This window comes from Cryptomeria japonica, chromosome 2 (genome assembly GCF_030272615.1).
Source record: "Cryptomeria japonica chromosome 2, Sugi_1.0, whole genome shotgun sequence".
NCBI lineage: Eukaryota > Viridiplantae > Streptophyta > Pinopsida > Cupressales > Cupressaceae > Cryptomeria > Cryptomeria japonica.
In genome coordinates, this window is record NC_081406.1 from 600,904,473 (window position 1) to 600,976,561 (window position 72,089).

Consider the following 72,089-nt stretch of genomic DNA (forward strand, 5'->3'; position numbering starts at 1 on the left):
AGGGAGGGAAAGTTTCATCGGGAATGGGAGGTAAGCAATTGAGTGGTCAAGTTGCCATCTGAGTTTCCAAACCTATAAGTGTTGGTCATGTCATGTTTTGCTGATAGAGCCTAGAGACATGAAGAGTTGTGTACTAGGTACCTGATTGGTTAACTCTAGTTAGTCAGTCTAGTGGTTATGGTTACTTCTTATCTTGAACTCTTAGTGTTGACCTCAGCCATCAGATAACTAAGCTCATCTAATAATAGTATTGATAATCATTTTGGATTTTAACTTTATTTTAATTAAAATATATTTGATATATATAGATGACTATGAGTGCATACTATCAGAAGTATATACACACATGTATATATGTGTATACGAGTGCGACATATTAATGCAACACAAATATACACATACATATACTTATGTATGATATATACCTCATATAGCATGTATCATGGTTATATAGTATATTTATTGATAATCAAGAATTTATTGACGAATTAACACATGAACATAATGGTTGAAGGCCATGCTCACTTGTGTGAGCAACTTCATCATATCGATTATATTTATTATGAAGAGTAAACTCAATACTAACCATATTCTTTTCAAGTGGCGGTAGATTAAAGTGAACAACCACATTTTATATTAAAAAGAAATTGAAATCCATGCTACATGGATTATAAAATCCAAGGCAATGATAGTAATATGAGCTTCAGTTAATTTGCAAGCATGATAAGGCAACACCAACCATGGTTGTCGCCACTAAGCTATAAAACAAGGAATTCACTGAGCTCACCAATGTGAGTGAAGTAATCTTTATCATTTGATATGTAATTCATGGAGATGAAAATAAATTTCTCTAAATGAAGGGTAATTCACATAACTACTTAAATAAGTGGTCAAAGATAAAGTTTGAAGTCCATACAATAAAAGGAGAAAGCAAACCTTGTTTAACACATTCTCAAATGGAAAGAAAAATACGAATTGGCTTTGCATTACAAAAGGAGCTAAGTGAAGAAAATACTTTGCAAGGAATTTAGTGACAAGCTAAGAGGAATGTTTGGAAAGCATAGAGCTCAACTTTGGTTTGGGAACAAGCTTACTCCAGGTTATGCACAATGGATTATCTTTTTATTTTTGAAATTGGAAATTATATAATTTGGAATTAATGGTTAAATTAAATTGTTGTCACAAAGAAAGGCAATAGCTTCAATAAGAACGATAATCATCTATTGCTATGAATGTTAAAGATTAGTTGTAAAAATCATAGCATGCTATTACTTTTTGAGGTCATAGTAGCAGAACATACCTCGTAGAGTCTTCTATGAAATAGAAAAAAGTAAAGAGCATAAGTAATTAAAAATGATCTAAATTTTATGTTTCAAATACTGCATTAAGTATGTATGTATTCTGAAATTCCTCTTAAGACGAAGGTTTATCACAATAATTATATGGGAACCCTCTCTATGTTACATTAACAGTCATTGCTCATGGCAACTTCAGAAACTTAAACAAATACTCACCTAAAAATGAACACATTGTCAGAATCAAACTTATATTTCCCTAATTTAGTCCATTAAGAAGGAAATATTGATTTAATATAACAGAATTCATGAAGTGAATTTGAAATTCCAAAGAGAGAATGAATACAGAGTCTAGATGTAAACATGTATTCAACTCTTCCTCACATATTGTAAGGCATGGTACAATATCTCAAAGCAAAGATAATGACAATGAGTCATTGACTGGAGACTCATACTTGTAATTATGAGGAGGCAAGTAGTATGCCATTCATGATCATGAGTATGGAGCCAATAATACATAAACAATAGAAAATCAAGTTAATTATTGTGACCTTAATATAAAAGCTAAACACTGTAAAACTTGTCACTACAAGTCTGGAACTAGAATGGTAATTAAACTTAATGCCGGTGAGTCTCTAAGTCATGTCAATATGTAGTTAGCATAAGAGACATCCCTATTGCTTAGTAAGACTAAACCCTTATGTTGGTTCTAATCAAGCAGGGTTGTGAACATGGACTACACATTTATTCATGTTTGCAAACGAAAACAATCGGGCAAGGTGACTCTATGCTAAGCGAGTGTTCACCAGTTCACATGGTCCATATACACCACCTAGTTAGAGGTCATGCTAGTTAGGAGTTTGATCCTATGGTAAGTGACTGACTAGAGTTGTGTAGAGTTGAAACATCAGTCTTAGATGGCATTAGACCAATCAACCTGCTTACACCCTTGCAAAGGGCAGTGTCTCTTTCAGTTGAAAGTTGTGTGGGAGATCGCCAGGTCTATGTTTGAGTGGTAAATCACCCTAAAGATACTTTCCCTCTTGTCAAAAAGTTCATAAGATTAAGGATAAACAGATGGACTACCAAGTGTTGTAAACTCTAAACCACTTTTGTACTTTTATGTTATGTTCTTAAAGACAGAATAGGCATTTTATTATATAAGCTCTTGCTCATTCTTGGTTCATTGCTATCTTGTAGAAAGGTTAAATAGTTTACTGCAATTGTTTTCTAAAAAAAATAAAATGTTATAGATATCTAGGCTTCTTCTTGTTTGTCTTTCCCTTATGTTACTATGGTTCATTTGCTTTTTGTTTTTAAGCTTAGTAGTAGCATCATGTTACACACGGGGTCAAATATAGTTTACGAGACATCAAACCTGCACTATTTTTACTTTGTGAAGTGTTGATCTTTTGCTGGATTCAATTTGATAACGAACTCTTCTATTATCTCAAGTATCTTCTTGCTGAATACATCTTAAAATGAAGTTGCAACTAAATCACCATGGACTTGAATCAAGTGGCTTTGTAATTTTTATAGTCGAATTGAGTGTCTTTGTAATCTTTACAATCCAAAATAAAATATTTTTCTATTTCAACTTATCCCAATTGTGCAAAATATACATTCTCTCTTCCCAAATGTCTTCTAACCTTTTCCATCTACTTGTTTGACACCAAAGATAATGCAAGTTAGTCCTTAATTGGGCAATAGCAATCTCTGATCTTTAAGGGATATTGACTTCTAAATAGGCCTTTTGTTGATGGCTCAAAGTGAGGTTAAATTGATTGAGATAATATTTCTTCTTTCTCCTTAATGTCTTGCCGCATACTTGTAAAACTTACATACAACAAATTTCTTTATTTGTTTGTTGTTATTAGGGCAAGCATTCAAGTGAATGCACCATTTTTTTACCCACCTGCAATTTAGCTTCATCCACGACTTATTTCTTTCACTCAAGACATCTTTAAAGGCAACATTGGGCCAACTATTCACATCCATCTACTCATTTTTTTTCAAGGATCTTTGAAGACACGCGATAGTAATGGCTTCAATAGAAATTGCACTTGTTTTAGTGAGAATAATCTCATAGGGGATTGACATTTTTCACTTGAATTTACTAGTGATCATGCATTTTTGGATTCTCTCTATTTGCATCTAGTTGTGTCTAAAGTGTTGCTAGCACATATGTTACATCCACAGAACACCACCAAGATTACTACTAGCTGAAATATTGTTTGAATTGTTTTCCAATCTCATAACTATGTTTCTTCGCATCTTTTTTGAAGAACAAGAAACATTCTCCACTCTCCCAAAATTCTTTTCTTTTCACAAGTTTCTTAACCAAGATTGTTGTTGAAGTCAATCCCAATGTCTTTACACTCTATTAGTTCTTCTAGAATACATCCTTCAAAATAAAAGTTAAGCTATTTCTTATTTTTTATCAAGAAAAAAACGATCTTGGTCTTGCTAAAGTTAACTTGCATACCCACATCTTCATAAGAGTGGTGAAGGACAAACAAACGCTTTTATAACTCTTGAATAGACGTAGCAATCAAAATTTATTTACTTGTATTCTGATTGTTATGTCAAACTCTTCATGAAACTTATAGATAATTGCTTTAAATTACATTGATATAATAAGATCTTTCAGATTCCGCTGATGTATGGGCATTTCAAACTTTTTAAGTGATAGGCGTCAAAATAATTGAATAATCAATTGTTAAATGTTTTGATTTGATGAACCTTGCGCTATCACTCTCCTTCCTTTTTCATCTGCCCACTTTCTCAGGATGTGCTCAACCATGCTGTCAAACAACTTTGCATTGTGAGTCTCTATGAATATTCTGGGCTCTGCTTCAATTATGCTATTATTTGGCTGAACAATGGGGAAAAGTGGGCTTAGAAGGATATTCAATCGTGAGGAAAAGGGGGCTGACGGATCGTATGCTTTAATCGAGAGCAGTCCACACGCGGAGGCAGAGCTTCAGCTTCAGCCACAGCTTCAGAGGAGCAAGAAGAAGGCGGGGTTTCGGCTATGGATGCGCTTCGATGCAGATGGGAATTCAGAAGTGCTGGAATGCGATAAGCACATGATCATGAAGCGCGTCTCAATTCCTGCCAGGGATTTGAGGATCCTTGGTCCCGTCTTTTCCCATTCATCGAACATTTTAGGTAAGTTTTCTTACACTCTACTTTCGCTGATAACGCTCTTTCCTGTTTTTGTAAACAAGGCTTTTATGGATTTTTCAAGTAAATTAGTGAATTGTTGACAAGTAACCAATTATTGGTGGCCAGTAATTTTGAATTTGGGGGTGTTTATGGATATAGAGAAAAACAAATTAGAGAAAGAGAAATGAGAGGTCTTCTAAGGTCTATCATTGCCGGCGCCGGCGTACCTCTGGCCGTGCTTAGACTAGAGGGTAGCTTACATAATATGACAGTCATCTCTGGCTATGTTTAGATCAGATGATAGGTTATAGTGTATGAGGACACAGTACTCTCTGGTGGTATTTAGACTACAGTGTACACCCCATCCAGATTGAAGGTCTATGCCTCGTACACTTCAGAATAAGAGCTTCTCCATTAGTGCCGGCAAAGCTTAAAACAGTTAGGACACTATTTTGGGGCTTTGACACCAAATAAGAAATTCAAATAACGTGCTGGCTGTTTACTTTTAGGCATCGGTACCACTCAATAGGGTTGATCATTAAGGTTGGGTTTTCCCAGGGTACAAAATTTGACAGCTGCATAGACTTCTACAAACGAGTCTCATACTTTAAATTGGTGCCTGACTTGGCTGTCATGTGCAATGTGGTACTAAGCCGAACTTAATCTGCTAATAATGTTTTTCAGCGTTTTTCCTTCTGTTGGTATAACTGACAATCAACTTTACAAAATTTGATGATTACCGCTACAAATAAATTGGTGGAAAGATGGCTACTCTAATTCAATCTTATCTGTAACAACTTGATGCGAGTCATTTGAAGATATTAACTTGGTAGTAATTCTGTATTGGATATCTGGTATATTATGGGGCACTTTATTCGTCATCTTTGGAAAGAATGCATCTCGTACTACATTAGAAAACAATATCATTACAATTACAGTAAATGGAATATTTAGGTGGTGTTCTTATCAATTTAGATCTATGATTACAATTAGAGAGTAAATGGAATGGCTAGGAGGCATCCTTATAGGATTACAACTACTATTACAACACTAGGCAGCATCTGTATAACTATAGGCTTATTGTGTGAAAATATTTCCAGTTTATATTCAAAGGAATGTTCTTGGATAGTATTCCATAAATCTTCACCATTTGGATTTGGACCATACACAGGCCTCTCAAATGATTTGTTTCCAATGGACTGGTCCACGAGTGAGAGAAATGCATATTTGAGTGAGACCTAGTTCCCAGTGGCTGTGTTACTCCATAATTGTGAAAGTCATGTTTAACTGTTTCCTACTTGCATGTTACAAATATCTTTCTGGTTCTGGTATTTTTCCACCAGCCTATCTTTGATTGCTAGAATAGAATTGATAACCAGACAATCAATGACTCGGGTTTTAAAGATAGCTTTGTTTCCACGTTGATTGGCATTTTCATCAATCTCCGTTATATGCCCTGAATCCCTCTTGTTTCCTCCTTGCATGTTACACATATCTTTCTGGTTCTGGTGTTTCTCCACCAGCCTAGCTTTGAATGCTAGAATAGGATTGATTACCAGCCAATCCACGACTCAGGCTTTACAGATAGTTTTATTTCCATGTTGAATGCCATTTTCAACCATCTGCCTTATACGCCATGAATCCTCCTCCCTAGTCTTTCAAATATTTCAGGGTTTGGCAGTATACAATCATGTAACTTATTTGTTTTATAGCACAAGAGAGGCTTAAAATGGCTTCATATGGAGTCTTTACATATAGGTCCCTATGAGACCATTGTCTTTTAAAATTGAAAAAACAGATCAGGGTCCAGAAGTGTTTTATAGGGATCAATAGAAGTGTTTTTGTCAAAGTTTGGAAGGTGTGGGGATGATTAATTTGTAATGCCCCCTTCTTAAAATTAGAACATGATTAACCCAACGCCTATTATTTTCCCATAGGTCTTGGGATTAAAGCATTTAGGGAATAGGCTTTGATCCGATCTGATAATGATCTGAAACAGATTTAATTCCATGAGAACGAAGAAGGCAAATTATCAGTCTTAAGGGGAGCATTGAAGAGCAGCCATTAATGAGGTTCATGGCTGCAATCCTTTATGTAGTATTAAAAAGTTGAATAAAAATGATTCCCTGCCAAAGATATAATGATCCACTACCCAAGGGAACATTGGGAGATCATTAAAGATGCAGTAATTTGCATAGGCAGTCCACAGATAAGAAAAAGCTGCGAAAGAAGAAAAAAGGGAATTGTGGGTGCCAGAGGAAGGATTAATTAATATTATGAAAATATAATTAAAAGTTTATTTCCAAGGGCAGTGGGAGAGTTGGGACTGTTGGTAGAAGATCCTATATATAAGAGATCAAATGAGGGGAGAAGATCATCATTGAGTACATTTTATATCAAGCTATTACTCCTTGTGGAGCATGGACTGTGGTTCAGCAACCTGAGGAGAAAATCCCTCAAGGTCTGAAATTAGAGGATAACAAGCCCCCCCTTGCCCCCCCGCCCCCTGCTGATTTAGTTGACTAAAATTCAAAGGCATTCATATAAAGTAGATTGCTGCAGTCTTTGTGATTAAAACAGCAACTGATACTGGAATTAATTCTGTCATTTCCTGGGCTGTACACAGAATATACTTTCCTATACAAAAATATTAATAGTTATTTCTGAACCTTCAAGGAAAGTAAAGTTAATATTTATTAAGGATTGTGCCAAATCATTGCTATTGTGTACTAGGGCTTGAAATACTCAAAACAAAAGTAAACGGGACATTACATAATTGCTCTCTGTTGTGCGTTCTGCACACACACCCCTGTTTCAGGGGACCCTGTCTTTTTGTTATATTTGCCCGAAGGAGAATGTGCGATGTGAAGCCAGAAGTATACTTCGCGAAATCCTCTCATTTGTCCGAAAAATCACAAACAATGAGAATTGCACAAATAGGCATTCGGAGCCGAAAATGATATAAAAGAAACTTTGTCGTGCAAATAGGCTTCATATGACCAAAAATGGTAAGGGGTTTGAGTTTGCATTTTAAGCTTATAGGCCGAGAATCATTCAAAACCTCCAAAATGGAGAAAGTAGCCGAAATACCACTTAAAGTCACGAAATCAGGCTACATGGCCATAATGGAAGGCTAAAACTCAAATTCAGCCAACTTACTCGAAAATTAGAGGACAAGGAAAAGATGAGAAAGTCTAAATCGCACACTCAGCCATCTCAAAGCCGAAATCCATAGAGCAGCTTCAAAATCGGCCTTTAAGGCAAGAATTCAAAAAGACAAAAGTCAAAATTTGGCTTAGAAGGTCGAAATGTAGGTCGTTAAAAGTCTGAAGTCGGCCTAAAAGCCCAAATTGCGAGACACAAACTCTCAAATTACCTTCTTAACCCGAAGTATAAAATCATTGACATAAGCTGGCAAAATAACCATCGAGCCCGAAAATTAATAAAGGCTCTATAAAACTTCAAAATCGGCATAAAAGGCCGAAGTGCAAGTTCGATGTTTTGTTTGATTTGCAAGTCAGTAAAATTGCACATTGTGGTCAAAAGGCTAAAGCAAAACTACATCGTGCTAATTCCTCATGGAGCCCGAAGTCACTTGCTCACTCCAGAATCGCGCAAACCATTAGGGCTGGGAGAATATTTCGCGCTAACTCCTCATTTGAGCCGAAAATGAAGCAAAGAAGACATCTCGCATTTCTCATTCATCACCCGAATTTTATAAGGCAACCAAAAATCGTTCATTTCCACTCTTAAGCTCGACTTCTCCCAAGCATGAATCGTATATTTCACCTCATTTGCCCAAGAAGAGTTATTCAAGTTAAAATCGCGCACCTTAGGGAAGATACCCGAAATTGCAAAGGAGTCCGAAATGCACAAAGCCTATCGAAATCGGCTTCCAGGCCAAAAATCACTAAAATAAAATCGCACAAGATGAGCCTCTAGGGCCGAAAACAACCAAAGCCTAAAAATCACGCAGTTCATTATAAATGTGCATAAAATTGCTGAAATTTCATATTGAAATGAAAATACGAGGGGAGGTTTTTGAAAGCAAAGTTCGGCCATTTTAAATGTTTTGCAAAATAAAACAAATTCACGCATTCTCCCCTTATAGCCCGAAAAAGGAGAAAGGGGGCTAAATAACAAGTTCGCAAAATAGCCTTCTAGGCTGAAAACCTTTCATAAGCCGAAAAAGGTTAAAAGATGTTAACAAGCCGAAAATGAATAAAGGTTCCAAATTCGCCCTAAGAACCTCTTCAGCCGAAATTGAAGAAAAAAAACTAAGTCGTGCATTTTTGCCTCTTAGGCCGAAAAAAGAACTCAAAAGGTCTAAGTTGAAGGAGGAGGGTCTAGGGTCTTCTTTTTTAGTCAAAGATCATTCAAAAGAAAAGGTCGCACAAAGGCCCCTTAGGCCCGAAATTCAAAATGAGTGCATTTTAAACTTGTCAAGTCGCACCAAGAGTTTTCTCAAGCCCAAAAATCATAAACAAAGGCAAGTAAAATATGAAGAAATCTCACATTTTAGGTGAAGCGTTCGAAATTGAACTTAACATCTCGCAGTTCACCTCTCAGGCCTAAATTTCATCTAAGTTAGAGAGCAAATCAAGACAAAGAATCGGAGTTCATGTTTGAGGAGAGACATTTAAAAGATACATTTCACAAAGAGCTTCTCAAGCTCGAACTCCACCGAGACGAAGCCAGACGTTAAATAAAAATATTGTTCACAGGAAAAGGACATCGGCAGGAGTTAAAGTGACGACTTAACACAAGATCAAAGCTAGGCGCAAGATGAAGCATGAAGAAACGCGCCACCACCAGACTACAAGTTGAAGTCCATCACCGAGACCAAAGACCGAAGAACATTTAGAATGCAACAATTATGCATTCTCGAGAAATGCACAGCTGGATTTAATTCCAAAAATTCAGTTTTAAAAACTGAAATTGTTTAATGTAAGGCTGCCTGTGGGTCCTGCTCAAGATATTTTGAAACAAAGTGGAACACAGGTCAGTTGTTTCCAACTATCGGATAGACCCAAATTGAAGCCAAATAGTGATAGGTAGTTGAAAAGGTGGTTGGGTGGATAGCTAAGAATTGAGTAGGCATGGGTAAAGCTGCCAGCTTCTGGAAGGCAAATTGCAGCCCCTGGATGCAGTCAATCCTGCCCTTCGATTCAAATTTGTAAATTCTATAAAAGGTAGGATGCCTCTCTTTGTAAAGGGTTAGAGTTTTTGTAGACAGTTAGATTCTATTTAGATTGCTAGAAGGTTAGAATTTAGTAGTTAGGAGTAGAGTAGAACTGGTGCAGAAATTGTTGTAATGGCAGCCGAAGCAAATATATGAACATTGAATCATGGTGTTTGTTGTCTTTGTTTTCTTTTGTTTGCATGGTTTCTCTTTTAGTTGGTTAATTAGAGTGCAGGGATTTTAATGGCAAAATGTGGAAGGGTATTTGATGCATTTCAAGTTCATAACATTGGGGGCTTGCTGATTGTAGGCCACTGTGCATGGTTAGTCTGAAACTTACTGTGCTTAGTTGAACTGTAGGTCTTTGTCTTAGGCTGCGCCAGGATTGGGTGCCTAAATGAATGTCTCTGGTCTGAAAATCCTTCATCCCTTGGAGATTGCACTGTTCTTGTGTAGTTGTGAGGGTGTCTCTGGCGAAACAAGAATCTGTTAATGGAAATCTGTCTACCCGCTGCACTAGTCATTCTTATCGCTGTCCTTAGGTCTCCTATCCCTTCTCTTTTGGTTTTTTTTCGCAGCTTGAGAATCGCAGCATTATAGGGTGCAGACCAGCTTGTTGGAAAACGTAAGACCCCTTGTGCTTCCAACAAAACACATCGACTGTTGAGTTATCCCGTAGTCAAGAATTGACATTTGGAACCTTGAGGTTGTCCCCACATGATCAAACCAAACAGCATAAGGCTTCCTTATACAAGAAAGGATAGGATACCTGGCGAGGTCATTCTATTCTGCGTTGGGTGGATAGAGTTGCAGCGATGCGACTTTAGACACGTCAACACATTCTAGTCTAAATAAGAACCTAGCTTTTTGTCATACAAGTTTCCCCAGGCATAACATTCTCTTGTAAAAGAAATGTTTTCCCTGTAAAACTGTAAGGCTAAATGGGTGTTTGTGCCCTAATGGTATATTATCATTATTACTATAGTACATCTCCACTAGGTGCTCTTTACTTCCCATCTCATAGCCAAAACTGTTATCTGAGCTCAAATATCTGTCAAAGCAGAGGCCCTCTGTATCCTTGATGACAGTATTGACAACCTTGGCCAGAAACCTCTTCAATTTTTAATAGTCTGCTTTGAATGGTAAAAAATAAGGGATAAAACATATCAGCAGGTGCTAGGATTCTGTCCATAGTGAGATGGCAAAATGGTTTTGTAAAATAAATTCTGCTCCACAAATATGAAATTTGTTAACTTATACATGTTTTCTATTGATGTTGTTTATTGTTCAGATCCCATCTTATCTGAAAATCATCACGGTTTTAGCTGTATAACTTCTGGCTCTCTGAGACTTCAGCTATACATAGGTTTAGAAAACAATTGATATAATTTATATATTTTCAAGTTCTCTTAGAAGGGCCATGGCTAATAGCAGTACAATTCTCCCCTTTCCATCATCTATCACAATCTTGGAAATTTATTAAAGGAATAAGTCGGCACCATATTTTTTTAACTTGCTAGAAGCAGCAAATGTACATCGAATCTATTTGATATAAAGTTTTAAGAATGTTTCCATACTATATGTAAAGGTAGAATGCCAAAATTCAGCTTTCAAAAAAGCTAAGTTACTGATTCTTCCCCAATTGCCTCGGATCCTGGTTTGGATTTCTTACAGGTCCTGGTCCGAGCCTGGTTCCCCGTGGATTCCGCCCGGGTTCATCCCAGGCGGCGGGGTCCTCTGTGGGAGAAAATGTTCCATAAACCCAGTTATAAATTTAGAATGTTTTCCTCTGTATTGTATACCAGATTTTTTTCAGTTCATTCATATACAGCTGCAATTTGTGTTGTTAAAGTGGATTTGTATGGATCTGAGCAACATCTGCTGCAGTGATATGCATCATCAGTGATGGAGTACTGCAGGGATTTTAATGCAAATGATATTTCATTACCTAATTACAGTAATACCATGGTTGTCAGTTGTCTAAAACTCTAAGCCTTAAAAACCTTTCAAATAAAATCTAAGAATGCTTTAGAGAGAGAAGTAAAGGCATTGGCAATTATGGATTTATGATTTATGATTTATCATTTATGCATGGAAAGTTACATTGTATATTTCATATTTGTATGGATTTTATCATTGTAATAATCAATAATGGTAGTGATAGTTTATATAATTATATTTAATAATTTTGATGTTTGAATATATATATATATATATATATATATTTGTATGTATGTATGTATGGACGTACCCATACCCAAGGATTTTTTTTTTTGCCGATTCCGCGATTCCATACCCGTATCCGTACCTGAATCGGTAACTTAGCAAAAAAGTATCAGAAATTTTCCATGTTGGATATTGCTAACTTAAGTGCAAATTGAAATTGATGGATAATTTTTTATGAAGGCTGGTTCCTCTGGTACAGTGAAAAAGAAAAAAGTAGGATGGTAACAATTAATGAACTTTCTGACTGTAGTTTAGGCTATTTGGAAAGAAGAGGAAAATATTTAGTAAAATATGTATGCCAGTCTCTTATAATGACTTGACTGAAATGCAGATTCATGGTTCCTTGATTTTTAGTTTCCTGAGTATCTGTTCCAAAATTCAAGCCATGTGGTTGGGCAACATTGTTTAGTGATTAGATGCATGATACCCGTTCACATGTTATTGTACTATAATTGTGTTGTGACATGTTCCATGTTGATGTTTTTTTGAAGCCTTTTAGGGCAGATCATTTGGTAGTAACTTCTGAGCTTTCTCAATAACTTGAAATGAAAATAGTTCATGTTTTGCGAGTGAATGTATTCCATAATCCATTTCTTTCATGGTTCTTGTCCTGCTCTTTCTGGGCTTAAAGTTACAGGAGTTCCGTTTACTGTTTGGTTTATTGGATTCAATACACAGCTAGGGAGAAAGCCATGGTGGTCAATTTGGAATTTATTAAGGCAATTGTTACTGCTGAAGAGGTCTTCTTGCTTGATCCATTGAACCAAGCTGTTCTTCAATTTGTGGATCAACTCAGGCAACAACTTCCTTCCAGAATATCATCTAAGATTCAGGGAAGTAATTCCACAGGCCAGCAGGAAAAGCCTGGCACTTCTGCTGCAACTTCACCTGGACGCTGGCTACCTGTCCCCGAAGCAGCAGATGGGTTGCAGCGTGAACTTCCATTTGAGTTCCGTGTATTGGAAATAGCTCTGGAGGTGGTTTGTACATACATGGATACAAATGTTGCAGAACTTGAGCGAGAAGCTTACCCTGTATTGGATGAGCTGGCTAGAAATGTCAGTACCAAGAGCCTTGAGCGTGTGCGGAGCCTGAAAAGCAATCTTACTCGTCTCCTTGCACGGGTGCAGAAGGTATGATCAAATTTTTTATTTTGTCATACTACTATCAATGTCATCTTTGCAAGGTGAAGAACAAATATAAATATAAATTTTTTTATTAATGAATATGATCTACCCTTAAAGCTATGCATAGTTGTTTTTGCAGTTAGAGATCAAAATGATATTAGGTAAAATCCAAGTTTAAAATGTACTAAGTAAACTTATGAGTATGAAATTAGAGGAAAGCCTCCAGTTTTATTTGGAAATCTCTATTCTGCTATCTCTACTTTTGTTCTTGTATTCTCCATACTTTGTATATCCACATGTAACACACAAACCAACATAAGGTGACTTAATACTACATCTCTGATTTTGTTTGGAAATCTCTATTCTCCTGTTTCTACATTTTTTCTTGTATACTCTGTACTTTTATAGATCCACATGTAACACACAAACCAGCATAGGGTGACTTAATGCTACATGTATTGTGGTGCATGGGTGAATTTTTAGTTGATTATGTTGGAAGGTTGGTGCCTGCGTCCCCTTGGTTCTTCAGCGTCGTCCTCAAGGATTCACGGCATGGCTTAACTGCCTCCCGTGATTTGTTTATCTTTGTTGTTTGTATCAGACGTTAATAGGTCGATCTTTTGGCGCACGGCCAGCCTTGGGCCAACAAGTGGTATCAGAGCTTAGGTCACGGGTTCAAATCCCTCAGTCGCCCTAGGGGGGGGATTGTTGGAAGGTTGGTGCCTTCATCCCCTTGGTTGTTCAGCACCGTCCTCGAGGATTCACAACGTGGCTTAACGGCCTCTCGTGGTTTGTTTTTCTTTGGTGTTTGTATCAGACGTTAATAGGTTGGCGCAACGGCAAACCTTGGGCCAACAGATTAATTGCAGTCTATAGACTTGGTTGACTGTGATGTTGCTAATGCTAGCATGTGTTCCAAGTCAACTAATAATCATGAAATCTTTTTCACAAGAGACTTTTGTTGAGCTGTATCTCCCTTTGGTAAAATCTTAGTCTCAACTCTAGGGATACCATTAAAAATGGATGCAATAAACCCAATTTAACCTAATTAATAAGGTTCAGGTGGGCAGTGGGCCTAGTAAGTTATGAACATAACTTAATCTAGTTTCCTTGGCATTTGTTTTGTCTATTTTAAGCTAATATCTATTATTATCACGATTCATCATTGTTGTTGCTCAAATAAAGTCTCCAGTTTTTTTTTTTAAATTTATTGTAAATTTATCTCTATTATTATTGCTGTTGTTGTTGATGATAATAAGAAAACCCCTTTCCACTGTCCATAAAGAGGGTTCCTAATTCCATTTTACTCGTTACAACATAAGAAGCATCTCCGTCAGTTCTTAAGCATGGTTCATGTAACTTAAACATGTCACTAGACCACAGCCTTACAGACAGTAGATGCATTTATTGTTGGGTTACTTTGAGATCTTAGAACAACTAATCATTAGCAGATAATTTGAATGTTGTCATAGGTTGTGGTACGCTTATTATTCCAAGTGCCATATAGCTGTTCTCATTAATAATTTTACTCTCCAGCCAAACTTTAAAATGAGTCTGTAGCATTTGTGACTCAAAACTTGTATTCGTTATGGTTTATGTTTCTTGATGTCCCGTTCAATAATACCCGTATGTTGTAATTGGCAAAATTTAATTGTACGAATATTTAATGTTTTCTGGTGCCTTCTTTGCTGGACAAGAAAAGTAAATATGAAATTGAAAATTTTACAAATGTTGATGCAACTACTGATCGAGCTATGCATTATCATCTTTGCAGTGTGAGTTCAAACTTAAAATAAGTAAAATCCAAGTTAAACGTGCACTGAGTAAACTAATAAATATGAAATTGGAGGAAAGCCTCTAGTTTTGTTATTTCAACGGAGAGAAGAAGATCTCAAATCAGAACTCTGGAAAAAACATAGGAAAAATGGAAGAACTAGTTTTGCTCGATGTGAAATTCAATGGATGAATAGCAAAAAGAGCTTTACTAGATTTAGGAGTTGACATAAACATATGCCAAAGAAAGTGTGGTAAGCATTCAGTGGGTCAGAACTTCACAAAACACCGTATGATATTGCTCCAGCTGATGGACATCCCAAATTTTCCTTTAGGAACATTGAGAGATGTACAAGTGGATTTCATGGGAATAAAAGCAAAAGCAGATTTTGAAGTCATACATATGTATCAAGGGATTTAGGATATACTCAATATCATTTTGGACATAAAAAGGCCTGTAAACAACAGTGGGATATTTCATGTAGAAAGATAACCGCTTGTACTGCAAGGAAATGGAAAAGTGGTATATATGCCTTTTAATGAAGGTATGAAAGTAGTATATATAGAGGAAATACATACCATATATAAAGAAGAAGATGAGGATGAAACGAAGAAGGTACTATACAATTGGAAGAATACCCAAACAAGAGTTTAATGGAAAACTTAAACTGAGAAATATTTATAGAAAGTGGTGATTCCTGAACTGACACAGAAGATAAGGTAGAAGCCTAGGAATGGTGTGAACCAAAAATGTTAGAAGGAAGATATTTGGAGCAAAGAAAGCTTTTATGGTCTAGAAAATATCTAAGGATGTACGACAAACACCACAAAAGAAATATCCCTGCTGTAGAAAAAAAGAGAAATGGCTATCCAGCCCCTAGGGTGCTCCAAGCATCTATTACAATGTATTTATAATGTATGAGGGGCATTGATGTCTTGGTGCATCCTAGAGGCTGGATAGTTTCCGAAAAAAATGATCATACCAGAGGTAGAAATTAGCAATAACTCAAACCAAGGAGAAGTGAACTTTTGGATTTTTGTTTTACTTATACATGGTGATAATAGTTGCTATGACAACGTGTAGCAGTGCACACTAAGTGCTAGCCCTCAAGGAACTAGGAACTAAGGAGATGGTAGAGAGAAGGGAGGAGATCCAAAAATACATGACTGCTAAGACAAATTAGTTGTGATCCTTGGGGAAGGAATAATATGATTGAGGGATGTAAGATGAATAAACTAGTAGGAATAATGAGATATAGAGAATAAAATTAGAGGAATAAAAAAGAGAGAGAGAAGGAATGTGGTTTAGTAGAAATTGGTAGAATCATTGAGGTCATGGTGTTGGCATGTATAGGAGAGAGAGAGAGAGAGAGAGAGAGAGAGAGAGAGAAAGAGAAAAGGATGTTTGAGCAAGGGTAGCCAACACTAAAAAGTTTGAGGGTGAAGTGAAGAAGGTAGAGAAAATGCAAGGCCCCTAAAGTTGATGGATCAAATGAATCTATGAAGAAACCCTAAGTAGAGGCAACACCTTATATATTAAAGATATGAATTTGTGATATGAAAGTGAAAAGAGACATAGAAGTAAGAGAAAGTTTAAATAAGGGGAACAGTATTGTAGCTGATTAGATTAGAATAGAATAAAGAAATCCCGAAGGGTTTGAGCCCCCACATCAAGGGACATGATAAGTAGATGACCCCCCTTGACCAAATACCATCTCCAATGCCACTTATATTGAAGAAGACAAAGAAGAGGATATTGATAAATGGTTAAGAACTTCAGAAGATAAGGAATAAGAGAACATAAAATATGGCAATAAATTGTAGTGCCTATATTGAAACCAGTGATGAGATAGAGTGGAGAAGAATTACTAATAAAAATAAAAATCTTTGTATGTCATAACTGCAAGAACTATCCTAAATATGTTTGAATTGGGGATGTTGAGAAGTATTTGGGGAAGATGAAGAAGGAAGAATCCTATGAGATTAGGATGGCAGTTGTAGATCTCATATTGCCAAGGAATGCCGCAAGATGGTGGAAAACCCGTAAGTAGAACATTTTCACATGGAGAAATCTAGAGATTGCAATTAAATGTGGATTTGTAAAGGAGGAATGGCTAATGCACAAGATGGAGCTTCCAATCTAAGGAAGCATATTAAATATTGAGTAGTTCTTGACTAAAAGAGGTCAAAGGGGAGCAACAAACAAATTAGTAGGCATCCACTTCTTTTGTTGGAGTTTAGAGTCACTAACTCATTCTTAGTATATACATCGAGAACAAGGAGGAGAAACAAAGGATTGGAATAAGCCAAAATAAGATTTTGTTACATTTTTTAACTTTTGTGATCAATGTGGGGAAACACATCAAGTACATAGAAAGATCCAACCTCTTGTAACATTTCTAGTTGAAAAAGCACAAAGGAAATTTAAGAGGAATAACATAATTGCAGCACCACATAAGGTTTCAAATAATTGGGAACCCATTGGGTTTGTGGCACATGGAATAATAGTGGTATCTCACAAGGTTAGTTATCTTCGACACATAGAAATGGTTGATATAAAAGGGATGGAAAAGGAACCTAGGTATGTAGAGGCGGAAGTGAAAGAAAAAAATAGAATCTTGATCACAAGAGATGTAACACCTTAAAGGAATATGCCATACATAAAATCAAGGTAAAGATGAAGATCTTTCCCTCAGTCTAGAAGTAGGATAGGTATTAAAATAAAGGGGTGTCATCGAACATAACCCCATAAGTAGAGAGTAAGAAAGAAATTATATTAATATCCACATATGACCAAAAGTAGGTCATTGGGATTGAAGAGAATAGTAGTATACAATAGAGAGTTAAAAGCCACACCAAGGGGAAGAACAAAGATAAAAGATACAATATAGGGGACCACCAAAATAAGTTTATACAATTGATTTCTGACCTTTTGGGAGCTCACCAAACTTCTTGGAGAAGTTTATATTTTTAGACAATCACCCATTTGCTTCTAATCATCATCCTGAGACTTCAGTAGCACATTGGTATGGTCAGAATTTCATTATTGTGTCATTTTGATACTTTCCAACTTGGGTAATTTACTAAAATATTATATAATTATTTAAGTTGTCTAATGATGAATATATTAAAAAGACAATTTAGTGAGATTATTTATTAAAAGGGTGTTGTAAGTTGTGCACCAAATGGGATGCCTAGGATAAGGGGTCTTTATACACATGATGAATTATTATTATTTTTTGGAAAGGAGTTTGTGGAGAAAAAAGGGAATTGTTATATTTTTATTATTAATATTGTTTTTCTAGAAATTTATAAAAAGGGATTGAGAATCCATTTGGGAGGTTAGCCATGAAATGTTATTTGCATCTTCAGATTTATAGAACTTGTGTTCTTCTCAAAATTTATTGAGGATGAAAGCGTTCTAGAAATTACTGGTTTAAGGGACGAAATCCCCCTTAGTTGATCTTGGTAATTCCATTCAGGAAGTACAATCGAGTTGCAAGTGAAGTTTATTTTGTTTGCTGATCAAACTAGAGGATTTTGACGAATTTTGTTGATGCTAATCATTTTGGGCGATTGAACTCGTGTGTTTTCAGTAATCTGGAAAGTGTGAAGAGATTTTGTGCAAGCCGCATCCATCCCAAAAAAGACACACCACCTTTACCCAGGCCATACAATCTGGAGTTGCTCATCTTTGGAGGTATAGTCTGGACTCTGATTTATTGTTTCTTTACCAGCTGTACAGGTCGTACAGTTTTTAAGTGGCAGATTTGATGGTTATAAGTGGGCTGTACCACTCATAATGGGGCATGAGACTGCTGGAGGTGAAGCCCTCTTTTTGATGTTTATTACTTCCTGTTTGGTGGTGCCCGGTAGTTGGTTGATGATTCCAAGTTTTCATTTGGTGGGAAAATGACTGTATAGTGAGTTTCATGATGATATGTACCTGCAATTACAGCAATAGTATGCTGTTACAGGTTAGTTTAGGACTGATATATGTTATCAGCTTATTATGCCTTCCTTTACAGTTTATTTTTGGGTGTGTACGAAGGAGTTTTGAAGTGCTTTTTTAGTAGTTTGCAAGTGGGTGTGTTAGAATGCTTCCTTTCAAAGTTTTCTGAGCATTCCAACAATGTTCAGTTCTGTTATTACAGCAATGAAAGGGGTTATCAGACCTGCACCAGCATGACACTTCATCCTAATAAGGTATTTTGCTGTTGTTTCATTGATTTGCTGATTATTAATGTTATTTGGATCTATTATGGAGTGTGCAGCAGTTAATGTGAGTTTTATTGCATTTAATATATCATTGTGTTATGCTGAATGGTAGTACCGAGAGTGGGCTTGATCATTGCTCATTAATGTATGTACTCACCCCACTGAATAAGTGGAAAGTTTTCGATTGCTTACCCCACGGAATATGTGGAATCATTGTATTTTCTTACCCCACTGAATAAGTGTAGAGTATTGAATTTGTTACCCATTGAATTAGTGGAAGCTTTGTAGCTGCATTTCGTTGAACAAGCATGAAGTGTTTGTTTTCATTGTATTGAACAATCTGTGTTCTTTCCTTTCAGTTGCATAGCACTCCATGAATGAAGTGAGATTGGCTGGCTTGCTGCCGAGTGCATTTAATTTCAAGTTCGTGCATTTTAGTTAGTTGTGTGGTCCTGAACAACATATGTTCTTGCCTTGCCCATCTCGGGAATTGGGTGATTAGAAAGTGGAAAGGACATTGCATTGTATCTCATTTTTTGTTGGAATTTTTTTCAAAAAAAAGTAGGGGTGTTTATTACAGAGCTAAACATTGTTGGTCTAAATATTTAAGGAAAGTAGAGAGATTGTTGCCTGAGTCTTAGTAGTAGTAGTAGTAATAACTCTCTCAAATCTTGTAATAAATGGAGCATTTGGAGATGAAATGTTCTTTGATGTCAAGCTTCTAGAGGGAGCAAAGACAATAGATTTAGTCAAGGCAAGGAATATGGTTCTCTGTCTCAACTTGTAGTTGATGGGAACTGTTGGTGTAAATAATTATTCATCATGGATATTATTACACCTTACTTAAGTTTACTTAGGAAATGCATTTCATAGTAGTTTGGGTATGAGACACTTGGGTGTTTGTGCCACATTGGGATAGTGTTTGTAGGAGAATTTCCACCTTTTGTTGTCTTATTGTTACATTCCACCTTTGGTGGGTGATCCACCTCATGTTGAATATTTTATTGTTTCTCCTACCTACCACACCTATTTCCTACCTACCCTTGTTTCTTATTGAGCCACATGTCATGTTTGTGTGCTCACATATCCATATAGCCTTGCCTATATAAGCAGACTCATCTACATTGTAAACAACTATTGATCTTTTGATCATCTATCTATTGATGAGAATATAGTTTATTCTTGTCCTATATCTTGTCTCTCTATTTTGTACTTTTCAGTGAGCTCTTGATCTTGGCAAAATCTCACAGGAACAAATTCTCATTTAGCCAAGGGGAAACCTTAGGCCATGTGACCAATGATAGTAGAGATAGTGAGGATGGAAAAGTATACCCTCTTTAATTTGTAGGAAATGCTCAGCATAAAAAACAAGCTTCATTGCTAAGAAGCATAGGAGGGGAGATTCAAGTGACCTAGATGTACTACTTGTAAATGCCCCTTCTAGCAGCTTTGGTGGTCTCCTTCAAAGGAAGGACCTGGGGAGGAGTATCCAAAGAATGCATGAAACAAGGTAGTTTGTTAATAGAGATGCCAATAGAAAGGAGTGAGCTAGCGTTGGTGTACCAACCATGAGGGCTCCACGTTGAACCTTGTGAGGCAATCTTCTTAGAAGAACAAATAACCAAATATGGATATCTATCACTACTAGATGCAGATTCACCCATGAATATGTAGAAAGTAAATTGAATGATATTCTTGAGATGCAATAGCTTGGCAACAAACCTGCTTGTATAATTCTCAGAGGAACGGTACACTTGCACCTAATAAGATGTAGCATGAGACTCTGGACCTGCTCAATGTGGTCCCAATTAACAAATCCAAGCTAGGCCCCCAACATTGTGGGCTTGATGATGGTATCGAAAATATGTATCTTTGAAGGGATATCCTGGAAATGGATTTGGAAACATTGATAGTCCAAAAGAGAGATTGGCATATCTCTTGCAAGACGTGAATGTGAGGCAAGCTGTTGAGATGTTGTCATTGATGCCATTATGCAAAGATTGATGTAAGAGGATTGAAGGACTTATTAATGGTGACCTAGACAGAATCAGTTATTATGATTAATTAAAGTAATGGCATAATAGTGATATGGATGTGCAGTGGTCAGAATTCAATTAGATACTAATATACTAATGCGATATGAATAAGGTGTTTCAGATTTATAATGCAACGGCTCAATATAGTAAATGATTTGGACAACGTACTGTTCATAATTCTGACCATATTGATAATTCTGGTTAATTGTATCTAAACAGCGACTAAGGCAGAGCATTGATAATTCAGTTTATTTAAGTCTAGATAGCAACTTGCTGATTGCTCATAAGAAAAGGAAGACATATATTAAAGGCCATGGTTAATGGAGAATAGTTTAATAAAGAAACCAAAACAAAGGTTACAATATTCAAAGGGGCACGATTCATTAATAGTAACAAACATTAGCCGTCACCTTGGAGAAATCAAAAACAATTCATACGTATCTGTTTGAAAATAATGCCTCCGTGGAAAAGACACAAAGAATATTTGTTATTAGTAACTAATTAGTTCGATGCCAAGAGCCACGATGATTAATATGTTAGACTCTTAAATAATGGTTAGTAAATAATATGGAGACATGACTTCAGTTAAGTACATCCAATCAATATGTCCGTTAGAAACTTGTAGATATAAATAGAAATCAAAATCGATGCAAAGCGTGGTTGGGGTGTAACATGAAAGTATAGAGAAACTCTTTGACTGAATTATATCAGATTTATATGAGACAAAAGGTGACTCCAATACCGAATTGAGTGAAGAATTCAGAACAATTCAATGCAAGGATAAATGCAAAAAGCAGTGACATATAACAAAGTAAAAGGAAGACATTAAGGCAGATTGTATTTCAGAAAAGTCTAAGTGCAGATTTGTATAAGCAGTTGAGAACCAGTGGACCAGAGTTGAGAACAGCAAGATATTAATCTAAGAACAAGACATTATTTGCAGATCTATATCAGATTTGAGAAGCCATTTTGTAAAAGTGTACGGATTTGTGAAGGTCCTAGAATTAGGGGTTGGTGCCTCTAATTGAATGAGGGCTTGGTGCCTCTAGTGGGTTGGTGTTCACAAAGTGAATGAGGGGTTGGTGCGTCTATCAATTGTAAATTAATACTTTTACATAATAATATATTTAGAGTTTTTATTTACATTAAGTACTTGTGTTGTTAATAAAGTTGAATTCTGAAAAAGTGTGTTATACTGATTCACCTTCCCCCCTTCTCAGTAATAACTATGGGGCCAACACAAGCTTCATGCTGAAGGAGGGACCAAAGAATTGAACTCCAAGTTTGTTTAAGTGGATGTGATATTCAAGGCTTCCAAAGAATTGGAATTTGGAAACAAGACGTTTGGAGATATTGAAAATCATAACTTGAGGTTGACCACAAGTTGGCAGAGTTCAAAAAATAATCAAGGGTGTCAAGTTGTTATTGTAAACCTTAAATATGGTGAGAAAGGAGAGCAATATCATCAACATAAGTAGAATGACAATAACCACCTCATATAAAGTGCAACCATCACTCAAGTGAGTGTGTTACCAAAGAAATACCTTCATATCATCAATGTAAATGCTAAAGAGGGTTAGGAGGAGAGGGCACCCTTGTTTGACTCCAATGGTACTCCTGACAAAGTTGAAAAAACTGTGGGAGATACAAAACTGCCCAGTAATTCTCATAAAGCCTCCCAGCTGCAATAATGAGAGAATCAAGAATGCCAATATCACGCATCCACTAGAAAAGCGTCTTGAAACTGATTCAAAGGCCTTCTTGAAATTTATGAAACAACAAAAGATTGTGGAAAATTGACGGCAAGCCTCTTGAATAATAGTCCAGAGTGTGAAGATGTGATCAATAATTTGGTAATCTCCCCTAAAACCAACTTGCCCACAAAGATTACCTTTCTAACTAGGTACTAAAAAGATGCAGCAAACAAAATGTTAAACATGTCATTGCAACCAAGAGGCCTATTGCAAATTTCCACTCACATAGATAAAGACGCATAATAAGAAAAGCCATCAGAGTTGACCTTTGATTATAAAGCTGACAAGGGATTTCACTAGTTTGTCTTGAGTACAAAACAATGTTTTAGGACTGGGAGAATGTACAAAATGGTAAGTATATCATTGCAACAAAGAGGCCTAGTGCAATTTTCACTCACACGGATAAAGATCTGATGTAGGGTTCTCCCCTACCTCACATCAACGCTCACATGCAAACTCAGAAATGCTATGAAATTGATGGAAAATCTGCAAGTAAAGACTCTATTTTCTCATTCAAATTCTCCAGAAATGATACAATAACTTCACAAATATGATATTACATGAATTTGCAGCCTTATGGGCTGATGAAAACTTTTACGAATCTGATATAAAATTGATCTAAAACAGCAAACATAAACAAGCAAGAGCTATCAGAAACTATCTCCTTAAAATTGGTTTTCTTCTTTGTAAAATTTGCTCTTTGAATCTGGAAATCTTCAAGAGACCTCTGCTGAAATCAACTATGGGGTATTTGAATCCTTTTGCAGATGCATCTAACCTCTGTGATCAGCAAAACCATGGGTTTGAGCCTCACCCAGAATCCTACGCTGTGAAACCCTTAACCTCTCCTTTCTTGGAAATGATAACTTAATGCAAATCAGTTACAAATTTGGCTTCACCAATCCTACACCAAGATTGGGAGAGCATAACAAACGTGGTAGAATGCATTAAATGTTGCATTTTGCTCTCTCATAACCTCTTGCCACCCACCCTTATCGATAGTAACCAATTTTGTTTCATTTTTCACCTCCAAGAACCTGCATTAAAAAATGACATTGCCACTTGTTCCTGGGTGCCAACCTTACAAGGAAAAGCATTTGGGAATTGAAAGGGCATGTTTTTAAACTTATTACTATGTAGTAACTCCCATTCCCACGCCCAAGTTAGAATATTCCGGGTTTTGAGCAAGAAAATGTCAATTTCTAATTTGGAAACTCTATTCAAACTTGCCTAAAAAGCTATGGCCACCAATATTTATTAAATATTGGCCTTTATTACAAATTTTATTTCCCCTACAACATTTCAACATTAAACTAACGCAAAAATTAAATAAATTTGTTTTTAGTTGATCCCGGATAACTTGTCCACCATGGATGCTCTTGCATCAAGATCCATAACAAGAAAGGCCATAGTAGTTGACTGTTGAGCATAAAGGTGATAAGTGATTTCACTAGGTTGTCTTCAGGACAAAACAATGTTTTAGGACCGTGAGAATGTTGCTAGCATTCAAGAGATTGTATAGTAGCACACGTCATTTATGAAATTTTTGGACCCATATATGGGTTATATATGGTATACCATTTAAGTAACACTAAAACACCTCTAATATGCCTAATAATCTATAAAAGAGTAAAGTATCATAAAGGAAAATGTAAATTAGTGGGCATAAGATAAGTAATTGTTATTATGAAGAGGAATTAAGACGCTATATAAGGAAAAAGAGGGAGATAAGAGAAAATTATCATATGAATTATATATGTTTGAGAATACAGGAGTGTGGAGCATATAAGAGAGATATATGGGAAGAATGAGGAAGATGATAATGTTAAGAGTAAAACTAGGAATATACATATATAGAGAAGATGTAGTGAAAGCATATGTATGTGTGGGAGATATATGTATGAATGCATGTCTAATTGTTGTTAGTTCTTTCTATAATCTGTAGCATATTGTATCTTCTTCTTATGCACCACACTGGGGTAATTCCTACAGCACATAGTTAAACATAGACTCTTGGTTTATTTTCTTGTCAATAGAGGGGCACCTATAGATGCAGGGAATGTGAAGAGGAGGATGAAGCTGAGGAGGAGGAAGTAATCTTGATCCCTACTCAACCTATCTCACCAGTCTTTCCACTCACTGATGAGTCCAACCATATAGAGAGTGGCTAGATCTTAGAAGAGTCTCCTCATGCAGTAGAGCATCAAGAAACCAACCAGCTAGGAATTGAGACAAGCATGGAACAACAACTTGAACATGTGGAAATTTCATCATCCACACGCTTGGAGCTTGGTAGTACATCATTTGTACAGGACGAGTTGATCTCCATACAAATGTCACAGTCAAACCTTGGCATTTTGTTTCATCTGATGTGGGATTTTATCCAAGATTTGGAATCGGTGGCACAAGTAATTTGCAAACTGCAGAGTGGCTGAAATAGCAAGGAGACTGGATAGTTTGCATTCACCTTTGGTGTCACAAGATGCTGTGGATTCATCAGTTTGTAGAGGTAGAATGTCATACAGATTTTATAAAAATCTTCCTCAGCCATGGCTGGCCAAATGCAAAAGTTTGACAAATGCATAGTAGTTGGATACCACTATGGGTGCCCCTTTTCTTTAGTGGTTCAGATGAGAGACTCCTAGCACCTATTTACTCCATTGATTATCAATTTCAGGATCTATACCTCATGTTGTGAAAAGAAATAGTTGCTCAAAGGGTGCTTGCAACTGAACTTGACGAAGCCACTACCACTTTGAAAAATCTTTGTGTTGAGATATAGGAACAAAGGAAAAGGTGCAACTTGCTCAACAAGGCCAACAAACTGCATTGGAAAAGAGTAAGCTGGCATAGAACAAACAAGAAATACTTGAACTCAAAGCAACCAATAAGAAGGAAAAGTCTCAGCTTATGGAGGTAGTGCAGATGGTGGAAAGTACAAGGGAATGCGAATTGAATGCACAATAGAAGTATACAAGCACAGAGCTGCTACTAAGCAAGTTCAAACTCTAGGCACAACATCTTCAAATCTAGTAGGTGCTGCAGTACCTCTAGGAACACCTTTTATCTCTGATACGTAGTCTTTTTGTTTTGTCAGCTAGAAACCTAACTTATCTGTTTTGGGGCGGGTGGTGTAGGAGCACCTAATAGGTCTTTATGCCTTAGTGAGGCCATGATACGATATTTTGAGGTATTTGAGTTCATGTGATGTAATAAGGTCAATCATGACTATTCTTGATGTAATAAGTGTCTCTGAAGTCATTAGAAGGTGTTTTGAATTTTTGAGTCATGTTGAAGTCATATAGTCAATATTGTCAAAAGTTGTCATTATGTTGAAAATGAGTGTCAATGGGTCAAATATGTTGTTTTATGATATGTAAGGGTCTTTGTGGCATATGTGGACCTATTTGAGTCATTATTGGGGCATGGGAGTCATAGATTAAGTCTAGATGCAATTTGGAGCAAAATTGTAAAAATTGACAAAAGAGTTGTCAAGCAACTTTTGAGTTTGTAAGGGTAATTATGTGTTTGTTGTTAAAATGAGTTGTAAAGGTGGTTATAACTGTGTGGAGGCTTGGAAGACACTATAAAAGCCTTGTACACGTTTGGGTATTGCTGTTGGTGGATGTAATAAGAAAAATCAATAAAATATCTTGATGTTCCCTGCATTTTCTGGTTTTTTTCAGAAAAGCAGTCTGCTCTTTCGTTTTTTTCATTGCTTTAACCTATTCTTTTGATGATAAAATCAATTGGACATGGTAGAGGGGTGAATCCCCTGCATTTTCCCTTTTGTCTCACTGAATTTCATTTTGATTTGAAAAAGTTATAGTAATTTTACTAAAAACAGTCAAAACTCTGCCCTTGGGTTTGCTGAGACATTATAAAATGTAAATAGCCTCCATTCCGTGTGATCAAGGGCCAAAACTTTGTGGAATGGAGGGAAGATATACGTATTTTAGTTTCCTTTTTGAAGGAAGTTGACTGAAAATTGTGTCTCAGTCTGGGACAGCAGTGTAAAAGAGGAAGTTTTGGTTGGTTTGAATGTCTTGGAGGACCTTGAGGGGTCAAGTGAGGGTTGTGGAGAGTGTGTGAGGGCTACATAGACAGGGAGCAAGGGTTGTCAATTTGGGGAAACAATCTAAATGCACAAACTATTGACTGTCCTAAAATGGCTAGTGACTGTCCTAAAATGGCTAGTGGCTGTCCTGGTTTGACAGTTTAACATGAACTTGTGTTTGTGAGTTTGAATGCTGGTTGGTTTTGTAGTTGGAGTTGGTGAGTGATTGGGCAGACCCTAGTGAGTCTCTAGAAGCCTTTGGAGGCATTGAGAAGTGAAAAATAAACATGTTGTTGGCTGTCCTAAACATGTTGCCGACTGTCCTAAAAATAGTGAGTTCTCATTGAACATTTTGTCATTTTGGGAGGCTGGGTGGGTAGAGAGAGTCAAGTTTGAATATGTTTGGAAGCCCTTTAAGATTGACAAGGGAGTTTGGGTGTTTGTGAGGAACCTTATGGCAAGATATGGGTTGGATACTAATGGAAGGTGGAAATCCTATTTGGGTCAGCCTTGATTGTGTGAGTACAAAGGAGACTAATGGTGTTTAAATGCTATGGAGCATGGATATGGGTTCAAGAGGGTTGAGTATGCATGGAGGAATATGTGTGGGAGGTTGGTTAAGGGTTTGAGAAGCTTGGGTGAGTTCTGGGCTATTGTAGCCTTGTGAGTAGGTTAGAAGTCTAGTAAGGGACTTGTGAAGACTTGGAAGAGTTAGTACCTATTGAATAGGCAAATTGGGAGAAATAAATCTCCCTAATTTGGTTTTGGTGTGGATGCTCTGCATCAGCAGGGAAGTTGACGTAATTAGAATAAATGCATTTGTAATGTTTTGTTAGTATAGACTATTTTGTTAGTACTTGTTGGCTTTGGTTAGATACCATTATTAGTTTTAGTAGTTCCAATGGGTTGTCTTAATTGACAACCATTTGCCTTGTTTTTAATTGAACTCTCAGTGACAAGGAATAGATCTAATCTTTGACTGGTTATCCTTGGTCTACTTATATGTAAAGAACTCCATATAAATAAAGGTTCAAGCGTTATACATATGTTCCTCAATCTGGTATGCGTTGTGTTTTGAACTTTTGTATTAATTTCTGCAATCATTAGTTTTATCGTAAGTTACCGGGTTCGCCTGTCTAGAGCCCCTAACACGGATTGGGTTTGCGTGGGTATTGGTTTGCATTGTGTTCGTCATTGGTTCAGATAGGGTTCACCCCAGGGGCTCTGGGTTCCCTGTGAACATGAACCCACAGGGAACCCAGGGCCCCTGGGGTGCACCTTGTCTGGACCTGGGCGAACCCAGGCATGAATCCGAGTGAACCCAGGTTCGCCGGCTAGGTTAAGTCACTTTTAAGCGACTTTTAAACATTAAAAAAAATATTTTTTTTTGCCTTTTTAAAGCAAAAAACCCTAATTCGCCCCTTGCTTAATACATTTGAAACCTAAAACAACTTCATTTGCTCATCTATTATCTATTGGTTTCATTTTGGCATTTTGAAGGGTAAGTGATTATTTTTGAAGGAGATTGTTCGTGAAGTGCTTGACGAAGGTGGAGAGCTTGCACAAAGGAGATTCAAGCACTTAAGGTAAGCATTTATCCCTATTCTTTGATCTTTTAATGAATTTTTTCAAGTTTTCTTAATTTTTATTTTTTTTATAGAAATAGATAAACAATTTCTATTATTTTTATAATGTTTTTTCATACTTTCATTAGCTTTTACATTGTATAATCTTGCATTTTTCAATTTTTTTTTCTAATTTACAAATGTTTAATTTCTTATAATAGCAAAAAAATCAAAATTGCAACAAGTTCGAGTTCAGTGGCCAGGGCTTACAAGACTCAAAACCAAAAATTTAAAGTTGATAGAGTATCTCCTTTATGGAATTATACAGATACTACAATGCATCAACAACTTCCAGGAGGTGGGGGATATGAATGGACTTGTAATTTTTGTAAAACCAATTATAGGTGCTCGTATTATCGAGTAAAACATCACTTTTGTGGCCCTGCTGGGAAAGGTATTAAAATGTGTGTAGGGCCTGTTAATGTTTATATCAGATTTGAATATAGGATCTTTAAAATCTTATTAATGCAATTTCCACTTATATCGATATAAGGATTCCTTTGTATATCAATTAATTTAACTTGAACTGCTGTTCAATGATCAATTAAAACTGATATTAATCTTATTGCAATTTTACATGAAAATAGAATCAATTAATATATTAAACTTCCAACAGCAAATGGCTTGCAATATTCTGGGAGGTAGTCGATATTGTTTCTGCACTTTAATTATTATGTACATCCACAATACAATTGTCTCCCTCCTTATATAAGGAGAGAGACATGCCTTCGTAGAGGCATGCCTCTATGTGGAGCATGTCCACGTAGATACATGTCTCTCGGCTGTGTAAGAACACGCCGATACGTAATGTAATGCAGTTGATAATTATTGGTAACCAATTTGCATTTGTTACATTGTTAATATGATTTGCTAAACACACATAATCTGATCGATAAGCATATGATTAAATGTTATTTGATATTGTTGAAGTTATTAATTCCTCCTTTAGTCACTCGATCCTTCTAGTATAATCAATTTGCTTATATATAAATTGCTGGGTGAAGATGCACAACAAATGATCTTTATAAATTACGCAGCAATTATAATATCTTGACTTCACACGTATATTTTCTGCAGACCACAAACAGATATATATGTGTTAGAAGAGAACAGCATAGCCCTCTATATCGTATACACTAAATTTACATCAGCCTCTCCTATGACGTATATGTCCGATCAGTATTGGTCTCTCACAACCACACTCCTAGCAATTGCCCCCGATAGAAGATAAATACTTGTTCAATTTCGGTGAGGGGTTGTGACCTCAATCGGGGTGGCATACCAAATGAGGGGGTGCGATGTGTAATCACCGATAGGCAAACAAGACATAATACATGCTAACTAAACATAAATAATTAATGAAAGCAATGTGCATATTGGTGATTAGAATGATATATATATATATATATATATATATATATATTATTAAATGTTGAAGGCCTTAAGGCCAATTTAACATTTAATTTTATCCGATTGAAGCTATAAATCATCAACACTCCCTCTTAGCTAGGGAGGATAAAAGATATTGGGAGCAATATTCATAAATCGTATGATGCTTATCTTGGGACCATAGTTTCAAGATGTGAATTGCCTCTGTCGGCGATTCTATTCACAAACTCTTGAGTGGATTGCCTTTGTCGGCTATTCTATCCATAAGCTCTTGTGTGGATTGCCTCTGTTGGCAATTCTATCCACAAGCTCTCATGTGGATTGCCTCAGTCGGCGATTCTATCCATGAGCTCTCATGTGGATTGCCTCAGTCAACGATTCTATTCACAAGCTCTTACGTGGATTGCCTCAGTCGGCGATTCTATCCATGAGCTCTTGTGTGGATTGCCTCAGTCGGTGATTCTATCCATGAGCTCTCACGTGGATTGCCTCAGTTGGCGATTCTATCCACAAGCTCTTACGTGGATTGCCTCAGTCGGTGATTCTATCCATGAGCTCTTGTGTGTGGATTGCCTCAGTTGGCGATTCTATCCACAATCTTGAGTTATTGTAAGATCGTCACCTTCCAATAACTTCAAAAAAAATACAAGTGGAAATCATTTGGAAGTCGTCACTTCCTTATGATTTACATAGGGCCCATAAAATAATTATTATTATTAATAATAATAATCAATATTTACAATTTTACCTTAGAAGTGCTCAATCTTTATTAGTAAGCTCCCTCTCAATCACAAGGTATCTTGAGTTTCTTCTAGAGAACATATTTTTCTGAACATACGTCTGAATTTCTGACTTCAGCAAGGGAAGCTTGTAGTTTAAGTTTGAGAGGACAAGTTCTTGCAATGTGGCCATATTCGTCACATATGAAACATTGTACTTTAGAGAAGTTTCTAGGCTTCTTGAATGATTGATTACCATATGTCTTTTTGTCCTTTTTCCTTTTCAAACTAGAGACTAGAACTTGAACATCTTCATCAACGGGTTTCATGATTCCTCTTGATATTAGGTTACACTCTTCTTGAATGCAGTTAGCTTTTAGTCTATCAAATTTGGGAACTTTGGATCAGGCACTAACTCCTTGTCTAAAGTTTTCCCATGAGATAGGGAGCCCATTTAGAGTTATCATAGTTAGCTCCTTATTATCATAAATGTGACCAATTGATGAGAGCTGGTTCCTTAATTCTGTTATCCTCATAAAATATGAAGTGATAGTCTCTTCCTTACTCATTTTAATATTAGAAAGTTGATTTTTAAGTGTGAGGATTCTGCTCGTGTTGTTAATCTCAAACATGTCTTTCAAGGCTTTGAACATGTCATATGCAGAATCTAACCTTGTAATGATAGGTAGTAGATGACTCTTTACTCCATCTACTAATAACTCCATTGCTTTAATATTGTTCTTTTCCCACTGACTCTGTTCGTCTTTTCCATCAGGTTTAGAAGGATTCTCTATTATTGTTTTTAACTCATTCTTCCTTAGTACCAACATCATTCGTAGTTTCCATGAATCATAGTTTGAGGCACCTTCAAGTCTGTCTTCGAATCTGATTCCATTCGTCATTTTAAAATACAAACTTTCAAGGAGATATCAATCTGATCTTAATCGGATCTTCCTTCAGGCGGTTACGCTTTATAGAAGGAAACCTGGCTCTGATACCATGTTGAAGTTATTAATTCCTCCTTTAGTCACTCGATCCTTCTAGTATAATGAATTTGCTTATATATAAATTGCTGGGTGAAGATGCACAGCAAATGATCTTTATAAATTACACAGCAATTGTAATATCCTGACTTCACATGTATATTTTTTGTAGACCACAAACAGATATATATATATATATATATGTGTTAGAAGAGAACAGCATAACCCTCTATATCGTATACACTAAATTTACATCAGCCTCTCCTATGACGTATATGTTCGATTAGTATTGGTCTCTCACAACCACACTCCTAGCAATTACCCCCGATAGAAGATAAATACTCGTTCAATTTTGGTGAGGGGTTGTGACCTCAATCGGGGTGGCATACCAAATGAGGGGGTGCGATGTGTAATCACCGATAGGCAAACAAGACATAATACGTGCTAACTAAACATAAATAATTAATGAAAGCAATGTGCATATTGGTGATTAGAATGATATATATATTATTAAATGTTTAAGGCCTTAAGGCCAATTTAACATTTAATTTTATCCGACTGAAGCTATAAATCATCAACATATATAATCAAATTAATTATATGTGTATATTTAATAATGTATAGTTATACATTATTAAATATATACATATGATTAATTCATAATCATGTTTCAAGATTAATATTTAAGCAAGAATCTTATTAAATACATAATGCAAATAATGGATTAACACTTGTAGAGGATAGATATCAAATGCTTAAGGCCGATAGGCCAATTAAGCATTTGATTTCATCGATTAGAATTATCTGACCGAAGCTACAAAACATTAACACTCCCTCTTAGTTAGGGAGGATTAATTCTATCCAGAACATAGTAGATCCAATAATATCACCTTACCGTGATATCTGAGAGATATGGCATGTACACAAATATCAAGTCACATGATATTTGCCATGACTCTCATAAATATATATATATATATATATCCATAGACTATGATATATGCACTGGCATCACGTCACATGATACCTATCATAGGGATATAAATCATGGCATATCAATGAATATTACGTCACATAATATCCACCATGATTGGCATATCCATGAATATTACATCACATAATATCCACCATGATTATCTCAACTATTATGGTTATCCATTGATATCAAGTCTCATGATACCCACCATAATATCTACAAAGATGCTAACTATCATGACATGTTCATAGATATCAAGTCTCATGATATCCAACATGATAGTGATGTTAAATATTGCAAAGTCGTCACTTTACAATATCAACCATATACAAGTGTTCATTTTGAAAAATCGTCATCTTAAAAAAATGTTCACAAGGCCCAAGCAGTCACAGAGTCTCACACATGATAAAGGGTTTACACGTTAAACACCTTTTAGTACAACAAAATTTAAATAATTTAGATTTTATTCTCAAATTAACTTATATTTCCAACCATACCAAGTTTATTCCGGAAGTGCTCAACCTTTGTCTTGGATAGAGGTTTGCTGAGAATGTCTACAGTTTGTTTGCCTGTACTAACATACTTCAGCTGAATCACATTCCTTTCAACCATGTCTCTAACATAGTGATAAGGAATCTCAATGTGTTTAGACCTGTCTGAAACACTGGATTTACTGAAAGCTTTATACAACTGTGGTTGTCGCAATGGATGATAGTAGGATTCAAAGGTTGTCCAAACAACCCCACAAGGAGTTTCCTTAGCCATACTGCTTCCCTTGCTCCCATGGAAGTTGCAATGTACTCAGCTTCCGTAGAACTCTGTGCTACTGAGGATTGTTTCCTACTGATCCAGAAAATCATAGCTGATCCTAGGCTAAAACAACACCCTGATGTGCTCGTCCTGTCTACCACACTTGCAGCCCAATCTGAATCAGTGTAACCATGAAGATCTAGATCAACATTAGTATATTTAAGACCATACCCAATAGTACCACGTAGGTATCTCAAAATATGCTTCGTTGCAACCATATGCATCTCCTTTGGTTCACACATAAATTGACTAAGTGCATTAACTGAATAACAAATGTCAGGCCTGGTGTTAACTAACTACAATAGGGACCCAATAATTTGCCTATATAAGGTAGGATCTGCAAATTTTGATTTTGCTGCTACTTCCTTTAATTTGTGCAAGTTTGTTTCCATAGGAGTAGACATAGGTTTGCATTCCATCGTTCCAAATCTTTTCAGAATGTCAATAGTGTATTTTCCTTGATTTAGGATGATGCTATCTGCTTGTTGCCAAACTTCTAAACCAAGGAAATAATGTAAAAGACCCAAGTCCTTCATGTCAAACTTTGAAGCAAGGTCTTGCTTACATTTGGCAATTAGGTGATTTTCTCCAGGCTCGAGGGGCATGTTTGAGCCCATATAAGGCTTTCTTCAACTTGCATACATATGCATCATTTCCATGTATGACAAACCCTTCAAGCTGCTCTAAGTATACTTCTTCTTCTATTATCCCATTCAGAAAAGTTGTCTTCACATCCATCTGATGAATCTTCCATCCTTTAGATGCAGCAATGGCAATGACAACTCTAACATAAGTATATCTGGCAACTAGGGCAAAAGTCTCTTCATAGGCAACCCCTTCCTTCTGAGAGAAACCTTTGGCTACAAATCGTGCTTTGTATTTCTCAATGCTGCCATTTGCCGCATGTTTGATTTTGAAAAGCCATTTTGAGGATACTGCTGATTTGTCTTAAGGTTGGGGCACAATGTCCCAAACATCATTCTCAATGATGGATGGACTGATACTCTTCTGTCATAGCATCCTTCCATACTTGATTTTCAGTGGCCTCCACACTGGAAGGCTCTGATTTGATGATCTCACTCATCAAGGCAACATAGCTGGAAAACCTGTGAGGTCTTTTGCTTTCCCTGAAGGTCCTGTTGTGACCTAATCACACATCACCCCATCCCAGATAGGGACCCCCTAACTTGTAGGTCCTTTTGGTCATTTGGTCTTGTTTTTTTGTGGGTTTTGGTGGCAGTCTCATTAGTCTCTCCGCTTTGCAAGTGTTCGAGGGTCATTTTGATTTAGTCTGCTTTTCGTTTGAGCGAGTTTGGTGAAGTCTAGGGCTTGTTTTGTCTTTTTTTAGGGTTTCGGTCTTTTGTCCTAGATTTTAGAGGTTTTTGTTAGGGTTTTGAAGAAAATAAACATACGATTGGAATCAAGACCCTTCAAGGAACCTCTCGTTAAAATTTGAGCCAAAACGGGTCAACTTCCTATTTTTTAGGGATTTTACTAAGTCCCGGAATGTCATCGTTTTGCCAAAAATCAACTTACTATTTTTAGTAATTTTTATTTTTAGTAAGTTTCTATTTATAGTAAGTCATTCTTGTGTCCTGTCTAGGGATCTAATGCTGTCACTTTAAAGGTTTATATTTTTGGAAAGTTTGTTTGAACATGACCATTTGGGCAAGGTGACAAAGATCAGGCATTTGCAACTACTTCCAATTCGGGAAAGTCAGAAAGCAGACAGGGAGAGCCAGAAAATGGTTAAGTACTGGAAGCCCATTCTTGAAATGTAAAGCTCAAGAAATTTGTCTCAGACCGAGAAATCGCCTCAAGTTCTTATATGGTGGCCCGATTCGGAAGAGGCTCAAAATCCATCCAAGTCAGGAAAGCATGAAATTTTTTGAAATTCTGCCCAAATCCTGTGGAGGGTGCCAAAATGGAGGTCTCATGGAGAATTCACAATTTGATGAAATTCCTCCTACATAATGAAATTCCGCCCTAGAAGGTACCAAGGCGCCAAAACCACCCTGCCATGGAATTCATGAAAAATGTGAAATCCTTGCCTTGGTCAAAATAGCACTGAAGGTAATAGGGCGCTAAAGTTGAGGGTCCTTGGAATGCATGGAAGTATGATGAATCCTTGGCAATGATGAAATTCTGCCCAAGGCATGAAGATGGCACCAGGCTTAGGTAGTCATGGAAAATGTGAAAAGTGTGAATTCCTTCCTCAGGTGAAATAGCGCCCAAAATGAAAGGAAGGCGCCAAAACAAGGAGGTGATGGAAGATTCAAAAAAAGTGTGAATTCCTCCATCAAGTTTAGCGCCCAAGCCATGATCAAAGCACCAAAAGAGAGGGGTCATGGAGAAATCAAAAGTTGATGAATGCCTTTGCACATGGAAATTGCGCCCTAGACTAATGGAAATCGCCAAATTGAGGGGTGCTTGGAGGCATGGAAAATGATCAAATTCCAAGACATGGTATGCTTAAGCTTGAAAATTGAAAATTTGTCAAAGGCATGAAAGTCAAAGGGTCAAGGAGGAATCAAAAGTAAAATCCCCTCAGGAAATTTTTTGAATTTTCTATTTTTAGACACTGAATCTTATCAAAATGTGGAAAATTTTATAGATTCGGAATCGTGGGGAATTTCTCTATCCAATGAACTGGGCTCTTGAATTTTAGGAGGATCCCTAAAAATAGGGGATGTTGAAAAGAGTGTGAAAATTCCTTCAAGAGCAGAGGGCAACAAGTTAGAATGAAATCAAGCGAATCTTAAACAATCTTTCAATTTCCCTTAGAAATTTGAAAGAGTGGGAGTTAATGAGTTGGCGAAAGGAATCTTCCAAGTAATGATGCATAACTTAGTGCATTAAATGAAACTTCTAAATTTGAACTCACTCACAAGGAAAGTTTCTTTTGCATGGCGTAGTGATTGGGAAAGTATGACGCATCATAAATTCAATTGCTAAATTGATGCCTCCTAACTTAGCAGTACGGTTTGAAGGTTTCTATATAAGCATGGAGAGGCATTTCATTTCTCACGTGCAGGATTCAGGAAAGAAGAATTGGAGAAGTGAAGAGTGGTCATACTTAGTCTTTGTTTTCATCATTTCCAAGGTGCTTTTCAGGATGGTAGAATCAAGCAAGGCAGCTACCCTCTCCAGGCAGGCATTGATGAAGGCAAAGATGAAAGGTTTCCTTCCTCTTTCCTAGATGAATTCCAAATGCGAGGAAATCAGCGATACTAATTTGGGCACATTCAATTTGGCTGCATTCAAGATCAGAATGTTTGGGACAACAAGGCATAGTCCATCACCAACAACTATCAAAATTGTCAAGAGCGGGATTGTTGCGGTAGCTGGTTTTCCTCCTGCTATTCAGTGTCCAGACTTGATTCTGGAGTGTGTAGAACATTATAATTTGGAGCGGAAGACAATTTCAACGTCAGATGGCAAGTTGTTGGCGACATCGACTCCGGAGTCAATTGGTGAGGCTTTCAGAATTCCTTCGCACTATTCCATGACATATAGGACCAACAACAGAGCTAAGGTAGTATATGAATCAGGTCCTACCAAGTGTGCTGATTTGATTAATAAACAATGGTTGCTGAAGCCCAGGATGCATGCCTGCCTCCAAGATGCCAAACACTCTCACTATCTCTGAGTTCAAGCAGGAGTATGTGGACCTGATAAAAATGCTGAGCAGAGTAATGGGGTGTTCACATTCTATGAACTTTGAAACATGGATGTTCTTCTACATAGGCGAGATCATGAATGCAAATGGGCTAGTTGACTGGGTCGGATTGATTAGTCATTACTTGCACGAACAACTGAAAAACTTAAAAGAAAAAAGGTCCCAGTCCTTCATGAGCTCCTACCTAATCTATATGCTTGCGTGAAGGGGAGGATTTGATGGTCTACCAGCAAGTGGAATCATGGGTTGTGGACCAATGCAGCTGAAAGTACATGAGTGTTATCCCCAGCTGCATCTTCACAATTTTAGTTCTTACAGGTTGGCGAATGACACCTTCACGATGTACTTGACACGACTTATGCAGAAGAAGTTGCACGTAAGGGTATTGCCGCAAGCAAGTGCCCTGGTCCGGAAGTATGGAGCTACATTCTTGCAATTTCCTAAATTCACCTACATCAGGACACAAGGATTCTTATTCCAGTCATACAAGTTGCCAAGGTATCCATCAGACAAGCTCATATTGCTGGAGCTCATGAGATAGTTAACAGCCTATGATCAATTACAGAAGAAGAAGAAGCAATCAATTGAACTCCTAGGTGTCCTAGGTGACTTCATGGAAATATGCCCGGGTTTGGAGGCTGCTGAGAGTGCAGCAGGGGAATTGGCATTCTATCGCTTGCCATTTTATACATCTAGGGCCCAGTATGATCCTTACCACCAAATTAGGAAGGTTGCTGGCGTCAAATTCATACACAAGTTTCACTTAGAAGATTATTGGGTAGGTGCTGGGGATGACGTTGAGGTTAGGAAGAAAATGCATTCCAGATTGCCCTTTGACACTATCAGGTTAAGTGAAATTTACTAGGTGCCAGATCAGGTGAAGGAGGATTCAGATTTGGTGCAACCTGAGTTTGAGAAAGTAAAAGGTCAGCCCATTTAGTTGCTAGATTGGTCAAAGCCCGAAATTGATGATTTGAATGTCCTAGCTAGACTAGTGCTGAAATTCACTAGGCATTGGATTGACTGGCAGATAAGGAAGTTGGTGGAAGGAAATGTTCATTTGACATATCAGCTAATGGGGAGTCTAGATTCCCACAGTGAGGCGACCAAAGGCTCTTCACAGGCCCAGGCAAGAGGGGAAGTCCGGATTGATAAAGGGAAAAATGCCCCAAAGAGACCAAGGACAGCAAGGAAGAAGGATATTCAACAGGAAGTTCCATAGGAGGTTCAACAAGAAGTCCAGCAGGAAGAACCTCCACAAAATAGAGCAAGGATAGAGAGGGAGCATTCACCGGTGAGTTCCTCGAGTGTACAGGAAATAGAGATGTTTTCACATCCAGCAGGTCCACCTCTAGAGAACATTACAGCACTAGATATACTCATCATTAACGCTTCACAAGGACACAATCAGCCAAGAAGTCAAAGACCAAAAAATCCCTCACACTAGGAAGAGGCTCGTCAGGATAGCTTCGTGGAAGTTATCCTTGGCGAAATGGAAGAAGAGTCACAGGAGCAGGAGCACGTAGAGGTTCATAGTCACTCCATTCCCACTCCAAATTGGTTGATAGGAAGGCTGAGGAGGGAATCAGAAAGAGAAATTGATCCAACCCAGGAATTGGAAGAATTGTTGGAAAAGATGGATCAGCTAGCAGAAAGGAAGGCTCCTCGGAAATTTTCCAAGGTTGTCAGGGATGAGTCTGGATCCTGGGCCTTGCACATTGCTGAACCTGCAGTAGATAAAGACAGTAACGAAATTGGGCAAGAAGATTATGTTATCAGATAGATTGATCTTGGCCATGCTTCCATAGGTCAAGTAATGGGAGACTTTGAGGAATCTTCCTTAGCCATGAAGGAAAAGATGCTGAGATCAAAGGCGAAATGTAAGAGGCCGAGGGAAGAAAATAGAGCCCTATGCGAGTACATCAGAAGTTTCAAAAGGCCCCTCAGGGAGGTAGGTCCTTTATTCACTCCTCCTTCCTCCCTTCTTAAGGAAGTTGTTGATGATGTGGAAGTTATTAGAGCAATGGCACAAAATTCCAGGGAATGGATAGAAGATGTTTACACTGAAGCGGGAAAATTCATCAAGGACCTGACTCAGCTTCATTCAAAGTTCATGGCCCTCCTGAGCAGATTGGAGACAACAGAAGGATTGTGGGAAGATATGCACGTATACCAGGACTTAACCATTCCAAGGCAAATTCTAATTGATGGGAAAGTAATTCAGGAGAATGAAGCTTATGACTATCCTCGATGGTTCTACGCCATTTGCTCAGGAAAGAACACCTTCGATAAATTTAGTGTAGAGTCCTTAACTTTGAAAGATTCCATCAGAGGGGTGCAGGAGGAAATCATCAGTGCAAATTGAGGCATTGTTCGTAAGGAAACTCAATGACGGTGGAATAACAGTGAACTCCCTGAAATCTCAGTTGCATGAGTTCTTCTTCATAGGTTCATTCCCTAAGGAACATTTTGCAAATGTTTCTTCATTTTCCAGTATAATGAAGAAGACACAGGAAATCATGGAGTGGGAAGGCTTCTTTTCCAAGAGCAAGGAAGAAATTGCCTTGATGGAATTCGACATTGAAAATGTGCCAAGTGTCTCCATCGGAGAGCTGGAAGCGGTCATCAACAAATTCATTGCATATGCCATAAATGAACGGGATAATGGTCGTCCATTCTTGGACGAGAATCTTTTAGTTGAATAGTGGTGGCGTGTTTTCCGCTGGGGGTATTTTGACTAAGTGGTGATTCGGTCAATGCATGTCGTCGTCGCATGAGGAATCTTCTTGCATGCAGCCGCCTTATTTATGATTCTATGATAGATTCTTCGTGCATTTCGCCGCCGCATGATGAATGGTGGGCATTTATTCCTTGCATGGAGATGTTTATTATATTTTGGGCATGATCGATGTAGTAGGGTGCATTTAATGCACTAGTGGGCACCATTTTGGGCTCATGGAATAATTGTATATGGGCTTTATGGGGAATTTATTGCTGATTCTCACCTTGTTGCATCTTGAGTGGAGAATCTTCTAGGGTGAAACCCTAATTAGGGTTTGCATGGCCTGAAGCCTATATAAAGGGGTGACTCCCCTCATTTGTAAGGGAGGAGAGATTATTATCTGAGATTGTTGTATCAGGATTGTTGAAGTAGCCAACTTAATACATTGTTCAATTTTGATGGTGTATTCTTGTTCTATTTTAGCAATCTGCATGGTCTTGCTCTCTTTAGTTAGATTAGATTTGCTTACATGTTGTTAGGAGAACCGGATTTGATAGGAGTACTTGTTGTAGAATCCGAGCTCATACTTTTGGTGTGCAGCTGATTGTTGTATACCGTGCAAAGTTAGCCTAAGCCTTTTGTTATGTGTGTAAGCTTAACTTCGATCATCAGTGAAGATTGTTCGATCCAATGGTCCATATTGGTGTTTTGAAAAACCTCTACACACCCTTTGACGATTGCACCGCCTTCGCGTAGTTGTGCTCTGCTGGCGAAGCGAAGCGTGGTTTGATTTTGCATGAGTAATCCTGTCTCCTGTTCTTAGGATTAGATTGGCTTTAGCATAGTTCTCTCTACCCTACTCTCATTTACTTTCTACATAATTCGAAAATAAAAAATCTAAAACTAGGGCTTTCATTGCAAATCACCCATATAGAAATCCTCGAGCTTGCATGAGTTTATCATCTTCTTCAATTGAACACGCGTAAGGCCCCTTGGGTTAATAGCAAACCCATCAAACAACCGAGTCGCGTCCACGCACTGGAGGAACCTTGGAATTAACCATTTGAACTTTATGCAATCTTAGCATATAGACTAATTTTGATCAAGAGAGGGTAAGGTGACCGTTGGTAACTTTATTTTGTGTTCGATGCTGTCAAAAAAACACGTAAACAGGTCCCTTGTGGTGCTGCATAGTTTTTAGCTTCTTGAATCGTTTTTCTTGCCCAAAGTGGCCTTTTTCGATTCATATGAGTACCTCTGGTTTCATTTGTAGGATCCATGAGTTCATTTTGTCCTTCATTTTCTATTACTTCTTGAGTCTCCCTCTGAATCTCAGGAGCAGGATCCTCTTCCATGTTTAGAGGAGATTCTAGGTCTTCTAACTCTTGATTACTTTTAGATTTTCTGAAAGCAATATCTTCTTCAAATATAACATCTCTACTTAATTCAATTTGTCTTTGTCCAGGTATACAGATTCTGTAGGCTTTAGATATTTCACTATAACCTACAAGTATGCCCTTTTTGCCTGAGGGTTCTAATTTGGATCTTTTCTCTTTAGGTATATGAATATAGACTGGACATCTAAAGATTCTTAGGTGACTTATGTCAGGTTTAACTCCAGTGAAGGTTTCTTTAGGGGTTTTGTCATCTAGGAGAGAGTGAGGACATCTATTTTGTACATATACATCAGTACTAGAGGCTTCAACCCAAAAATAAGTTTCTAAGTTTTGATCATACATCATAGCTCTAGCAGCTTCTACAATAGTTCTGTTCTTCCTCTCTACCACTCCATTTTGTTGAGGATTATAAGGAACTGTATACTCCCTCTTAATCCCAACATTTATACAAAAGTTTTAAAGTTATCTGAAGTATATTCCCTCCATTATCTGTTCTTAGTATTTTAATTCTCTTACCAGATATCTTTTCTACTAGAGCCTTGAATTCCTTAAATCTCATAAGGATTTCTTTTGACTCTTTACATTTAAAAAAATATATCCATTTCTTCCTAGAAAAATCATCTACAAAGATAACGTAATACAAAAATCCTCCTAAAGAGGTTACAGACATGGGTCCACATAAATCAAAATGAATAATTTTTAATACATTTTTAGATTTGCTGTCACTGGTGTGAAACGTACCTTTTGTGTTTTTCCCTAGAGCACATCCTTTGCATGTTCCTTCATGATTTTGCTGTAGTTTAGGTAGACCTATCACCATTTTTTCAATTGAAGGGAGAGCTCGGAAATGAAGATGTCCTAACCTCCTGTGCCAAATTTCACTTGTGCTTGTTGACTCGTGCATTAAAGCTTGAGAGGAGGAAATACAAAGTTTGTAGAGGCACCCATGTCTTACTCCAATAGTATAGGCCTTCTTGATGGTTGAGTTCTTTGGCCATGCCAAGACCTTTCCTTCCATAAAGGTGATTCTATATCCTTTGTCTTCAAGTGTTGAAATGGAGACTAAATTTTTCTTTATCCTTGGGACATATAATACATCTATGAGTTGAAGGGAGATGCCTGAATTTAGGTTTATAGTACAGGTCCCAATTCCTTTTACAGGATAACTTGAAACATCCCCAATAGCTACTTCCTCATCAGAATTTTCTATTAGGCTATCAAGGTGTTCTTTGAGTCTTGTAATGTGATGTGATGCTCCACTATCAATTACCCAGGTATTAGGGTTAGTTGATACTTGACTTGAAAGAGCTGAGTAGAACACAAATTTCTTTGAATCATTCTCTATCCTTGACTTACTAACTTCTACAACAGTGGCTTGAGGTCTTGGTCTGTCCGGACACTTTATGGCATAGTGCCCATATTGGTCACATCTGAAGCATTGTACTTTGGTAAAATCCCTCTTCCTCTTGGATGAGTATTTTCCTTTTCTACAAAGGCTTCTAACTCTTGGTCTCTTAATGTGATCATAATTCTGAATTTCCATTAGATAAAGTTAGAGCCGCCTTCAAGACGATCCTCGAATCTAACGCCGTTGGCCATTAGGAGAAGAGTATGTGTTTTGAATAAATTCAAATGATAAATTCTGATTGCCTTTAGACTCAAATCTGATTAGATCTTCCTTAGACTAGCTCTAATACCATGTTAATGTTTATATCAGATTTGAATATAGGATCTTTTAAATCTTATTAATGCAATTTCCACTATATATATCAACATAAGGATTCCTATGTATATCAATTAATTTAACATGAACTTCTGTACAATGATCAATTAAAACTGATATTAATCTTATTGCAATTTTACATGAAAATAGAATCAATTAATATATTAAATTTCCAACAGCAAATGGCCTGCAATATTCTAGGAGGCAGTCGATATTGTTTCTGCACTGTAATTATTCTGTACGTCCACAATACGATTGTCTCCCTCCTTATATAAGGAGAGAGACATGCCTTCGTAGAGGCATACCTCTATGTGGAGCATGTCCATGTAGAGACATGTCTCTTGGCCGTGTAAGAACACGCCGATACGTAATGTTAATTATTGGTAACCAATTTGCATTTGTTACATTGTTAATATGATTTGCTAAATGCACATAATCTGATCGATAGTAAATATCGATAAGCATATGATTAAATGTTATTTGTTATAATCAAATTAATTATATGTGTATATTTAATAATGTATAGTTATACATTATTAAATATATACATATGATTAATTCATAATCATATTTCAAGATTAATATTTAAGCAAGAATCTTATTAAATACATAATGCAAATAATGGATTAATACTTGTAGAGGATAGATATCAAATGCTTAAGGCTGATAGGCCAATTAAGCATTTGATTTCATCGATTAGAATTATTTGACTGAAGCTACAAAACATTAACAGGGCCATATGATAATCAGCAACAAAACTAAGACCGAAATACACCCACGTGGGACTTTTCGACATAAATAATTGCCACATTTGTGATCTCTCTTTGCAATTCAATTCCATTTATAGATGCAGCTGCTTTTTTTAACGAATGTGCTACAATTTGAGGCTTGATCTTCCCGTGAGCTCTGCTTGTAGGCCTATATGAAATTGAGATCAATAAACTAAATATATTAATACAGAAATCAAATTTGGCAAACCTAAGAAATTTCATAATCAGTGAGTTTTTTCTTTGTTTTTTTGGAAGCTTTGTTGTCTTATTTGCAATTGTAAATGTCTGTAGAATTGATTTGGCTGGTAATGAATTTAGATGAGCCATAAGTGTAACAGCAGCTTTTGCACTAACATGGAAATAAATGTATTTCCAGCATCTTACTTTTTTTTTTTTGCATATAAACATCATCTTAACATGATCTGACAAATAAGCATTATGAAATAACTTGGAAAGATAGCATGGAAGTAAAAGGAATCTAACTTGATCTTTTCTTCTAACATATTCAAACATGCTAACTTTTTTTAAGGAAACAGAGAAGGGTCTACAGTCTATAGTGCTTTGCTAGTCAATCTGATTCCTAATCAAGTCTCGACATATTCTGCATTGGGGAGAGCATCATTAGGGTGATTTTCATCCAACCACAAATCTTGCGGTCCCCCACACATCTTCCTTACAGAAGTGGCCTTGACAAGGGTACAAACACAAGACTAGGTCTAGTTGACATCTAAGTCTAGTGTTTAGATACCTACACAACTTTAGTCGGTCACACACTATAGACCTCTGTAACTTGTATGACCCTCTAACTAGGTTATGTATCCGGTCTTAGTGAATTGACTGGCGCAAGCAGAACTTTGCGCCACCTTGGCCAAATGTTTACTTTACTTGCTATGCACATCATACATGTAGTCTATGTCATTGGGTTCGCCGCATTTCTTGTATGAAATTTGAAATTCGATGAATTCTAGTGAACTCTATAAAATTTGTTCTAATTCACCCCAAAATTCATACAGAACAAGGCGAGGGCTTTTCTGAGCGAAAAACATTCGTCTTGATACACGTTCTCGAGCAGAAAGGAAGAAACCTATCAATGCAAGAATCTCAGGCGAAAAATGGAAAAACCTATCTATGCAAGAAACTCGGGCGGAAATGAAGAATCATCGACCCGCTCTCCCATACTGGCACACAACAGTGTTCCACAGAGATGCGCCTCCCCCCAAAAAACCCACTTCTCCTGTAGGGGGACATTTCCAAGACTTGGGGACTTGGGGGAAACGTCCCCCCACAACACCACCACTTCCGCCATCTCCTCCACCTCTGGTGGGGACGCTATTGGGTCGCTTGCTATATGTCACATGCCGTTATATACTGATTGTTACCTTTAACTTTGTGAAAACTAGTTGGTCTTTCATGGGGCACTCACATAGATGTTATATTGCAGATTTTGCCTTGAAGATTTCAATTCACCTCTATTTTTTATATCAGCACCAATCCCCCACTAAAACTTTGTCGCTGTCCCCCCATTGTCCCCTCATTGCCCCCAAATTTAGGCCCTTGGTCCCCCTGTCCCTAGAACCCATACACATGTCCTCTCATCCCCTAGTTAGGAAACTCCGTGGAACACTGGCATGCGGTCAAAAATCACAAATGGTATTTTTTTAGAAAAATGTCAGTGACTCAATTCTATAGTCCGTAGAGGAGTTTTTAAGGCAACCGACGTATATAAAATAATAAACATATCATAAGCTCATGATGGATGAGAAATTTATTTCCATCACGAGTGTTATATATTTATTATTTAATTATAATAAATAACATATTTATTATTTACATATTAATAAATTAAACAATTGAAATTTTAAATACTTTTATATTATAATGTTTTTAAAATTATTATAATAAATTCAAAATTCTAATATAATATTGATTTATTTTTAATATAATAAATATAAATATTTATACTAATTCTCAAATTAATGTAATATTATTTTATTTTAATAAATAATAAATCTGATCGTCCAAGGGGTTGAGCTTAACTGGTTAAAACACTGGGTTCTCACTGTGGAGACCCAAGTTCAATTCCCAATAGGGACATCTGAAGTGGAATTCTAAGTTGTGACTCTTGGCCTTCCATAGGATGGGGAAGGTCTAGGGGTCAATCTAATCAAACATAATAATAATAAAATAAAATAATAAATCTGATCATTTTATTTGTAATCTATTTAACAATGTTAAATTATTTTGACAATTTAACCAATTTATAATTTATATATTTAAAAAAATTTTAAATTTATATAAGACGAATTTAATGTCGAATTTTTTTTCGAATTTTTTTACCCTTGCCGAACTTCATCCAAGTTCTATTGCTGCCGAACTCAAACTCGAATTCGAACTTGGTGACTTAGTGTGTAGTCATCTCTCCACCCACCCCTTCTTGACTTGAGATTTGCAACCCTTAATCGTTGTAATTAACCTATTATTTTGGTTGACAAGTGACTAAGGGACATGCTCTTGCTGCATTCCATCCCTGGTAATTGTTTAGATTACAAGCATAGTATTGGAAAGCTAGAACATTCATGGTTTAGTAATGAATCTTTAATCTATTCAATTTCGTCCTCTCTTACATAGGTTAATGAAAGGGTACAGTGCTCTTAGTTAGCTTCATTAATTTCAGTTTGAACATTCTTACCAAGCTTCTGGTAAAACTATACCCTTAGTTCTTAGATGCATTGAGACAGAGGTTTGCAGATTAACAGCTCTCACTTGTTACCTTCATTAGGTTTAAGTTTTACTAGCCCAAAGACATTTCTTGGATGAAAGTTAACCTTGGCGTGCATAGGGGTAAGTGGATATTGTCTTTCTCTTCATGCACTCATTTATGTGCTATCACTGCACTCCTATATGCTTGCATTTTTATGCCATCTCAGTACTACTACTGTTATAATTAAATTAATTCTTGTCCACAAAAGCCCTCTGCACGCTAGGGGTTAATTACAGCTTTTCCGTGACATGATAGTGAAGTACAACAAGAAAATTGGTTCTATTTAAAATTAAAACTTGTTTTACTTTACCTCCGGAAATAAAAAATAAACAACTGCGAATTCCAATTCTGAAAATATTTTTTCAATGACAGACCATCAAAATTAATTGGTCTTATCCACATAGTAGCGACATGCTTCTATTTGCACATAATCTCATATAGCCCTTGTACGGCTGCTTAGAAAGAGTTTGAAAAGGTTCAAGATGAAGATTTATTATACATCGCTTAGATATATATTATATTCCTTGTAGAATGATTCCAGAGGTTCGCTTAAGAGAGGAAGATGCGTGTCTACAATCTGCGGCTTATTCCCTTTAATTGGCTCGCAGTTTTCAAGCATAGACACCATTTATAAAACCAAACAATACAAATTGAAACTGCAAGAATACATTCTATTTGCACGCATAGAGATTACTTCAGGAGTATTTGTTATTAGACAGAGATTCCTTCATATTCTAAAGCCATTTATGAGAACAATTTCCATCGAGCTCAACACAAAGCTAAGACTATCTTTTCAGATTTAATGACAGATAATGAATCTTTGAAAGAGAAATGTATTCCCATGCCATAGAATTATTCTCTGTCAAGCTCAACTTCGAGCTAAGCTAACTCTTAAGATTTTAAATATAAGGGGAATTCAAGAAGTAGAGTATCGTATTCTCATGCCTGTAAGTAGCTAGGCCTTTAATTGATGTCCTGTGGTTCTTGGCTTACTCAGTCTCTTATGCTCTCCACTTGGTGCTGCCTTTCAAGCAATTTTTCAAACCGAGAATGTCAGGTGAAGTATTCCGTGTGTATATGTATATGTATATGTATGCATGTATGTATGTATGTATATGCATATGTATTTATATATGTATATATGTATGTATGTATATATATGTATATATGTATGTGTACGTATGTATATATGTGTTATGTGTGTATATATATGTATATGTATGTATGTGTGTATATATATATATATGTATGTATCTATATGTATATGTATATATCTATATATATGTAAGTATCTATATATGTATATATAATATATGTATATGTATATGCATGTATATGTATGTATATATATATGTATATGCATGTATATGTATGTATATGTCTATATATGTGTATATATGTATATGTATATGTATGTTTATATGTATATGTATATATCTATATATATCTATGTATATTTACATGTATATGTATGTATATGTATATATCTATATATGTATATGTATATATATGTATATATGTACACATATATATGTGTGTGTGTGTATATATATATATGTATACATACATATATATGTATGTGTATGTATGTATGTATATATATACGTGGATATATATGTATATGTATGTACATGTGTATGCTAAGTTGCTGGTCCCGGTTCGGATTCAAAATCTGGTTTGAGATTCAGGTTTTCAAATTCGTTTAAAATTTTTTTGGGGTGGGTTCGGGTTCGTCCGTACAAAAACATATAGAAAAAATAAAAATAAAAATATATACATATATGCAGCAGCAAATAAGTTCATAATACACCACTGTCAAGTGTCAACTATACTAATAGACTAATAGTAAAGTAACATAGCAAAATACACCACCATATATATTAATGTTTTAGTCCAAATGGCAAATAACATAGCAAAATGCCAAAATACACCACCATATCAATGTTTCAGTTCAAAAATAATAATGTCAAGTTGTCAACATTAAAATAGGCAATAGAAAAACTTATTAAAAAAAAAAAAAACGTGTTCAGCGCCCAAATTCGTCCTGGGTTTTGCCGCTGAATTTGAAATTTGCTGTAAATTCCCCAAAATTTTCCTTGGGTCCTTCTCAGCGAACCCACAAGGCAAATATGGGACCTTGGAAGAATTTGCAGAGAATTTGTAAAGGACCAGAATTTCTGCAGAACCAAACCAGGACCCTGAGAAATTCTGGAAGAATCTAGCAACCTAGTGTATATGTATATGTATATATATATATATATGTGTGTATGTATGTATGTATGTGTATATGTCTATATATGTATATGCATATATATATGTATATCTATATATACATATACATGTATATGTATATGTATACGTATACGTATATGTATAAGTATAATGTCGGTTGATATATATATATATATATATATATCCCAGACTTCAAATATTATGCACTATTTCATATCAAGAAATAGTTACACCTGATTCCTTGAAACCGAATGGAAATGGCTCTCTTAAGAGCATCCTATAATTATCCCACGGGAAGATATCATTTATCGCATGCTGGTGGAGTATCAAAATTTTATATCTTTTAAAATGATAGAAACCACATGATTTAATAAGATGGTTCATTTTACACCCACACAATGGCATGGGCCTTTGGCTCTTGAAATTGAGTAGAGTCAAGTTTAAGAAATTAAAGAGAAATCTATTCCCTGAGCACTTGCCGATATCGACCAATATATACTCCAATGTTTTCACATCAATAAATTTAAGACCCTTTCCAAAGTAGGCGTTATATTTGGCTTAATTTAAGATCGCAATATGGAACATAAAGTTGGCATCCTAGCCATAACATAGCCTTTTGATATCAAATGGATTTTAGTGCAATTGATTGCATCATCTATTATTACATGCATATATCCTATATACATGAAATGTATACATATATGCATACATGTATACTTATATGTTTAATTTATTTACGTATATGTAACATACATATATTTATATGTAACTTGTACGTACATATATCAGATGTAATAATAGATGAATCAAATAATAAAGAGACAACTAGCAAAAGATAAGGTATTACCTAATACTTCAAAAATTACGAGACCTAGGTTACCAAGAACCCTAACAAACTAAATCAATGTTGAGTTTAAGTTACCATTGAGGTCTATTGACACAACTGTTGAGGAATAGGAAACCCCTACTTAGGTTGACCAGGGTTGACTCGACTTACTAGAGTGCGTTCGTGGTTCTAATGGCAACTCGATCTCTTCTCATGTCTGCAGCCCTCTCCCCAATGATACTCCCCCTCTCCTCCTGTAGAGTAGTGATGTTTCCTACATCCACTTAGATACACAGATGTAGGAAACAAGATATGAATTCAAAACATTAGTTCACATGTTCATTCAAAACAAGATAAGATGGGAATAAAAGAAAGCTGCATATGAAAGATTAGTATTACAGATCTTATGGTTTATGTTTATGTCATATGTTAGATTAAAGTAAGATATGGAACGAAATGACATATCTTATCATTCATAGATATGAAGAAAAATGTCTTGAAATATTAATCAATACAACAATCCAGATTCCAAAATACATCACGTTGACTGAACTTTACTGTTATGCAGTTTCACTGAATAACAAGGTGTAAAGTCATTTTCAAAAAAATGTGTGGTCATTTCTCGTAATTTTATGTACATCTATCTATATATGTAAAGTTCTGCTTAGGAAAATTAGGGATATATGTGCTACATATAGCAGCATTTATTTATTTCCTATGTTGATCCATTTGAACAGGTAAGGGATGAACTCGAACATCTTCTAGATGATGATAAAGATATGGCTGACTTGTATTTAACTCGGAAGTATCTACAGAGTCAACAGTTGGAAGCTTCAGTGATAGCCGGAGGCCAGAGTGGTTTAGCTATTACCCCCTATTTGTCTCCCTCAAATTCTCGACGATTGAGCACTTCTAGCTTTATTAATAGCGGTGCTGGGGATGAAAATGATGTAGAAGACCTTGAGATGCTGTTGGAGGCCTATTTCATGCAAGTTGATGGAACTCGAAACAAAATACTGTCGGTGAGTATATTTCCTTGTACCAATTTTACCATGAGCTAGGTTAAGTTGGGGTAAATTCAATATTTCAACATGGATTAGCTTTTTGACTCTTATACAGAAATGTGCAGTAGACAAAATGTACCATTAACAGCGCCTTACATCCTTTATAATTCTGTTTGGTTTGTTGTATAATTGTATTTAACTTTTTCAAATAATGTTTTACTCTGGTTAGAGTTTCAGTACGAACACAAATGAACTAAAACATAAAAGACAGACTGATGGATAGGGGAATACATTTCTGTACAAGTATAAAGGTTAAGGGTTTATGCCTCTAAGTATATGTCATATTTTCTACATATTCCCGGGATGCGTCCCCGGCTTGAAAACCCCTGTCCCGGTCCCGGGGAGGTTTCAGGGACTTGGGGTTGGCCAGGGGATGTTTTCTCCGTCCCCAAAATGTGGGAATTTGTTGGGGAGGTCTCGGAAACTGGGGGACGTTTGTACCAGCCATTGGGGACATCCGTACGTCCTGGGGACGGCTGGTGTTAATGCATGATAGCTTTGGTAAGATAAATGATTGAATGAGAGATAAATGAAGTCTCTCATTCAATCATTTATCCTATCGATAAACTATTAGGAAAAGCTTCAAGCTATTGTTCTTTCATTTGATGATCATTCTTCATTTGTATATGTTCAATCTACTTAGTTCGATCAATGTTCAAACTATCGATAATCATATCATAGCATAGTATACCGATTAACATCTGTTTGCATTATAACTGTGATCACCGATTATTATCGGGCTAACCAAGTATCCCGATTTATATCGGTTGATTTATTGACAGTAAACTAATGATGGTTATCGGGATTAACGGATTGTATCGGGTGGCAAAGCATACACCGCTTGGTATAACTTAAGCGATCACCAATTGGTATCGGTTAACAAGTTACGTAGACACCGATTGGTGTTAACTAATAAGTTATGTAGACCCCGATTTGTATCGGGCTGTTGATTAATGTATACACCGATTGGTAATTATAAAGTCAAAGGGTGCGATCAAGTAGTGTCTTGATCGGTCATGTCTAAAAGACATGACTGGTCAAGGCATTGCTTGATCTTCCCCTCTTGCATATATATATCAATCGATATTTGTGAGGAGGACATCGAAATCAATAAATGCTCCTCTCACCTGCCATACAAAAGAAGATAATCAGATTTATCATATAAATAGATAATACATAGATCAAGAAAATATAAACTAGAATATATCTTGCATATTGAATTGATAATTGAACATCATTTATAGCTGGGACGTCCCCAATCTGTCTTGGGGATGGCCGGACATCCCCCACGGCTGGGGCTAGTTAAAAACATTAAAAAAATGTCATATTTTAAATTATTTTTTTTCCTAACGTGGGCCCCAAATTATTTGCCCTACATCGTTTCAATTATTAAAAATTAAAAGGCAATGATGTTAAATTATTAATATAAGTCTTGACTGCGATAATTCATAATATCGTTGCCTCATATTAAAATTTAATATAATCTGAAGATCAACACTGCGATAAATTATTAAAGGCAACGATGAATATTTATGTTTCATATCGGGCCATATTTCATGTTTGACTATATGATATATTTAAAACTTTAAAAGGGAATGATATAAATATTTCATCTCCTACCATATGATATTCATATATTTAAAAGGGAAGGATATGCCATATAGGCGATAAAAACAATTATTTCCAGCAATAATTGTTTAAGCAGAGCGATCAGATTTTCAGCAAATCAAACAAGTGCTGGCATATTGACAATGAATTTTGAATTATGAATGCATATTGAGCATTGAAAATGAATTTTGAATTATGAATGCATATTGAGTATTGACAATGAATTCTGAACACAAATGTGGTGTTTTAAGGTTCTAAAATGTACATATAGCTGCTTTATCCATGTTTTCATATGAATATAATGTTATGTATATTCATATATACATGCTTTATCTATTTTTCATATGAAAATTTAAATTTTCCTATATATTTGAAATTTTCTCTATATTTTATATAGTCATCCCCTTTGCCGTCCCCCCGCCGTCCCCAAAATTGGCAAAAATATATGCAGTCACGGAAACTCGTCCCACCGTCCCTTGCCGTCCCCGTCCCGGAAACTCTGGGTAACATAGCATATTTTATATTTATGCTTCTTGGCTAACTTCTAGGAATGTGGAAATGAGAAATAACATGCTTTATCTATTAGCATGTATATATACATGCTTTATCTATTTTTCATATGAAAATTTAAATTTCCCTATATATTTGAAATTTTCCCTATATTTTATATAATCGTCCCCTTTGCCGTCCCCCCGTCGTCCCCAAAATTGGCAAAAAAGTTTGCCGTCCTGGAAACTCGTCCCGCCATCCCCTGCTGTCCCATCCCGAAAACTCGGGGTAACATAGTATATTTTATATTTATGCTTCTTGGCTAACTTCTAGGAATGTGGAAATGAGAAATAACAATTTAAAAATGATGCAAAATCAGGGTACATGAAATCATGTTTATAAGAAAATGCACATGGATACAACATATTAAAATTGGGAAAGATTAAATTTTTACTTGAGAATGAGAAATATCAATTTCATCCCCTACAGTTCATTTCCTGTAGCTTAGCATTTTAATTAATGAATTTAGAATGCACATGAAAGAGGTGAGTCCTAAAAGGAAGGTCACTCATGTTTTGTTGATATATTGAAATATTAACAGACTGGATTATCTGCTATCGAGTTATCAATCAATATGTGTATTCTCTTTGAAATCCTAAACTTTGTCAGCAGAAGACTAACTTTGAACACCGTTTAAAAGGTAAGTAGGTTCTTTTAAATCAATTTGAACGTCTACTGCATGTCACATATGAATACTGGCTTCTCCTGAAATGTGCAGGAGGCTGTTTCTTGATCGGCCACCCTTTTTCATCAATTTATGAGTCGTCATTTAGATCAGATTCCTGTTGGTCTCAATGTATATATTCAGAATAATCATCATTTATCCCTTTACTATGTCTTTTGTACACTTTGGACTGCCCTCTTCTGACCGGAGTGCTGATTGTCTCTTGGGAATTTCCTCATTTTTTCTATCCCTCTGCATCCAAAGAGCCTTTTATTGGAAAAACAAGATTTCTGGTGCATATGTCATTTCATGATTTCAGTGAGTGTAGGCTAGTTAATTGTTTTGGATCAAAGACACTTCACCAACTATTAGATGTATATGGAATTAGTGGAAAGAAGAAATAACATTTGACCTTCCCTACTTTGCATTTTCATTTTATATATATATATATATACACACACACGCACACTTGATAATTGTTTGAAGCTATTTATTATTATTTTGAGCTCGTGTTTTTTTTGCTCATTTTCAAAGTTTTAGGTTGAGAATTCCATAATTTTTTTATCACTTGCCTTGATCTTTATTATAATATTGTTTGTTCTTTGATGTCTTCCAGGTCCGTGAATACATTGATGACACCGAAGATTATGTGAATATTCAGCTGGATAACCAACGTAATGAACTTATTCAATTGCAGCTTACTCTCACAATAGCTAGCTTTGTGGTAACCCTTGCTACTTGGATAGCAACAATATTTGGGATGAATATACCTTGTCCGCTCTATAAAATTGATGGGATATTTTTCCCTATGTGGGGATCTATTCTGTCAGGATGTGTTGCACTATTCTTTATAATTGTTGGTTACGCCCGCTGGAAAGAGCTACTTGGTACTTAGTAAAAAGTAATTTGCTTGATATGTCTGATTTTATTGCCCATGATATTTTTTTAAAGGCAAAACTTGATAGGCTACTTCTTGCCGATTACTTTTAAGGAGTTTGGCTTGTTCATTTGAAATGCAAAAGCTCTTGCAAATAGTATTGAATTTGTGATCTTCACAAAGCTCGTGTTATGGAGATTTTCATCTTCTAATCTGAAGTGTCTTTTCTTACTACGTAAATTAAACTATTACAATTGTTGTAATTTTTGTTTATATTATAAACAGTGGTTTTTATGTAAATGTTTCATTTAGTATTTATTCTTTTTAAGTGATGCTTAAAAGGGATTTGGTGAAGCATTGAGACTTCTTGGGAGGAGATCCATATAAATATATTCCAACTCAAACAAATTTAACAATAGAATTTTCTCTGCACATAGCTTGCTACCTTATTTACAAAACCCTCAAAAGATATTGTGTCTCATAAATGATTTATTATAGAGCTGCTTTTACTCATCCAGTGACAAGTAGGCAATATTTCTAAAAATATGTTGAACTATTTTTAAGTGACATTAATCAAATAGGTTTTAAAATTTATAAGAAAATAAAAGTCAATTTAAGTCTTGCATCTTTCTATATATATATATATATTAATATCAAGTATCAAAATAGGGATGACTCTACAATACAGCGGTTAGTTGCGAGCCTCCTACATGGGAGATCTGGGTTCAAGTCTGTTCGAGCCCCATGTGTTGGTTCATAGCCTCCAGTCAAAAGCGATTCGACTTCGGCCTATTACCAACAAAAAAATAAAATTATGAAGTATGAAAATAATTTAAAAAATGAATCCTTTGTTTTTACCTCTTGCATTTTTATACTACTATAGGTATCTTAGATATATCTATATAAAAAAACATAAAAAATATTAATTTTCAATTATTTTATTAATTTAGAATTACTTTATTTTGTTTATATTGTTACTTTATTTTTTATATTACATCTAAAGGTATTCTAGAAGTATATTAAGATTGGAAGTGAGAGGATATATACATAAAAACCTTTTCTTAAATCAGGATTTTCTTACGATCACCCTATTTCTCATTTTAATATGCGATTCTGTTAAATCTTTATTCTCTTAATAAAAATAATGAGATCACGGAATTCCATGGAAGAAAGACGGAAGAACTAAGTTATATATGCAGTTTAAGAGTGTCAGACAATCATCTCCAAGTTAACATCATGAGTAAAGGCGCTTTTGCTGGTGAATGGCCTTACATTTATAAAATATATGACTAATCTGTGAGAAAATATGATAAATATTTATATTTTATGATTTTAATTGTTCCATGTATGCAATATATTGATGGACACGTAATTAATGCTATGAAGCCAAGGATTGAGTTCTTATAACAGATGAAAGTTGTGTAACCATTTTACTGTCATGAATTCATCGAACCACCTCTATCCCAACAGCTGTGTTTGATAGTCTAATGTCCCTCGATGAAGCAAACAACTCCAATAATCAGCTAAAGCTATGCCTACCCAAGTCATGATTCAAGCTATACAATCCGTCACTACTCTCATTTAGCAATAATCCAGCTTTCTGTTCAATAGAGAATGGAGAATGTATCTGGAAATGCAAAATTATGTGTATTGTTTGAGCTATTTGAAATTTTGAAGAAGATTATTGATTTTGCTCGGTGTTTCTGAAGTGTTGCGGGTTATATTGGTGAAGAAGTGCTGACTTCGCAGGTAATTTTATTGGTTTCTACAAATTGCAAATACTTTTCTCAATTATAATAAGGTTTGTCTGGTTTTGGAACTTTTTTGGCAGTTCATCAAGCAAGGAAGGGTCTATGGCATCTTCTTTCGATTGTATTACTGACAAGCTCTCATGTCCATGTGTTTGAAATTTTTATCTTAGATCTCTTCAACTTCATTTGTAATGTGATACTTCTTTTTCAGTTTTAGCTGATAAGACTTATTTGTATGAGAATGCCAGCTAAGATGCTTCAGTATGCTGATATGACAATCTCGGCATGCTCTATTGAAGGCTAATAAATATTTATTAACTGCATTTCGTCCTGTTCACCAAAGTCTCTGGTTTGAATCTGCCCTTCACATGTTTGAATCGCTTCTCAATGCATGGAACATCATGATTTGGTTGTGTATAAAATGTTCATTCATCAAATAATTTAACTCTTACTGCGTGTTTTGAGTACTTCACTTTTCTTAATTTAGAAACAAGTGACGTTTCTCTTCTATATTGTCAGTTTTATGTCAGAAACAAGTTTGCATGGGTACGGGGTACTTGGAGACTTTGGAGACCGGTGTTGGTACTGGTACGGCTATTTTTAAAAAAATAGGAGACGTGGGTACTTGGAAATGTGAATTTCTTTTAAATATAATTTAATAATTTATAGAAATTCTGAAAATATAATGACATTAAATATAATATAATAATAAATAATTTAGTAATGGCAGTTGCAACATTTTAAGAAATCCTTGTGACCTGCATTTGTATTGAGTGTTGTTTTTTTTCCATTTGTACTGCATTTTGATTATTTTGTTGGCTATGTTTTTTTTTTTAACATTTTAGGGTTTCCTTTTTTTTGTTTGGCTTGGAGACGGTGGGAGATGGACGGATACGTTAGTGGGAAATCTCCTCTCTATGGAAACATTTCCAACCAAGTTTCCGGTGCTGGATACGCGTCCGAGTCTCCCCAGTACGAGTACCCAAGGGTTGGGTACGAGTACCCATGCAACCATGGTCAGAAATAAATGTTTATAGGTTTCAATTTAGCTGCAAGTTGTTGGTTTCTTTTGGCCTTGCTTTTTTTTAAAACAGATTTAGTGTATATGTACACATGGTTGGTCTTCGTGTGATGTTTACAGAATGTTATCTATTCATCTTCTTTAAATTTGTTAACATTCTCCACTACTGTCGATAAGTTTAGGGTAATGGGAATTGAAGGGCTTACAATTGGCATGAGACAATTTCGTTGTAGATTTAAGTTAAATGGTTTGGAATAGTTTGTTTGGAGCAATCGAATGATTATATATTTTGTAAGTTCTTATTCCAACTAAAATATTCGCCTCCATATAAACTAATAATAAAATCTTAAATTAGTAAGAGATGTTGTATACAGTTTGGTATGCATTATGTCCTGATAGATGCCATGACTGTTTATTTTGCATTATTGACAATTGTTACATATTAGAAAAATCTAGCAAAACATTCCTTGGATGTATCAATGTTTGAAAGTGTGCAAACATACACTTAGTGCGGTAAGTCACTCTGGCAATGTTTCTTTTGTCCATTGAAGTACATCCAGGTGTAGTATAGAAATGATTTGCTTTGTATTGATATTAATAAAGAAAATTAGTGAAAGGGATGTTGATCCTTATTTGAATGGTTCTAAATGCATTCACCATCAAATCTTTTGTTGAGTGTAAGTTTTGTAATACCATAAAATATAAGTATGCAAGTTACATAATTTTTTATTTTTATTTTTAATTAAATACAATGTGATAATTTACTTAGAAGTGACATCACTTTTTTTTTCAAATTTTACACATTTTAAGAATAAGAATGACATAATTCGTCCTTGAAATGAGTTGAATCTTGCCAAGGATGGCATAATGGATTGGCCATTAATTATGTCCTCATGAGCTCTAATAAACTATGATTTACTGTTGTCTAGGCCTTTATAAACATGTCCGTTGTTGCCATGATGCGTTGTAAGGATTTTTATATAAGATAAAAAAAATAGATATCATTGTTTGCAAGGCAGCCTATAAAGCAGGGGCTCTAACTATTTCTTTGCTAAGACAAAGCACTGTTTGTTTCTTTGGGATTTTGTGGGTAGGTTTGAGATTGGGTATACACCTTGACGCCAAAGCAAAGTAGAAAACTTTTCTCTATACGATGGTCATTTAGGATTTTGATGGTATGTTGTAAGGTGGATTGCATAAATTTTAGATCCATTCATTTCATATGGTTGTAGATTATGCTTTTCTTATGACTTACACTACTAGATTCAGCATTTTGTTTACATTAGTTCAATGCTTAGAAAAGTAAGCAGGCAAAGTTTTCTTGAGGGAGTTAAGGCTGCTCATTCGTAGATTACAACGAGTCTATCTATCCTATTGACTAAACAAGTAGGAATATCAAGAGTTGGGACTTAGGGTTTTGTATTGCAGTGTATAATTTTTATGCCCTTTTCATATGTATTTTAAATTATTTGCAGATGACTTTTTTAAGTGTTTTACAGTTCGAAGGATTGGATAATTACATGTGTGATGTCATCGTCCGTATTGTCTATAGTGAATGATCACATGCTTGGCCCAACAATGGAGGAGACATTGAATTAATCTATTTTGTAGTATTCCATGTTTTTTTTTCTATAACACACTTTCATTATATAGTTTTCTACTTAATGCAATGAATTTATTAATTATATAATTCAATTTGTGTATTATTATTGTTTATTTTAAGTAATATTAAAATAATTGTAAGGTGTTAGAAGAAGAAAAAAAGTGATAAATTTGTTTAAATAAATGTAAAATGACCAACTTAGAATAATTATTAATCTTAATTCATATTTAATAGGTTTTGTTACAATTTAATTATAAAATTTTAAAATAAGTATTCATGGGTTTATACCTAAAGGAGAATAATTAGGGTGATCCTGAACAACAAAGCTAGGTGTCTAGGAGTGTAAAGAATATTAGTTATATGAATATCAAGTGAAGAGTAAGGTTAAAGATCAAAAGATAAAACATTAGAAGGTATAGAAAAGTCCAAACTATTGTCAAGCATGTTGAAGCAAGAAAATATGTAATGAAAGAATAAATGATAAAACTAAAATGTTGAATGAAACCATGACAATGATCCATCACTCAAAGTAGTCTAAATTCACTCATTAATAAAGTATTCTCATCTAAGTACTAAAAAATGACTTAACATGTATAGATGCATAATTAGAACCATCAAAATCATCGTGCAACAACATTTCATTAGGAGGAATGATATCATCGTGTAATACAAGAGGCAACTAATCATTAAAAGAAAAAAGAACATAATAAGCTAATGAACTAGCATCATAATGCATGTTATCATTATGTAATGTATCACAAGGTAAACAATCATTTTGAATAATATTAAAGTCAAGATGAGATGTAAGAGAACTATCATCATAAACAATATCCATTTGTATAAAAGAAGGTAGCTCACATAAATCACCATTAGTATACTCTTTATAAGATGGATCATCTAAGGAACACGAATCTAAGGATGAAGGGATAACACTATCATGGCATCTAAGAAGATTAGCACCACTATGTATCACATCATTGTAACTCACTAATGGAGATGGAATCTCATGACATACCACAACATCCATAAATCTATCAATATAAGGTTGGTCTATCTCATCAATCATACAAGAGGTATCATCATCATGAACCAAAGTATAAGAAAGATGCTTGAAGATAAAACATCTTCATGCCTCCCATCGTCTTGTAATGCAGAGAATCAAAGAACATGCTAACATAGTCAAGGGAAGACCATGATAGTCAAAACAAAGCAAAATGAACTAGAGGATAGTCGACCAATACAGAGAAAGGCTCAAAACCCCACCTAGAATCTATGTCAAATTGAATGGGTCACAATGCAAATACAAGGAGCTGCCACCTTAATATTTAATAATTTCATGGTTAATAATTGCTTTAACATCAAGGGCTATGGGATCATTAGAACACCACCTATGAATAGAACCCTTAGTGACCCCTAGGCTAGCAAAATGATCTGCCACAAAATTACCCTCCCGGTAGACGTGAGTAATATAATTATCATCAAAGGAACTAATAATAGAACTGCAATCTAAAATCAAACTCTCAATGGTCCAATTGATGATATTTAATAAGTACAATTATACTATATATAATTTAATTTAATTATATAAAATATATATTATATAATTTAATTTGTATTATATAAAATATATTAATTATTAATTATAATAATTTTATAAATATATTTAATATTTTTTATAGAATATAATAAATACAATTATATTATATATAATTTAATTTAATTTAATTTATATTTATTTTTAATCATTTCTAATATCAAATATAATTTATAATAATTCAAAAATAAATATAATATATACTTTATGTATTACTAATATATTGAATTATAAGACTACCCCTAGATGTTTTGTCGCTCTACTTTGCCGAGATATGAGGAAGAATCGAAAAGCAGTCCATCGCCCTCTGCTAGTCAAGAACCCTGCAGGAAGGCAAGAGCACAATGGGAATCTTGGACACAAGGGGTACGATATCTCTGTGGCTCCCCCTAGAAAGATTACAGGTGCTAATTCAATCCCAGTTGGACATCGGCTCAATTCGGAAAATAAATCTCCATGTCGTCCCCAATGGGTTTTTTTGAATGGGAAGTGTAAAGATAGATGTTGGCATGGTCTCAGTTCCCAGGTGCAATCTAGCCAATTTACCGCCGCTAAAAGGGTTTCAGACTGGCAGGAGGTGTTGTCTAAAAGGCAAAACGGGCTATGAAATTGAGTAATCATCCTCATCCACAGAATATGGGATAGGCCCGTTATGGGCTTAAGCAAAATCAAGATAAAAAGTGGAATTCGGAAGGGCAAAAACAACCAATGTACCCAAGGTTTAATCAAGCTTTCATCCAAAGGAAGCAAACAAAAGCACCAGAATGCCCTAGGGCGCCGAGGTCCTAGGCACCCAAAAACCATACAAGTTTCAATTCGTCGGATCCTGCAAGCAAGAAGAATGAAAGAGATTTTAAAGCCAAAACCTTTGTCATTCACAATAAAGGGTTTAAGTGTCATCAGAATAAATGCCAAAAGCTGGGTGTGTTTGCCAAATGGCTTGGAATCAGACAAACCATCAGTGACATTGTGGTCTGGTGGGAGCAAAATTTTGTTCGACAGGTAAGTATCTCGATTCTTTCGAATGACTATCTTTTCATTTTGTGTTGCAATGAAAATCTTAAGAATAAAATTCTAAATGGATATCCTATCATTTACAAAGGGTTTAATTTTAAGATTATGGCATGGGAAATAAATTTTGACCCCTTTTTAAATAGATGCTTGGGAAACCTTAGATGGGTTCACATCCCTTATTTACCAGTGGAATTGGGTCATTTCGATACTATTGTTGAAATTGGCAATGAATTAGGAACATTCATAGTAGTAGATAGTGGGTTTAATGCATCTGTTGAGGTTAAAATATTGGTTGATATGGATCCTAGCAGAAATTGCCCATAATCACTAAAATTAATCACTGATATTGAAGCATACAACATTAGGGCAAAATTTTTGGTAGGATCCGTGCCAAACAATGTTTTAACACATATACAATCATGTAAGAAATCCCCTGTAACACCTACCGAGACAAAGGAAAAAGTAAACTTCTTTAACAACAGTTTTGGGGGCTTCTTTTTAGAAAATACAAGAATGCTTGCTGAAACGACTTCTTTAGTTAGGCCTGTGGTCGAAGAAATTTTTAATTCTCCTAAGCCAGGTCATTCTGTTTCACATCCCCCATCTCCCTCTTTAAAGGGGTAGACTGAGGAGGCCCAATTGGTCGAGCATACTATGGATGATGGTCCAATAAGGGCCTCAGAGGATCAAGTCCCTGTAGAACTTGAAGTTGCTTACAACTTATTGGGATGTAATCAATTATCAGATGATGAATTGGTGGATGAAGATAGTCCAAAAGTTATGGAAGAGAAACCAAGAATTATAGAGGCTATTATGCAAATGGAAAGTAAGGAAGTTAACCAATATGAGGCCTTGCCAAATGATCTTTGTGATCAGAGGCTGGGACTGGAAATAGATTGGCCAAACAAGGAATCTCCAGATTGTGGGAAGGCGCGCAAGAAAAGAGGAGGAAAATCATTAGTGGAAATAAGGGAAATGGCTCGTGCGGCTGAAAACCAAGCCAAAATCACTTCACTATTAAATGTCAAGAAGGGGAAGTACCTTCGCACAGTACATTGAAAGTCATATCCTGGAATGTTAGGGGCTTTAACGCCCCTAACAAACAATGTTTACTAAAACGCTATCTCACAATCTTTAAGTCTGAAATCATAATCTTGCAAGAAACTAAACTCTCAAAAGAAGAATGGACATGCATCAACAGGAAATGGGGGGTATGGAAAGTCAACGTAGTTTGTGTTAATGGTTCGACAGGGGGGCTAGCCATTCTCTGGGATCCTAGGAAGATAATGTATGAGGAAATAATATAGAAAATAAGATGGCATGGCGAAATAGTTAAAAGCCTATGCAACCCTTTGGAATTCTTCCCGATCAAAGTTTATGGGCCCATTAGTACAGTAGGAAAAAAGGAAATTTGGAAGGAGATAGATGAATTCATAACACAAAATGCAGAACAAAATTTTATAATAGGTGGAGACTTTAATGCAATCAGGAACTTAACAGAAAAACAGGGAGGTGTGCAAAATGAATCTGCTGCACATATAGAATTCAATGATTGGATAAATAGAAACCATTTCTTGGAAATCCAAACCACCAATGGGACTTTCACTTGGAGCAACAAAAGATTAGGGAGTGCAAATATATCTGAAAATTGGATAGATTCCTTTTCTATGGTAACATTGCAGAATTTAGCTACAATCTCAACTCTTCAATCATGGCAAACTCAGGCTCAAATCACTATCCTATAACTTTAACAATTGTGGAAGAGGATAAGCCAAAAAAATGTCCCTTCAAATACGAAAAGATGTGGCTGCAAGAACCAAACTTCATGACTCTAATGGAAGAATGGTGGAAAGAGGAACAAATCATAGGTTCAAAAACATATATCTTTGTCTCAAAACTAAAAAGGCTAAAACAAAAAATATTAGAGTGGAACATAGTACACTTTAAGAATATTTTTCATGAGAAACAACACATAGAAGAAGAGTTAGATAAATTAAACGAGGATGTGATCAAATTTGGAATGGATAGTTCCATATATTTTAAGGAGAAATAATTATTACATAGGTATGAGGACGTACTTACTAAGGAGGAAATTCAATGGAAACTAAAATCTAGAGAACAGTGAATGAGTGATGGAGATAATAACACAATTTTTTCATAATAGTAGCAAAGTTAGAAAGAATATTAATAGGATCCACAGAATAAAAACCCTAACAGGTCAAATAATAGAAGAACTAAAAGAAATAGTTAGGGAAGCGATCAACTACTTTCATAATACATTAAACAACTTGGGATACTCAGATCTAGCTGCCCAAAATAAAATATTAAAGTATATTCCTAGCCTAATCAGTGAAGCGGACAATAAGATGTTGACTGGTAAGTTCTCCCTTGAGGAAATCAAAGAGGCCGGATGGTTTCCCGATAGGGATTTTCCAGAAATGTTGGCATTTTTTGGGCCATGATATTTGGGAGGTAGTAGAGAGTATGAGAAATTCGGGTAGCATATTAAGGGAAGTAAATAATACCTTTATAGCCCTCATTCCTAAAAAATAGCAGGCAAAGGGGTTGGATGATTTTAGGCCCATCTCCCTGTGTAATACAATATACAAAGTGTTGTCTAAAGCACTTGCTAATAGACTAAAGGTTTTGTTACCAAGTATTATATCTGAGGAACAAATAGGGTTTGTCCCGGGGAGATCCATTTTGGATGGGGTAATAATAGTGCATGAAACTATACATTCAACACAAAAAAATAAAGAACCTAGTATGCTCTTAAAACTAGACATAAAGAAAGCATATGCTAAGGTAGATTGGCACTTCCTATAGAAGTGTATGGAAGAATTTAGCATATCTAGACAATTCATCCATCTCATCTTCAACTGTATATCTAGCCCGAGGATGTCAATCTTAGTCAACTGCTCTCTCGAAGGATACTTTGGTATATCCAGAGGTCTTAGATAGGGAGATCCATTATCTCCCTTCTTATTCATCATCATGGTAGAAGCATTTGGAAGGGCTATTCATGCATTACACATGAAGGATAAAATTAAAGGACTGAAGGTAACAACTGGGGTAGATAACATTACTCATCAACAATTTCTTGATGATACAATGTTATTTGGAGTTAGCAATATTCAGGAGGCTAGGGCCTATAAAAACCTTATGCATAATTACTCTAAAGCCTTGGGGCTGGAGGCGAATGTGAATAAATCAGAAATATTCTTCATCAATAGTGCTAACAAAGAGGAAGTCTGAATCAACCAATTGCTCAATTTTAAGATTGGCAATTTCCCATGTAAATACCTGGGGCTACCTTTGGATACGGGTGAATAAAATTTGAGACCCTATCAAAGATAAGTTAATGCAAAAGGCTAAATCGTGGAAAGGGAAATGGCTCTCCAATGTGGGGAGAGCTACAATGATCAAATTAGTCCTTTCTTCCATACCTATATACCATCCTACATCCCTCTTATACACGGAGCTAAAACAAAGATAGACAAAATACTTAGTAAATTCTATTGGCAAGGATCGTCTGAAAACAAAAAACTAGCCTAGATTAGCTAGGACAAAATCTATAGGCCAAAAAAATCGGGCGGGGGGGGGGAATTAAAAACTTGAAATGGCAAAGTTTGGCCTTAGGGCTAAGCTCATCTAGAATATGTACAAAGAACCTAATAGAAATTGGGTTAAGATCCTTCAGAATAAATATCTAACAAGCTCGGACCCTAGCTCATTTTTCAGAACTGTAGAGCCACCAAAAGGATCGAGTGTATGAAACTTTATGATTAATTGCAAGAAAATAATATTGGATAAAATTACATGGGATGTTGTTGAAGGGAATAAAGCTAAGTTTTGGAGTGACTCTTGGGGAGAGTACCCAGCTCTGGGCAGCCTAGATATTAGCGCTAGAATCAAAGAAGTCTTAACAAACCTTTAGGGATTTTGCCTTAGGGACTACATTAAAATCATCCCTGGGAATCCTTGCCCTAACTGGGAATGGAGGTGCTTGGATAATACTTCGCTAACCCAGGATGAAAAGAGGGAGTTACAAGCAGTCTTAGCAAATAGGCAAATTAACATTAGGACAGGAGATGACAAGTTAGTATGGGCAGGATCTAACTCAAGATCATATAAAGCCAAAGATGGTTAGGAGTTAATGACAAACAAGTGTAACTGGAAAAAGACTGATCTACCTATTCACTTATGCTGGGACAAGGCCTGTTCGCCCAAGGCAAGAATGTTTTTGTGGGTAGCCATGCAACATAGAATTCTAACAAGAGATTGGTTCCACAAAATAGGGTTTGAAGGACCATATCGATGTCCTTTATGCGAATCTGAAGAGGAATCGGTGGATCATATATTGGTTGGGTGCATATATGCATCTAAATGTTGGGAATGGATCAAAACGAAATTATAGTGGAGCTCTCCTATCCCCGAAAATCTAAAAATGTTAATGGAAGGATGACCTTTACTGCATAAAAAAAGCATATACAAGGATCTACGGAAAATTTAACCTTCAATTATGGTATGGGAGCTATGGAAAGAAAGACATAGGAGAATTTTTTCAGATAAAAAAATGGAATCACATCAGCTATGCAACAAAATAGAGGCTTCAATTGTAGAAACTGTTAACAACATATTAAGAAAGGATCCACTTAGAGACAAATTCTTCACAACATGGGATAGTAACATGAGGAAAAATTGGTATGGCTTGATTATACTGTCATAACCCTCCTTTATCACTTTTCATTTGATACAATTACTATTATATCTTTTTGCAGTTGAGCTATTGAATATGGTTGAATAATTATTATAAAAGGTTAAATAATGGACCCACATACACACTTGGAGAATATAATTTAAATAGGCATTATTTAATTTCCCATTTTCAAATAGGCACATGTTGTAGGAGAAATTAGAAGCTTCTAGAGGAATCTTCATTCTTTAATTTCCTTGCATGTAACTCCCCCCACTAAGATATTAATCAATTTTGCATGGATCCAATATTGGAAAAGAATCATTTCTTTCAATTAATTCTCTTGATAGTGGAATTGAGGGATCTTTTCTATATAATGTATGCAAGTTTTTGAAAAGAGGGGGTTGGTTATTTTGAAGAAAGAAATTTTCTCAAGTTATTGAAAGTAGTAGGTTTCTCTTTGAGTCACATTTCATTGTAGGATTGTTAAGTAGTTGTTTTCAAGAAATTTCACAAAGTTGCTAGGAAGGATCAAGGGAGGCTAGCTTGAAGAATTTGGAGGGGATTCTACATCGAGCTTTGAGTATCCAGGTTCTCCTCTTTTCGCATTCTTTTAATTGACATACGTGAACTTTGTATTTTGCAAGAAATAGTTTATTTTCTCTCTTAGAATTTATTTCATATAAAATATCTACCATCTTAGTTAATTAGAAAAATTAATAAAGGAAATTCTATTAATTCAAAAAAAGAATATATATATATATATATATATGTATTTGTTGTTTCAAAAAAAAGAGAAAAAAACAGTAAACCTTTTCTCCTTAAAAATGCATGTAAGGATATCAATTTATTTAATTAATTTTCTTTAGGGAAAAAGAAGGAAATAGATCTTGCTTTTGCTTTCTTTTCTATTTAAGTCTAGATTTGTGCAAAAATCCTCTTTTTCCTATTTAGTTATTTTTTTCCAAGAATTAATTCTTTTCTCTGTGAATAGAGATTAATTACCCATGCATGAATCTTGTTTTCTTGTGTTTATTCTTTTCTTTCCTGTGAATAAAAAAATTAATTTCCTGTGTATGAATCTTGTTTCTTATTTTTATTCTTTTCTTTCCTGTGATTTAATCTTTCACTCACCCATGGGTTTGATCAATCAAATGAAAATCTTATTCCTTAATAGCGAATTTTTCTTTCTACCTCTCTGTGATTATAAAGTTGTGCAACAGAAGCTTATTTCTCTTTGAATGAGGGTTTGATCAATTGTGTGTATTTCTTTTTGTTCCCTTATTTTCCCTCTATGAGTAGTCTACTTCTCTATGATTGTAGGAAAGGAAATTTAAAAATGTATTCGATATTCTCTATAAGAATAAAATAAAACTACTCTCTCTCAAAAATCTATTCAACAAATTATTGGTGCTTTGTGTAAAGTATCTCTGAAATTTTCCTTTCTAAGAAATCTATTTCTTAAATTATTGTTTTATATCAATGTTTCCAGAAAATCGTTCTCTTAAATAAACCCTTTCTTTAAATTATTGTTTTTCATCAATGTCTCTGGAAAAACATTCTCTGTAAATAAACCTTTTAAAAAAAAAATACATCTCAGGAATGTGTGAAATCTGCTGATGCCTCCGAAAAATCATTCTCTGTAAATAATCCCTTTCAAAGAAATATATCTCAGGAATATGTGAAATTTGTTGATGCCTCTCGAAAATCATTCTCTGTAAATAAACCTTTTCAAAAAAAAAATACATCTCAGGAATATGTGAAATCTGTTGATGCCTCCAAAAAAATCATTTGTAATTTCATCATACAACTATTATCTATATTTTTATTTTATTTAACCACTAGTAAATAAACCAGTAGTTATTATTTCTATAAATAAAACTTAATCAAAGTAAGATTAGGTATTAATAGCTTTTAAATAGAATAAAAATATAATAATTTATTAATAATATTAATATATTAAGATTATGTTAACACTAATTTTAATAATTTGTTATAATTATTAATTTTAATAATATGAATATGCATACATAGAAAAGGATTGTTAATTTATCAAATTTTATTGTATCACTATTTGTAAATTCTAAAGGGGATTAAAATTGGAAAAAGGTCCCAACAATTGAATCTAGATTAGATAAATGGGAAATCATTTTGTCAAGTGATTGGAAAACTTAGATAGGAATGAACAATTTAAACTCTTCACAATGAATTTTAACTAAGTAGATTTATTTAATTGGATGATTCATTTATTTCATGAATTTAGATTGATATTTCCTTTCTTACCTAAGTATCAATATTATTTTAAAAGGGGGTAAAATTAGAAAAAAGACAAATTTAATGTCATGCAAGTTACTTTTAATGGTGGTGTATTTATTCAATTCTCGTTATTTCTATACAAGTTACACTTTCTTATTTATCCATGCTAGTTGTGTAATTGATGTCATTAGATGGTAGATCTCTTATTTAATTTTCTTCTTCTTTTGAAAGTTAATAAGATTCTACTTCAAGAGAATTTCCTTCATTTATACGTAGAGATAATTTTGTGTCATATTTCTCAATATGAGTTTCAATTCTGTCTACATTAGAATAATGTTAAGATCATTGAATGTAAGAGTTAGATCTCTTAGTTAGAAAACTAAACAAGAGGTGTTGGAAACTAAAACTTAGCAGCGTTCAGTATAAACGGTGCCTTTGGGTCACGCTTACGGGTAAAGCCGTCGTGTTGAACTACTGCACCTAACGCCTAATAAAGTTGCATCAACGATGTCTGTGACATCGTCCCTATAAATCACTGTGAAGTAATAAGGGACACTTGGAAGTTAAAATCCAAGGGGCGGGTAATCCCCCTTGGATCGATAATCTAATAAGATAATCTTTAAATGAATTTACATCTGCTAGTTAAACCATAGTAAACCCCTTTAGGGTTGATTGAGTGAAATGCTTTTATAAACTTGGCTTAATCTCGAAGAGTTGTTGATGATTGACAATTGGGTCAAGGGTGACGCTTATGATAGATGTTAGGACCTAGATGTTTTAGGCTACAAGCAATAGGTCACCTTGAGCCTTTGCTTAAAAGCTACCATCGTGGGTAGCAATCGCAGAGAAATTGTCTAGGACATTGACCCTAGAAAGGGTTGTGTACCAACCAAACAGTTTACATTAAACCATAGATTAGAAAACATAACTACATACTTTACACCTTGATCCCGTGTCGAAATGGGTATGTAGGTAGTCTAGGGACGAAGTTGTCCCTAGTACTCAGGCGTTCGGGATGTGGTCTAGGATTTGGTATAATAGATGGATTACAAAGCCTCCTAATTGAAAGATAAGGAAAATAAAGGAAAAAGTAATTCAATGCATACTCGGAAGGAATCCCGTATGGATTCGGTTGACTTCCCGAAGCTTTAAGACAAATTCCGAGGCGGAATTCAAACTTGCATTATGTTATTTTGATTTCTCCTAAGGACGACGACCTCGGTGCACTCCTATTAGAGGAGTGTAATACTTAGTGAGTGACTTAGGACCCGAATGGTCCCGATGAGTCTAAGTCTTTGGCCAAAGCACCTCCTATCCCAAGTTGGATAGATGCCTATCCCGTATGGGTAGATGCCTATCCCATATTGGATAGATGCCTATCCCATATTGGATAGACGAAACCTCCTGTCCCGTATGGATAGATGCCTAACCAATATGGTTAGATGCTCATCCCGGATGGATGAATGCCTAATCCAAATGGATAGATGCCCATAGTATGCGATTGAATCAAACACAAATGATTAAATCTAAAAAAAGAAAAAAGGTCAAAATTTTGTTGGGTTAAGTATAGTGGGTTATTACATATACCTACTCAATTAGGTCCAGGTGGAATCCAATCTAAACACCTAAGGGAGAAATATAAATGGACAAAACCAGACTTTGGATGGTATAAGTTAAACTTCGATGGGGCATCTAGAAGCAACCTTGGTACGACATGGATAGGCTGTATTATAAGACATTGGAATGGGTCCAACTGTGCAAAGTTAGCAAAACCAATAGGGAAAGCAACAAACAATCAAACATAACTATTGGTTCTAATCGAAGGATTAGATTTTTGCAAAGCGTTAGGGATAAAAAAACTGGCTTTAGAAGGAGATTCCCTCATAATAGTTAATGTGATCAGATCTAAACACTCACCCAACTAGAGACTTAACGCCTTTTTAGACAAAGCTATTAGGCTTGTAGACTCATTTAAAGCAACGACAATCAATCATATCTATAGGGAAGGGAATTTAGAGGCAGATCAATTAGTAAATCAAAGGGCAGATGGCATTTTTATTCAGAAATTAGGAGATTAAAAGCTCCTAACGCATTAGCAAATATATTTAGACACACACACACACACATGTGTGTGTGTGTGTGTGTGTGTGAATAAATGATTAAATATACATTCATATATATATATATATATATATATATATATATATATATATATATATATATATATATATATATATATATATATATATATATATACTTTTACACACACACACACACACACACACACACACACACACACACACACACACACACACACTTAGATGGGGGTTATAATGGTGGATTATCATATTTGTATCTTTGGGTTGGGTTGGAAGAACTCTGTGTAAAATCTCGTAAGTTTCGTATGGTTGTGTCCTGTCTGTTGCATATTGGTATGAAAAGATATGGTTATAATGTTGTATCCTATGGATCTGTTATCATGCTATGCATTTTGGGATATGACTGTTAATTTGCTATTGGGGTCTTGTGGTCGAAATGTGATCTCTGATAATAATCTCAGCACTTGGAAAAAAAAGGAATTTATTGATCATGTTGATTTGTTTTGATTTATAATCCTGACATTTTCTTCAATTCTATATATATATATATATTGATGGGGTAATACAGGTTGCTTATCATGTGTTGATTTACAACCATCTAAACACTCACCATATAAGCTTTGGGTATATAAACTTTATCACTTGTAGTTTGTTTCGAAGATATATCTGGGTTTGAAGATTTCAGTGTAACAATTTGTCATTAGTTTCGATGGTTGTGTACTATTCGTTGCTTATTGGTTTGAGATATTTGGTTATAATGCAGTATCTAATGTATGCATTATCATACAATGCATATTGGGATATGACTGTAATTCTGCTATTGGGGTCTTGTGGCCCAATCGATTGTTAAGAATTGACAATCTCAACACTTGGCATAAAGGATTTTAGTAATCATTGATGGTCCGTTTTGATTTATTATCCTGATCTATTCTTCAATTTGAGAATTATAACTGATTTGGACCTGATTTGATTATTTGATTAAAAATCTAATTGCAATGTCCATCTAAAATCTAAGCCATATATTATCAGAGAACTTTTAAGTGCACATCTGGATTGTTACAGATTGGATAGGAATTATTTTTTCTTCTTTTGACAGAAAATGGAAACTTAAGATGGCATATATGTAACTTAATAATAATGGATTTTTCACCACTAACCCTCCATTTGTGGTTGTTTCAGATGATAATCTTACTCAATATTTTATGTATTTATGATTTTATGATTTTCACTTTCAATAGCCTACTAATAATGATCTTAGCCGAAAGCCAGAGGTGTATTTTGCAATGACCATGATGATGAGTAGAAGCCTTTAAGTATGGGATCCAATGCACATAGAGGAGTTAATCACAACGTCAAGGAAATATTTATGCTTGACCTCATGAAGGTTTTACGAAAATAGTCATGGATTTAGAAACTCCGGAATTTGTGTATTTTGTATCTTGTAACTAGCAGCGAGCCCACAAAATGTGAATTATTCTATGTTAATCTGATCCCCTAAAGGACCTGGGCAAGATTGGAGGTTTTCTTCCCTCTATTCTTTCCTATTGATGCCCACACTCAATGGAGATGTTAAAAAAATAAAAAATGAATGCTTATTAAACCATTAGGTTACTAGTGCTCTTCCCCTAAAATAAAAAATAAAAAATAACTTTATTGTATGTAAAATATAGCATATAACTTAATTTAAGTTATAAATTAAGTTGCGTAGGATGCATTATGTTAAAAAAGTTAAAAATAAAAAATAATATAAAATTTAATATTCCTAATCTTTCCTCCCTTTTTGTGCTACAAAAAGCTATAGTTTAACCTATTATAAACTTAAGTAGTTGGCCCCACAATAAATTA

The 72,089-nt window shown here is 35.5% G+C and overlaps 1 protein-coding gene across 1 annotated transcript; it reads left to right on the forward strand.

The window, feature by feature from the left end:
* The first annotated feature begins 4,002 nt into the window (after window positions 1-4,002).
* LOC131063004 (magnesium transporter MRS2-4) lies at window positions 4,003-54,392 on the forward strand. The gene is made up of 4 exons (XM_059216769.1): window positions 4,003-4,466; window positions 12,550-13,004; window positions 50,186-50,470; window positions 53,950-54,392. Exons 1-4 carry the CDS (start codon window positions 4,178-4,180, stop codon window positions 54,226-54,228), a joined length of 1,308 nt encoding a protein of 435 aa, XP_059072752.1. The 5' UTR covers window positions 4,003-4,177; the 3' UTR covers window positions 54,229-54,392.
* The last annotated feature ends 17,697 nt before the right edge of the window (window positions 54,393-72,089 follow it).

Excerpts from the sequence above, each read along its gene's own strand:
- LOC131063004 (XM_059216769.1), top strand. The coding sequence starts at position 4,178 with ATGGGGAAAAGTGGGCTTAGAAGGATATTCAATCGTGAGGAAAAGGGG. Across the intron at positions 4,467-12,549 it reads CCATTCATCGAACATTTTAG|CTAGGGAGAAAGCCATGGTG; the intron begins GTAAGTTTTCTT and ends TTCAATACACAG. Across the intron at positions 50,471-53,949 it reads CTCGAAACAAAATACTGTCG|GTCCGTGAATACATTGATGA; the intron begins GTGAGTATATTT and ends GATGTCTTCCAG.